The 72,089-nt window shown below is 38.6% G+C and overlaps 2 protein-coding genes and 1 non-coding gene across 3 annotated transcripts; 2 read left to right on the top strand and 1 right to left on the bottom strand.

Annotated features, from left to right (window-relative positions):
- Positions 1-21,457: 21,457 nt before the first annotated feature.
- LOC145165503 (conserved oligomeric Golgi complex subunit 4) lies at positions 21,458-23,955 on the top strand. The gene is made up of 2 exons (XM_079084240.1): positions 21,458-23,152; positions 23,263-23,955. The coding sequence occupies exons 1-2, from the start codon at positions 21,569-21,571 to the stop codon at positions 23,890-23,892; spliced, it is 2,214 nt and encodes a 737-aa protein (XP_078940366.1). The 5' UTR covers positions 21,458-21,568; the 3' UTR covers positions 23,893-23,955.
- Positions 23,956-25,819: 1,864 nt separating this feature from the next.
- LOC145165502 (4-hydroxy-tetrahydrodipicolinate reductase 2, chloroplastic-like) lies at positions 25,820-28,475 on the bottom strand. Its single transcript, XM_079084239.1, has 9 exons — positions 28,289-28,475; positions 27,515-27,766; positions 27,203-27,440; positions 26,972-27,105; positions 26,831-26,905; positions 26,581-26,682; positions 26,390-26,499; positions 26,205-26,292; positions 25,820-26,091 (listed from the first exon to the last, which is right to left on the bottom strand). Exons 2-9 carry the CDS (start codon positions 27,743-27,745, stop codon positions 26,023-26,025), a joined length of 1,047 nt encoding a protein of 348 aa, XP_078940365.1. The 5' UTR covers positions 27,746-27,766; positions 28,289-28,475; the 3' UTR covers positions 25,820-26,022.
- Positions 28,476-58,105: 29,630 nt separating this feature from the next.
- Positions 58,106-58,210, top strand: LOC145168176 (U6 spliceosomal RNA). The gene has a single exon (XR_013741747.1). It is a non-coding gene; the product is annotated as a U6 spliceosomal RNA (small nuclear RNA).
- The last annotated feature ends 13,879 nt before the right edge of the window (positions 58,211-72,089 follow it).

Below are 72,089 nucleotides of genomic sequence, written 5' to 3'. Positions count from 1 at the left end.
GGGTTAGCCATAGGCACAGTATGCTAGTATGACATTCGGGACTAAGGTCCAATGTTAGCGGGCGGGTGCCCAAGGAATGGTTTGTATGATAGTTATACTTGTTGTCTGTGTAATACATATATGTGCCTGGTAGGGAGGTGAGTGTGGGCGAGGTCCCATATCTCACCAATAGCAGAGTGTGGACGGTGTTCCATACCTCATTAGCAGCAGAGCAGGGGCGAGGCCCATGTTAGGAAAAGAGTGAGTGTGGGCTGGGCCCGTATCTCACTATCAGTAGGAGTGTGGACGGTGTTCCATACCTCATTAGCAGTAGAGCAGGGGCGAGGACCATGTTAGGAAAATAGTGAGTGTGGGTTGGGCCCATATCTGACTATCAGTAGGAGCGTGGACGGGGTTCCATGATTCGTCGGTAGCAGGACAGGGGCGAGGCCTTAGCACAGTAATCCAGTAGAGTACGTTAGTTATGTGTTGTGATATGATTGTATGCTAGTATATGTTAGCGGGCGGGGCCCGGAGACAGGCGGGGCCTAAGGAAAACAGATCTGTACGCCGAGCGGGGCTCGAAGCCAGGCGGGGCCTGGTGGCGGACGGGGTCCGATAGCGGGCGAGGCCCAATGCAGCGGGCGGGAGCCCAGTATGTGGTTATGTGTGTTGGATTAATGTCTAAGTCCATAACTATATTTGGTATGTACTTGACCCGACCCGGCATGGTCCATTTGGGTTGCACTTCACCGGCACAATTTATATGGATAATCTTTTGAGAATAGTATATTTATGATTTATATTAATATATTATAAGTTCTAATATATTAATATGGAATCATATTATTTAATTAGTATTGATCAAGAATTAATTTAGAATTAATTAAGTGATCAAAAAGAACTAATTAAATATGGACTCTTATATATATGGAATAGGCCAAGTTCATTTAGGTTGGGCTAAGCTTTCATGGATGGTCCATGGAGCTTTTAACCCATGGATCCTATGTAAATGAAAGTTCATGGGTATTAGGGTTTACATGGATGTAACCCTAATCCTCCATAATATATAAAGGGGTCCTTGGCTCACAAAATTGGCACAAGTGTGTGAAAATAAGAGTGGGCCGATTTTAGTGTGCATACATATTCTCTCAAGTTCTTCCAAGGTGTTTTGGTGATTTGTGATTCCATTTGAGGCTTCCACACTATTGGGGCTAAGCTCTTAAAGCTTGAAGACATCAAGCTACATCAAAAGGTATGTCATCTAACTAGAACTTTGTAGTATAGGTGCTTCATAATATGCTAGTTAGGATGAAACCTTGGAATAGTTAATATTTGCATGTATAATAGAGAAAACATAGATCCAAGGTTTATAGGGTTGCATGTACACCATAGGAGTGTTAGAATGCTCAAAACCCAACAGTGGTATCAGAGCCATGGGTTGTTTTCTATTATATTTGATGCAAATGTATTTTTTTTTCAAGTTGAAGGAAAAAAAAAACATGAAGTTTGTCAAATTTTATGATAATTACTTGATTTTATGAAAAAACTAGTTATTTATAAAATTTGAGTCACTTTACTACAAGAGTTGAATTAGGTCAATTTATTAAAAGATAGAATGATATGATTATTTTATTTGTTTTAAAAGTTTGATCTAAATGGTTTTAAGGAGTTACAAATTTTGTCATCAAATTTTGGAACTCAAAAGTTTTTTTTTCAAGTTATGATCTTAAGAGTTTTGAAACTTCCATAAGTTATGGATGTGAAATGTCTTATTTATTAACTCTTTAGGTTATGAATTCCAAGAGTCTTCAAAGGATAATTGTCAAAGTTTCAAGATTTGTATTAGTTTATATGATTATCTAATTTCTTGAAAATTGTTGATGTGAATTATCTTTACTTATGAGTTTAATCTAGATCATAGAAAAATTATTTGATTATTGTGTTAATTGGAATATTTGATCTTAATGGTTTTTATGAACTCCATAACTTGTCCTCAAGTTATGGAAAGTGAAGAGTTTTTCTTTTTAAAGTGTCATTAAGTCTCATAAGTTATGAAAAATCCAAGAGTTTTGAAAGGTTTCAAAACTTGTCCTCAAGTTTTGGAATTTGTAAAGTTACCCCCCATGTATACTTTAATTCCAAACTAGCCCTTAGAATTTTAAAAGTTAAAATTCAACCCTTATACTTTATAATATTATAAGTTAATAATATATATATGTATAAGAGCAAAGTCGTCTTACCATTAGTAGGCCACATTCACGAAGCCGGTCTATAAGGGGGGTATAAGGTTACTGCCTATAAAATGGCAGTTTAATGGGTGTCCACTCTCACTCACCGCTTCCTTGACCGGTGGAGGGTTGTTAGCCGAACGGGTAGGACAAGGACTATAATTCTCCCTTCATTAAAAGTATTAATGATAAATACTAAGTAACTAAACACTTATTAATTCCCAATCTTAGTTACTTAGGAAAATGTGAATAAGGTGCTAATCCAGGAAATTACACTTTGCACTTTGTTTAAGCCGTTAGTGGAGCGTGTGTGGCTAACCGGCACACTAACCTGGACTTAACAAGGTAGGCAAAGGGTAACTTAATGTTTATCATAGTATCGTTGGAGCGTGTGTGGTTAACTGGCACATCGATTGAGGGGTAAATATTAAGGGTACCAAGGATATTTGCATGGTTACTTCACACCTTGTTTTGTGATCCTCGGCATCCCAGTCACAAAACCTGAAGGGCACACTCGAGATTGAAACATGCCATTGAAAAGTTCAATGAATCTCAAAAGAATCTAGGAGTTTCAAGACCAATTAAAACCTAATAATACATTTCGTTTATCTTGGTGGAAATTGGTGAATCGTCATTCACCTACCTTCAAATATTTTATAGCTTGGATTACGGCATCCCTCTTCCAAGTTATAAAATAGTTTGTTGGGTCCTAGCCTTAATATATCATATTGGGTGTTATATTAAGGACTTAAATCAACTTTACGTGAATTTCTCCCATTGTTGATGTCTGGTTTAGACAACAATGATCTTCCCAAACCAAGCTTTCCTAATGAATATGACTTCCCGAGTTTGGCTCATGGAAGTCATACTTCTCTTCCTCCACCTCCTCCAATTATTCTCCCTAACCCACAAGTTCAAGGTCACTCAAGCCCTAATGGCAAGCAAAGTCTATGTGTGATCACATCTTAGAGATGAAGTCACATATTGACAAGCCGGGAGAGTTGGGTGTCAAAGTCTTGAGAAGGTTGGATGTTCAATCACTTTCTAAGTCACTTAGTGAGTTCCTTTGGGACTACTATGAAACAGACTATGACATGACCCTTAATGATCTTATCTATTTGCTTGGTCAGCAATGATTTGAGGACTAGTAAAGCAAATTGATTAGGAGATCAACTTCCCAATGGACATTGACAATGGTAACATTGGATATCTAGAAAAGCCTTCTCATCCCAAAGAAAGGGTTTGACCATAGTCAACTAGGTTGACCAAATGGTAAAGAGAAAGGCTAAGTCTGCGATAGTCCCATGTACCATTCCCAGTGAGTCCATATGTTTCTCTTGCCAAAGGAAGGGGCATTGATTGCGAAGCTGCCTATTTACCTGAAAGATCATAAGGTTGATCAAGTCAAGAAGTTTGACTCTGCTTCAGGTAAAGTTCACTATCTAACTCTGTTAAGTTTCTATTATGAGATTCTTATTACATGATGTGACATGGTCACATGTTGATGTTTTAAGAATCAAAGAAAAGTGAAGAAACTTAAAGGAAGTATATGCTGATTCTGATCGCGAAGATGGTTTTTGATCGCATGGTTCGGTGATCAGAATTTTGAGCTGTTGCTTAGGAGTTATGATATATTGCTTAGGAATAGATAACAAAAAGTTTTTCATATGCATTTGCATTGTAAGGATAAGTTTTTCCGGAAGTTTTAAAATAAAAAAAAACAGTTTTGATTTATTTATTTTACGTATCCTTACAATGGCATTTGTGAAAAATTGTTGTTTATATGTTTCCATTGATAGCAATATTGGAAAATGGATTTGATTCTTTCATTTGTGGTAGTGTCTAAATTTACCAAATAAGGAAAGTTTCTCATCACCCAAGTTTCAATTGGACCGAAACTTGGAATCATGCAAGTTGAATAGTATGATGAATGAGAACTTTCAAGCATTGGAAAATCAAGACTAATTACTTGTTCACATGGATGTGTGAGTCAAGTGAAGGACTAAAGGGATCGAGTACACATTCTTGTGCACTGGTCATGTCCACCACAAAGCTCGTTAAGACTATTTGATTTACTAAAGTTTAGTAAATATGGTTATACTTACAAGTTTAAGTATAATTCTGAAACATTGGAAAAGTCTCAATGTATGGCAGAACGAATGGGAAGAATTAAATTAGGCAGAAAGATAAAAGTTTCTCAAATCTGAAAAGATGGGAGAGTACTTTAGTATCATGTTTGTGATCATCTTAATGATTTAGAAATCATATCACAATTAGTCCTCTAAAGGTCATCTTAGTGCATTCTTATGACTAAGAAGAGGAGTCATGAATTGTTGAAATGGTTAGATCAGGAAGATGAGTCATACTTCGTTCCAAAACAATTCTTAGAGTCATACTCCAAGATTGTAACTTGAGTGACATATCTTAAAGAAAGGTTTAAAACACTTGTCAAATGTAAGAGTAAAAGTGTCCTACTCTTGTACATTTGAAATTGGTAAGTTGTGATGTTTTGGATAAAACAAAGACCAACTAAGGCCAATTGTGTGAAGTGTTTGTATTGATAAAGAATATGCACTATCTCTTGAATATTTGGCAAGATAGTCTTATATGTCAAGAGGATAGTGGGAGTCTTAAAGATCCTAAAAAGAATTTCAAGAACTAATCAAGAATAAAACCTGAGGTTCTTCACTAGCACATGACTTGAGGTTTATAACCTATCGTGTTGACATATTCTGTGCCCATTCCAGTTAAAGTTGGCTTTGCATAGGAGTTCTGAAAGTTCTCAATTGGTTACATAACAACTTGGAAGCAATGGCAGGCCCTGTACTGCCAGGTGGCAAGAAGTTAAGATTGCATAAGTTCAGTCCATATGAGTTTGGATTTGTCATTATCCTTGTCTTATGACTATGGTTTTGACGATTCACATGGATAAGAACACATACACCATAAAATCTAAGGGTCATAAGGTTTCTCTCCGATTCATGAAAATGATGGTGAGGAAACACTTCCACCAAGTAGATTTGAAGCAGATGGCAAAAGGTCTAAACAATTGAGACTATGATTACGACATCCCTTTTCATAGGACTGAAATTGTTTAGACACACATGCATGCTATCTAAGGAAAGGTGTATGATTTTGATAAAGTTTTATCAAAGCATCTCGTATCAGAAATCTGAACTTTGGTAAGAAAGTCAATAAAGTATTGATTTCTAGAAGTCCAGCTGATTTCTGAGTACATGTCAAAGCTAGTGGGAGCATAAGTGTTATGCTAATAATCATCATGTTAGTGGGAGCATGATAATTATTGTTAGTGTTGCAAGTTAGCAATGTTAATTATAGAAAACAAAAGTTTCAATTCGTGAGGCTGCAGGGATTGAAAAAGTTGTTTTGCTATAATTAAGGGAGAGGATATACTTCATTTCAGTTCTAAAGGCTTAGATTGAGACCTTAATCATCTTTAGTCAAGAATATATATATGAATTTCATGTTGGATTGGTTCAACTTAAGGAAATTCTATATATTGCGTTCTCAAAATTCGATTATGATTACGGCATCCCTCTTCATAGTCAAATTTTGAAAACATGGCAAATAAAAATATTGTAGCAAAAGACTGGTCTAGAATCATGTCTTTATGTGAGACATCATGAATCGTGTACCATTTGCTTTGGGTACAGGATCGATTGCATGTGCTATAATATTTGTCATTTCTAAATTTTTCCAAATGCCCAGAGGCATTAAGAAGGGAAAAGGTCTAAAATTGGATATGACTAAAATGATTAAGCAATTGTCGAGGACAATCTGAGGTTTACCAAAGATTGGTTGCTCAGTGACAGTTGGAAGTATAGTGCTAATTTTGGAAGGACCATATTGACATATTCTGAAAAGAGGCATCTCTTATTCAGAAGTGATAGTCAAAATGAGAATATGGAGTTGTCTCCATAGGTGGAAGTTATCTGTGTAAGATTAGAAAACTTAATGCAAGAAGCATGTCCAAAGCAATGTACTTTGAATATGAGACTTAGTTTCCATGGAATTGATCTCCATTGGAATACCTTATAATGACTGTTGACAAGTCTTTGTGACTTTGTACATATTCATTACAGGAGGGTCAGTGCATATAAGTTTAAAATCTAAACAGATTTCGATAAATGATAGGAATTTGAAATTCTCACATTTTTCGATAAGGATTTGGGAGTGTGAAATTAGAATCATTGAAATTATGTTCAATTGGTTTATTTCACAAAGTAAGGATCATAGACAAACATAGTATGCATACTTGGTGTATGGCAAAGCTATTGTTTAAGATAAACATAGTGTACATGCTTGGAGCATGGGACAACTAGTGTTTTTAATTCAAGTATAAAGTTGATAAAACCGAAACAATGAATAATGAGTAATCAGTATGGTGATAAATAAAAGTGTTTATTTATATTCATAGGGTTTGATACCATATTTGATTCATTTATTCTTGTGTTTCACTTTGCATGTTTTGACTTCCAGAATAACTAAGTCGCTCTTCTTGAATGATTAAGTTATTCAAACCATCCACAGTCGGTCATATGTTGGAAGTAGATATGAATCAAGACTGTCATGGGTTGGTTTGTAGAGGTCCAAGTTGGTGGACAAAGTGGTGCTACAACACTCATGAGTGCTCATAAGTTCTGAGTATTGGATTCAACCCGCGCTCATTTGAATCACTTCATGGATTTTATCACGAGTGATCATGAGACGATAATATCTTATATTCTTAAAACCTAGAGATATGAGTTGTTACTATGAGTTGGTTATACATTGATTGCACGAAAACACATTTGGTAACTCGATGTTATAAAACGTGCCTTTGTGTATGATTCAACAAGTACTAGAACAAGCCATATGAGTCGAAGTTTATCCATTCCTTTTACCTTCGGGATAAAAGCGATATATGTGGGCCCGTCGATGATTTAGCGATGACACATGTGAGTGCTTGGACAAGACAGGACTGATTTGATTTGTTCAATCAGTCAGTCATCATAAATCGAAAATCGGGAAACAACAAATGGACAGAGAGAATGATTATAATCCATGTCTCAGTCCATATGATATCTAGAATGGAGGAATATATGATCCCTTATCTAATGGACAAGTCATTGACAATGTCAGAGTTCGACAGCGGCTTTAAGAGCTACGATTGCCAGTTAGGTTTTGAAGTCATACTCAATAATAGTTTTAGACTTATCCAAGTGGGAGACTGTTGGATTAATGTCTAAGTCCATAACTATATTTGGTATGTACTTGACCCGACCCGGCATGGTCCATTTGAGTTGCACTTCACCGGCACAATTTATATGGATAGTCTTTTGAGAATAGTATATTTATGATTTATATTAATATATTATAAGTTCTAATATATTAATATGGAATCATATTATTTAATTAGTATTGATCAAGAATTAATTTAGAATTAATTAAGTGATCAAAAAGAACTAATTAAATATTGTCACACCCCCAAACCAAGGATGGCGGAAACGTCCGGGGGTGGAGGACTTCATGTATAGTATCATAACAACAATTGTAATAGTAATTCAAGCAAACACAACCAACATATATATAATTGAAAAAGTTACATCATTGTATGAATTACATGTTTACGAATCAATTACAATATGTTGACAAAATATGAAATAGTAGACGCCTTAGCGTCCCATCCTCAAAAGCACTTGGTTACCTGTTTAATGATTTCCTGAGAATACAAGTTGTTTGAAAAAGTGTCAACACAAAGGTTGGTGAGTTCATAAGCTTTTGTTTGGTATTATTAAAAGCCTTTCGTTTGTAAAAGTAGTATTTGTTTTAGAAAAATCCAATATTTTCCTTAAAATGTATATGTAGTCTTAAATCCAAAGACCGAAATGTATAAGTAACTTTTCTTACTTATAATAAATAATGTAAGTTTAAATCGACATAAACTCGTTTAATTTTAATGAAGTTCCCGTAAATTCCAATATTCATTAATACTTTATGTGAGTTTATTAAAGCCTTTTCTTGTAAAAGTAGTGTTCGTTCCAGAAAATCCAATAGTTTCCTTAATGTGTAAATGTAGTCTTAAAACCCAAAGATCGAAATGTACAAGTAGTGTTCGTTCCTTATAGTAAAACAATGCAAGTTTAAATCGACATAAACTCGTTTGATTTTAGTGAAATCCCCGTAAATTCTATGTTTGTTAATACCACATGTGAGTTATTATAAATTGAATCGAATGTCTCACAGAAGTCATTAACGAATTTACGTGTAGTGTAATGAAAACTTGGTACCGTATGGCTGTACCTTGCTTAATGAAAATATCCTTTGTATAAATGTATCCTTTTTTAAATGTATGTGTTATGTAATGTTTCATAAAGTCATTAACGGAATTTCGTGTTATGAAAACTTGGTACCGTATGGCCGTACCTTGCTTAATGAAAATATCCTTTGTATAAATGTACCCTTTTTAAATGTATGTATTATGTAATGTATCATAAACTATACCTATTATAGTTTATCAACCAAGGGTAGTACGTAGTAATGTATGCAAACTATATTCAAAATAGTTTATTAAATGTTTGAATGTATCAGTTGTACTTTGATTATAATCACTTGTTATTCTTTATATTTTATATGTCCAAATCCATTTGTAAACTGATGTGTGTCTAAATATTAAGATAAAATGTCATATATTGCAATAACATATAATCACATAAAGATATACACCTTGCTCAACATGTTAGAAGGTGAAATGAAATTGACAGCAACTTTTTGTTGTATACAGTTTCTGTTACTGTTCTTAGAAAATTTATAGAAAAATCATCAAAGCTCTAAATCCAAATCCGCAAATTCTGAGAGTTTGGAATATGAGTCTAGTTTGTTCGTAAATTTTATCATGATTTTTAGTGATCTCTAACAGAGGTGAAAATGTCCATAATCACAGACTGGTCCGGGTTTGCCTCTGAAATGATAGGCAGTTTTATAAAAATCATCATAAATTGTAGAAACATCATATGGAGATGTGCAAGTAGCCATTTTAAAGCTAAGAGTTTGAACTACTTGCACCTGGAACAGTTTTGAAAACTAAAATATTTAAGTTGACCAAAACAGTCCGTGATTAAAGTCCATCTTTTCTGATGTAATCTGTTAGAAAAAGTTTAATTGTGTTCTTGATGATTTTACTTGTATTCCCCCCTTAAAACTTAAGAAAACATGTAAATGTAGGGGTATGAACTCACCCTATGTGGTTTCAGTAGATGAAAGTAAGAGAGAGGAAGTGTTCAACCCAAGAACACTAAGAAGATGTCTTGATGATTCGAGAATCTAACACCGAATAAGATGGAATTTGTGTAAGATATCAACGATTTGAGTAGAATGGAGTGTAATAATTATATGAATGATGAAGATACTTACTAATTGAAGAAAGAAATCCCTGGAGAAAGCCTTGAAGTTCTTGAAGTTGAGAGAAAAGATGAGAGAATTTTGGAGAGTGTTCTTTGGTTGCTAAGTGTAGAATGAAAGAAGTTAATGAGAATGAGGAGAGATGACCAATTCTCCAGCTCTTAGAACGTGGGAAGAGCTGGAGATTGGGTGTAAAGGTCCACTAAGGTGACAAGGGGTAGTGGGAAAGAGTGGCTAATCATAGAGTGAGGTGGTGGTGGTTTGCTTTTGCCATAAATTAAGGAAAAGCAAATATTCGCTCAATAATTAGTTCAACCACTAATTCTTTTAATATATTTTTATAAAAACCCTGGAGATTTATATATTTTGGGGCCTTAGTTTATAAAATAAAGTTTTGGGTGAAAATCCCACGTTAAAATAATGAAAAACGGAGTTAAAACGAAGTCGTAGTCGAAAAACCGGTAAAAAGGGGCCGTCTGCGAGACCTCTCGCATGGGCTGTCTGAGAGGCTTCTCATGCGAGGCTTCTGTCCTGAGAGGCTTCTAATGAGAGGCTTCGGTCCTGAGAGGCTTCTCATGAGAGGCTTCGGTCCTGAGAGGCTTCTCATGAGAGGCTTCGGTCCTGAGAGGCTTCTTTACCCGTTTTTACCCCGTTTCAAGTGGTTTTTGACCCGGTTAAGGGTCGGGATGACCCGAATGATTCCAAAACGTTATGGGAACTTTTAAGAGAGATTTGGGAGAGATTTGGGAGAGATTTCAAATAGAAAGAGATAGAGTGAAAACGATTTAGAGAGGTTTCGTTTGTGATTAATTTGAGTGTCCGGCTTCATAACGCAAGGTTCGTAAACCCCGTTAAACCGTGTTTTAGTGTCGTACACACTCCCGATGAGTGTGCAATAATGTTTTATCGTTTTGGTTCGTTGTTTAGCACTGTTAAGGCTAAGGAAAATCAAACACATGAACTTTCCAAATGATGATTTCTCATTAAAATAGCGAATTGTATAGTGATTACATAACGTAAACCCTAACATACAAGGGTTATTGGAGTTGACCGGTTTGACTTGTTGACTTTGTTTGACTTTGACTTGACCGAAATTTGACGGTTGTCACAAATATGGACTCTTATATATATGGAATGGGCCAAGTTCATTTAGGTTGGGCTAAGCTTTCATGGATGGTCCATGGAGCTTTTAACCCATGGATCCTATGTAAATGAAAGATCATGGGTATTAGGGTTTACATGGATGTAACCCTAATCCTCCATAATATATAAAGGGATCCTTGGCTCACAAAATTGGCACAAGTGTGTGAAAATAAGAGTGGGCCGATTTTAGTGTGCATACATATTCTCTCAAGTTCTTCCAAGGTGTTTTGGTGATTTGTGATTCCATTTGAGGCTTCCACACTATTGGGGCTAAGCTCTTAAAGCTTGAAGACATCAAGCTACATCAAAAGGTATGTCATCTAACTAGAACTTTGTAGTATAGGTGCTTCATAATATGCTAGTTAGGATGAAACCTAGGAATAGTTAATATTTGCATGTATAATAGAGAAAACATAGATCTAAGGTTTATAGGGTTGCATGTACACCATAGGAGTGTTAGAATGCTCAAAACCCAACAATATGCTCAATATTATGTATGGAATGTATGGATCAGTAGATATGTATGGTATTCGGTAGGTTGGGGAACTCATTAAGCTTCATGCTTACGGTTTTCAGTTTTGGTTTCAGGTATTCAGTTTTCAGAAGAGGAGCTCGGGAGGATTGTAGTGCATACACCATGACGAGTTAGCCTGGGATGTGTACTCTGATAATTAAACAAGTGTTTTGGAAATGAAACTATGATTTGTCATATAAACCCTTTTAGTACGTTTGAATGACTTAACGCTATGAATTAGTAATGTTTTTAAAAGAAATTTTTGGACCCGATTTTTGGGATGTTACAAGTTGGTATCAGAGCCTTGGTTTGAGGGATTCGGGCACACTCTCGGGTGTGTCTGAACTCAAACTGAGGAAGTAGTATAAATTTTCAAAAGAAAAACCCTATTTATAAAAGGATTTTGAGGGAAGAAAAGGGTTTTAGAAAAAGAAAAAGGAACTTTAAAAAGAGAAAAGGGTGTGGTGCATGCAATCAGCCGAGCTCAAGTAAGTTCTCCCAAATTACCCATACAAGTTTATGATATGATATGATTATGTGATCAGCATGCTAGATTTAGGGCTAAGGATCTAGGAGGATGCCTTATGTGCCTGTTATATGCGCTCATTGAGCTATATGCTAGCATTGGTTAGACAGTGGTAGGATAGCCTGTTTAGGTTATGCCTGATTATGTGAGCTTATATTGCATGCTAGTACAGATTCTTGTATTTTGATAGAACTGCTTGAGTATGTTATGGTTAGAATTTCCTTTGTCTGAATGTTGTTTGCTCTGTGCTTTGTGGAATTCCGAGTGGTGGGAGTTAGCTGTTAGGTGAATACGTTAAGTCACATGTAATCAGGGTTGAATAATCTCAGAGTATTGGATTTGACCCTATTTGTAACGCCCCGTTTATTTAAATAAATTAATAAATGTAAGTCCCAGACTAATTGGTGAAGAATTTTGATAGTTGGGGGTTGTTAGTAAGTTACGGAGTTATTTTGGGAAGAATTTTAGAAGTAGGGGTATGTTGGTAATTATTGGGTTAAAATTGAGAAGATTTTATGGGCCGAGGGGCTAAAGTGTAAGTTTTGGACTTGATTTGAAAAGAATATCAGAGGGCAGGGTTAAAAAGGTAATTGTTGGGTTGCTTTGCAAATGATTCTCAAGTGGAGGGCTATATGGTAAGTTTTGGACCTAAAATGAAAGGAAATTATGGAGTTAGGGGCTAAAAGGTAAGATTTGGGTTTAAATTGAAAAGAAATATAGTGGGGAGGGACCGATATTGGTAAAATAGTCCAAAGTTTAATGAAAACACGGGTGAACCCGTCACCCTTATGTGCAGCCTCCATATTTAACCCATGACATGCGAAACCCTAACCCTAAGGATTCATTCAGCCGCCACCACCTTGTGACCCCCCTAGCCGCCACCTCCTTTCCACTCACGTCTCCGATGCGGACCAGGTCGCCATCTGCTGCCGGCGACACCGTGAGCGACAAGGACCAAGCGAGACCGGACTTGGAGCTGTATATGGCGAAGCGTGGGCTGCTAACGAACGGAATATCGCCAGAGAAACAAGCTGGGGAGGAGTCTTGAGCGTTGAAGAACGAAGCCACCGCGCTTCGCCATCTGTTAAGGCGTTAGTGCCACTCCGAGTCCGATAGCCGCCCTTTCTTCTTCTTCTTCTGTTCAGCCGCCACCTTAGAAGCCTTCATGTCGCGCCGCTACTGTTACATTGTTGCTGTCGTTGCCAGATGAGTAACAGAACTGTGAAGATGCCGCCGCCACCTCTGCCCTTTTCTCTCCGTGATGATGGCTGTTGATGTTGCCATTAACCAAGACCGAGCAGGGACCATCGTCGGTCGTTGTTGTTGCTGCAGTTCGCCAGCCGAGACCGCTAACCCTAGCCGCCACCCTCATTGACGGACTGTTGAAGAAGAGAGGTTGCTGCCGCCGTCAACTTTCCCATCAAGAACAATGATGGGCTGCCGGTGGGTGTCTATTTTCGTGTGTATGTGTTGTGTGTGCTTAATTGGTCGGAAAAAAGTCACCGCCGCCACGAGCCGCCGCCGGCCACCACTAGGGTGGCTGTGTGTGTGTGATTAGTTTAGTGTGTGTGTGGTTAATTGAGATTTAGCCTTGTAAAATGTAATTTGAATTTGGAATAATGAAAATGAACCAAACCACCACCGTGAGGTGGTGGCTTCCGCCTCCTGCCGCCACCGGCCGTCGTGTCGGGTGGCGGCGTGCCTTGATTGGATCGTGACTAGCTTGGGACGTTTGGGCAAGGGACTTGAAACCCTAATGGGCCTTGTAAGCCCTAATGGGCCCAATGAAGCTTCATAGACTTAAAAGCCCAAGGAAGCCCTAATGGGCTTAGTGAAACCCTAAGGGACCTAGTAAACCCTAATGGGCTTGGGTATTAGTAATTGGGCCAGTAATGGGCCATCCGAGAATGATTATGGACTAGAATATTTAGTTGGGCTTTAGAGTAAGGCCCATATGAAGGATTGGGCCCAATTTGGAAAATTGGGCCATAGATGGGCCATAGTTTGGGCCTGGATGGTTGTATGATATTGGGCCCATAGAATGAGACATGTTGGACTGGACCAAACAATTGGGCCTTCAGGGAAGTCCATGTAGAGGCTTGGGCCCAATTTGGAAAATTGGGCCATATGTTGGGCCTTGATTCCTAGTTGACTTTGGGCCTATGGATTGGGCCTTGGGCTTGGGTAAGCTAAGCTTGGGGTAATGTTGTAATTATCCAAAGTATGTATTTATAGTTATGTAGTGGAACCCAATTATTAATTGGGTGTTATTTTGGTGTTGACAGTTCGGGAATCTGTCATCCAGCAGCTGGGGTTGAGTCTGCGGGACTTCAGCAGTGTGGGATTGTGGTCTACGGGACTTCAACAGTGTGAGGTGAGTTTTCCTTCCAGTAGGAACGGGTCTACGGCCACAATGCCGACCCGTTTAGTTAGCAGTAGTTCCGGACTTCGGTCCGATGCAGTAGTTCAGTGTGCTTGATGTCTTTGTGATTCAAGCACGTCTTTGTGTTATGTGTTCCGGACTTCGGTCAGATGCAGTATGCAGTATATGTGTTTATGCTAGTAGTTATGATTATGCTATGCTATGTTTAGTCAGTTTCCGGACTTCGGTCCGATGCAGAGGGCAAGGCCCTGGTTAGTTCCGGACTTCGGTCTGATGCAGTTTCCGGACTTCGGCTCGATGCAGAGGGCAATGCCCTGGTTAGTTCCGAACTTCGGTCCGATGCAGTTTCCGGACTTTTGTCTGATGCAGAGGGCAAGGCCCTGGTTAGTTCTGGACTTCGGTCCGATGCAGTTTCCGGACCTCGGTCCGATGCAGTGGGCAAGGCCCAGTAGTTGCTTTATATGTTATTGTATGGTATGAGGTAGTTTGGGGGAGCTCACTAAGCTTCGTGCTTACGGTTTTCAGTTTTGGTTTCAGGTACTCAGTTTTCAAAAGAGGAGCTCGGGAAGATTGCAGTGCACACACCATGTGTTCAGCCTGGGATGTTTATACTCTGATATATTTGACAGTTGTTATGATATTTTGAGATACATTGTTTATGATTCGTATATGACGTTTGATGAATATGGTTTTATTACCAATTTAAAACAAAATTTTCAGACTGTATTTTTGGGATGTTACACTATTGCGTAGCTCTCGTTTGAGTCTTAACCGTTGTAGGGATGAGTCCCTTACTCGAAGGATTATCCGAGCCTCGTTACATGTGATGGTATTCAGGTGATGGCTAATTGGCATTACGAGGAGACTTTCAGCAGCTGAGGACTGGTTTTGGTTGAGTTGGAGGTTTCCCTAGGGTAGGCCTAGGATGAGTTAGTGCTGGGAGCAGCAATAGTAGTCGTGCAAGGGACTTGGTGGAGTCGAGGAAACTCTTGAGGAAAGTACGGATAGATGTGGAAGGTAGTATGGGCCCGTACTATTGAAAGCAGAGGATCCGTACTCGATTCAAGAAGGGCCGAGAGAAAACCAGGGAACTTGCGGTGCGTGTGAGGTCCCTCAGCTGTGATGTGTATTTTGATGATTGTTATGTCATGTTTTCAGTATGGCGACATCGCAAGATGGACCAGTGGATGGATCAGGTGTCAGAGAGGGGTCAGGCTCGGGTTCAAGGATCGAGCAGATCGAGGAGCGGATGAGAGAGTTTGTATCAGCTGAGATTACGCGTGGTATTCTTGATCAGACTCCTGTGATCTTTGGCACGGTCAAGGAGGGTTTGCTAGAGATTTTGGATGAGAGGCTTGGAGCCTTTCGCACAGAGATGATGGATATGTTGGGAGCGCGTACTTTGACATTCCGGGAGTTCAGGACTTGTGGAGCTCCAGATTATCATGGGGCTAGGGACCCCATTGCTAGTGGCAGATGGTTGGCTGATGTCGCCAACGCTTTTCGTTCTAGCCGGTGTCCCGAGGGGGACAAGGTTCGACTCGCCTCATGTCTTCTGAAAGACAGAGCACGGGATTGGTGGGAGGAGGTTGGTCATGCTATCGAGGATGATGCTTCATTGGACGCGATGACATGGAGTGATTTCTCGGCCAGGTTCAAGGCCGAGTTTGCACCGATTATTGAGGTGCAACAGTTAGCCCGGGAGTTCCAGGATCTACAGCAGACGACCGAGACGGTGGCGGAGATCACCGCCAAGTTCAGGGAGAGGGCTCTTCTTGTTCCGCAGTATGTCGCGGATGAGGAGATGAAGAAGGCCCGATATCACGATATGCTGAGAGACGACATCAGAGAGTTTGTGAGTCGGTCCAGCTGCAAGACGCTGGAGGATATGATAGCTCGGGCCAGGGAAAGGGAGATCGATCTGGAGCACCTCGGGAAGAGGAAGCCGGAGGAGGTTTAGGTATCTACGGGATCGGGCAAGAGGCCCAAGACCTCAGACTCTAGATCGAGAGGTCCTCAGGACCGGGGCCGCTGTGGCAAGTGCGGCAGGACGCACGAGGGTGCGTGTAGGAGTGGCAGCGGTGGTGATCCTGGTTGCTTCAAGTGCGGCCGGATTGGTCATTTCAGCAGAGATTGTACTGCTACCACCACCCAAGGATCAGACATGTTATGTTTCCATTGAAGTCAGAGGGGCCACAAGAAGGCCCAATGTCCGAGTTTACATTCAGCAGGACAGGTGATAGCACCTGCCCCTGCAACCATGAGGATCACCGACGGCCGTCAGGGCCGGGCAGAGACGCCTGCAGCGAGGAGCAGGGCGTATCAGTTGGTTTCAGATGAGGTGTGAGCAGCCTGATGTGTCAGGTACATATCTCCTTTCATTTCTCTATCAGCTTATGTTGTGGTCTTATTGTTATGGTTCTGCATCGGTATTGATAATGATATTTCGGAATTTTGCGGCCTGCTTGTGATTGATTTATATGCCATCTGCATACCTTGGAAGTTAGAATGATAGTTGGAGGTCGTCTCCTTTAGAGCGGGTTACCTAGGATGCATTATCTGTAGCATGCCTGGGAGGGGCTTGGTAGTGCCTCGCTAGTTCGGGAAGGTGTTGATTGGAAATGGATCGGTTAGATCCCCAATTGTGGTAAGTCGGGTTTTCAGCGGAGTGACCAGGGGATGGTAGGAAGAATTGGAAATTCTTTTGAGTTGTGAGATGTGAGGAGCTAGTCAAGTTGAAGTGGGGGAGAGCCATCTGTGTGGCCAAGGATAGAAGTAAGTACAAGACTGGGGTGGTTTCGCAGTCTTGGTAAGGAAGGAAGCAGCTCAAGTGGCTGTTTGGATTGAGGATCAGGTTAGTTGGGAGTTGGAGAAACTTTCCAACCTTGAGTTTGTGTATTCATGTTTAGCTGATGACTGGTTCGGGGAAACCAGGTCGCAGAGCCTTTGCCAGGTGCGAGTTTAGGCGGGATATAAGACTGTGGGGTAGCCGCAGCATTCCCCAGCAGCGAATCGTGAGGAAAGTGTCGTAAGACTGCGGGTAAGTCGTAACGTTCATTAGCAGCTGAGTTAGCGGAGTGCGGGCAGGGGCCCGTATATCCGAGTTAGTATGATAAGAGTCAGGAAAGTTTAGCAAGATGAGACTAGAGGAGGAGTGAGCCTGCATAGCCCTGGATAGGTGAGACCTTGGGGAGAGGCCACTCCGAAGTCTAGTTGGGTGAGACCCGTGGGCGAGGCCCGTGTTTTTATAGCAGCAGGTGGAACCTGGTAGAGACCTTAGGGTAAGGTAGGGGATCGAGGATCCCAGATCTTCTAGAGCCAGAGTGGATAGGTTGGTAGAGCAGTTCAGGTTGTTGCGGTATCTTCTTAAGTCGCTGAGAGCGGCTGTGGGCATGTTCTTGCGTTCGGTAACCGGTGGGGAACCGATATTTTATTTTCGGTAATGGCAGATCAGTTGGGACCAGAATGGTCTCGGTTCATCCGGTAGGCGGATGGAAGTCAGGAGGACTTCAGTCAGGAATGATGTTAAGGGACTTAGGGCGGAGAGCAGTGAGTTGATCGGGTAATGCTAAGTTGCTCACGGGGAGATCAGGTGATCTCAGAGCAATTGTATGGACTCTGTGGTATAGTTCCTGGTTGAGTCTTATCGGTAGCAGAGAGGGATCTGCTACTCGAAGGAAGTAAGCCGTGAGTGTTGGTGTGGTGGCAACCACTGGGAGTGGTCGGGATTGCGGTTTCAGCATAAGGTTTTTCATTGATCGAGATCGAAAAGGTTGTTTGCTTGTGGGAAGTGCCTTGGAAAGGCCAGTGTTAGTGCGGAAAAGGAGGGGTGAACCCCTTGTGTATCAGTGCAAGTGTACTGGGAGTGCCGGTAGGGTTACCGGTTGGGTGAAAGTGTTATACTCGGAGGTAGTGGTAGTGGTATGCGGTTTGTAAGGAAGTTAACCGTGGTGGACTTCGAGGACGAAGTCTAGTTTAAGTGGGGGAGAGTTGTAACACCGAGAATCAGAAAGGCCAAGAAAGGAAAGGAAAACCCTAAGTCAAAGGGGTCAACTCGTCGAGTCCAAGGAAGAACTCGACGAGTCGAAGCGGGATCCGGGTGGAAGAGTAAGTGGCCGACTCGACGAGTCGGCGAGTGGACTCGGCGAGTCAGGTCTGGGTTGGGAAACCCTAATTTCTGGACTTGGTACCCTATTTAAACATCTCATTCTCCTTCTATCAGCCTCATTTGTAGCCCCCATTGTCCAGAAGCTATCCCACGAAACCCTAGTGCTCTCTTTGAGTGTGTGAGCCATTATTGAAGGATTTTGAGTGTTCTTGGAGTCTAGAAGAAGAAGAAGGAGTTGAGGGTTCAAGAGGAAGGTTGTGGATCCAGAAGATTCCTCTCATTTGCTGCTCATTTTGGTAATCAAGTTCCTTCCTTGCCTTGTTAATTGTCAGATCTCTTCATGACCCTCTTTATGAAATATTGGACCAAGATTGATGCTTTGTGGGATTTGGACATCCCCAAGCTGGATCCCTTCAGATCTAGAGGTGTTTAGAGAAGGGAAAGCATAAAGGTGGGAGCTTTATGCCCCTAGGACTCCCCATGCAAGGTTTAAGGGGTTGTTTTGGCCTTTTGAGCAAAAAGGGCCATGCATGGGTGCAAAGGTGGTGACTTTGTGTGATATCCTGACCCCTAGAGGCTAGATCTGGATCTTGGATGCATTGAGCTTGTCTGTAATCGTCTGAATAGGGTTGGACATAGAGGGACTCGGCGAGTCCGTTCTGGGACTCGGCGAGTCAGACCAGTTTCTTGCCCCGAAACCCTTCTGCTAAGGGTGTGAGTTGAGTTGGTTAAGGACTCAGCCAACCTGAGTCCATAATGGTCTGGATGATCATCGTACTCAACGAGTTCAAGGATGAACTCAGCGATTCCGGGGCAATCTCCTTAGTTATGAAGGCGGACTCGACGAGTTGTTCATACAACTCGGCGAGTCATGGTCTGGACATTCATGGGATGATGATGAACTCGACGAGTTCAAGGATGAACTCGGCGAGTCGGTTGAAGTTAGTCCCGAGTGTATGGTTGAAGGAGGACTTGTTGAGTTATTGCTAGACTCGACGTGTAGAGTCGGGGTTGTTTTGGAATTGGAGGACTAAGGACTCGACGACTTGGTAGAACAACTCGGCGAGTCGAGTCAACTGGAAATTGACTTTGACCGTTGACTTTGACCAAGTTTGACCAGGGTTGACTTTTGGACTATTGTGGTCTGAATGTTGTTTTGGGTATTGATAGTTCGGGAAGCCGAGGGATCAGCGGTTCAGAAGTGCCGGTCAGCAGCCAGAGGGTTATCAGCAGCTTCAACAGTTTGAGGTGAGTTTCCCTTTGTGTGAATGGGTCTACGGACACAATGCCGGCCCATGTAGTTATGAGTAGGAAGACCCGGGGGTTAGCCCTAGGCACAGTATACTAGTATGACATTCGGGACTAAGGTCCAATGTTAGCGGGCGGGTGCCCAAGGAATGGTTTGTATGATAGTTATACTTGTTGTCTGTGTGATACATGTATGTGCCTGGTAGGGAGGTGAGTGTGGGCGAGGTCCCATATCTCACCAATAGCAGAGTGTGGACGGTGTTCCATACCTCATTAGCAGCAGAGCAGGGGCGAGGCCCATGTTAGGAAAAGAGTGAGTGTGGGCTGGGCCCGTATCTCACTATCAGTAGGAGCGTGGACGGTGTCCATGATTCGTCGGTAGCAGGACAGGGGCGATGCCCAAGATAGGCGAGGCCTTAGCACAGTAATCCAGTAGAGTATGTTAGTTATGTGTTGTGATATGATTGTATGCTAGTATATGTTAGCAGGCGGGGCCCGGAGACAGGCGGGGCCTAAGGAAAATAGATATGTACGCCGAGCGGGGCTCGAAGCCAGGCGGGGCCTGGTGGCGGACGGGGTCCGATAGCGGGCGAGGCCCAATGCAGCGGGCGGGAGCCCAATATGTGGTTATGTGCTCAGTATTATGTATGGCATGTATGGATCAGTAGATATGTATGGTATGCGGTAGGTTGGGGAACTCACTAAGCTTCGTGCTTACGGTTTTCAGTTTTGGTATCAGGTATTCAGTTTTCAGAAGAGGAGCTCGGGAGGATTGCAGTGCACACACCATGACGAGTTAGCCTGGGATGTTTACTCTGATAATTAAACAAGTGTTTTGGAAATGAAACTATGATTTGTCATATAAACCCTTTTAGTACGTTTGAAAGACTTAACGCTATGAATTAGTAATGTTTTTAAAAGAAATTTTTGGACCCGATTTTTGGGATGTTACAAGTTGTGTTTGGAAAGAAGAAACATAGAAGGTTTATTTTCACTTTTTTTTTAATATATATATAAAATGGTCCCTAAAACTCAAAGAAATTCAAAATATCATAAGGGACAAATACATGGGTATTTTTGTCATTTTATAGGCGTTTAACGATAGAGTGCTAACTGTAACCGATTAAGAGCATCTCCAACCCACTCCCATTCTCCATTTTTTCCTCCATTTCTTCTCACATTCCTCTCCAACCCTACTCCATTTATTCCCCAATTTTTGGGGAAATGAATATTATAACACCATATTTGGTGTTATACTATTAGTTTCCCCCAAAATGGGGATGAACTTTGAGTTGTCAGTTTTAGTCTCTCTTTTTATATATTTATACATTATTAGTTTATTTTATATACTAATTATAATTTAAATGTATTATTTAATACTTATAATATTGTATTATATATTAAATTATATTAGTTAATTATAAATATAAAGTTTATTTTTTGTTTATCAAATTCATATGAAATTTAAATACATATTGAAACTTTAAAATACGATAACATATTTTACAAAAGCTTATAATTAGGTGTTATAAATATAATTTTATTTATTTAATAGTATTGTAATGAAAAAAAATATAGATTATATATTTGTTAAAATCAAATTAGTAGAAGGGATATGCTTGACAATCTATATAAGTTGGAAAAATAGAATAAACTAGGAATATATTTTTTGGGGGTAAAAATAAGGTAAAAAATGGAATAGGGTTGGAGATTAAACACTATTTATCTCATTTTTTACTCTATTTTTGGGGAAAAAATGGGAGTGAGTTGGACATGGTCTAAGGGACCAACATTGTAATGTTTTGAAACCATACATGAGGCATGTCAAACAATCAAAAATTGAACTAAAAGTGAAGATTGGTAAAAACCACAAGTACCAAAACTGTAATTTAATCTAATGAAAATTATTTAGTTTGGTGAGGTCTTGGGGGTGTCTTCCACGGCGTCTGGCTTTGCGATATCTGGAACATTTTAGGGATTTCAAATCCGATCTGCATATTTCCGGTGTAGGAATAATTCGTATCCGCGGTTCACTATGGCGTCATCTCCGTCGTTGACGGAGGAGGAAGAAACCTTCAACTCTTCTTCTGCAGTTAAATTTGGTACCTCTGAGGCCCTTGAACACGTCCAGCAGCTCACTGACGTTGGGGCGATGACTCGCCTTCTCCATGAGTGCATTGCTTACCAGCGTGGCCTTGATCTCCAACTCGAGAATATCCTCTCCCTCCGACCTGATCTTGACAAGCATCTTTCTTTCCTCCAGAAATCCGCCGACGTGCTAGACATTGTCAAATCTGAATCAGATCACATGCTGTCGAACGTCGATTCCACTTGTATTCTCGCCGATCAGGTCTCCGGCAAGGTCCGCGAACTCGACCTTGCTCAATCTCGCGTCAATGAAACCCTCCTCCGCATCGACGCCATTGTAGAGAGGTCCAATTGCATTGACGGCGTTCAGAAGGCGCTGGAGAACGAAGACTTCGAGTCCGCCGCTAATTACGTCCAAACATTTCTTCAAATCGACGCAAAATACAAGGATTCCGGTTCAGATCAGAGGGAGCAGCTCTTTGCTTCCAAGAAACAACTCGAATCCATTGTCAGGCGAAGACTATCAGCGGCCGTCGACCAGAGAGACCACCAAACCGTCCTTCGTTTCATCAGACTTTATTCCCCTCTCTCTCTAGAGGAAGAAGGATTGCAGGTGTACGTCGGTTACTTAAAGAAGGTGATATCCTTGAGATCTAAACTTGAATTTGAGCAGTTAGTGGAACTCATGGAGCAGAATCAGAGCCAGGTAAATTTCGTTGCCTGTTTAACCAATTTATTTAAAGACATCGTGCTAGCAATCGAAGAGAATGAAGAGATATTGAGAAGTCTCTGCGGAGAAGATGGCATTGTCTATGCAATCTGCGAGCTCCAAGAAGAGTGTGATTCCAGGGGTTCTCTGATCTTAAAAAAGTACATGGAGTTTCGCAAGCTGTCTAAACTGACATCCGAAATCAATTCTTACAAGAACGAATTGCTATCTGCCGGAGAAGAAGGGCCAGACCCCAGGGAAATTGAGTTGTATCTGGAAGAAATATTGTCACTCACACAACTAGGTGAGGACTACACCGAGTACATGGTTTCAAAGATAAAGGGCCTAAGTCAAGTCGATCCAGAATTAACACCAAGAGCCACCAAAGCTTTCAGGAGTGGGAATTTTAGCAAAGTTATTCAAGACATAACCAGTTATTACGTGATCTTGGAAGGATTCTTCATGGTTGAAAATGTCAGGAAAGCTATTAAGATCGATGAGCATGTAATGGACAGCCTCACAACTTCCATGGTTGATGACGTGTTCTATGTTCTTCAGAGTTGCTGTCGCAGATCCATATCCACATCCAATATCAATTCTGTCATTGCAGCTTTGAGCAGTGCTGTAAGTTTGCTTGGTGGTGAGTATAACGACGCTTTGCAGCAGAAAATGAGGGAGCCTAACCTTGGAGGAAAGCTGTTTTTGGGTGGTGTTGGAGTGCAAAAGACAGGTATTGATATTTCTACTGCCTTAAATAACATGGACGTGAGCAGTGAGTATGCCCTGAAACTAAGACACGAGATCGAAGAACAATGTGCTGAGGTAACTAACTAGTAAACAACTCATCATCCAAATGTATATGAATATTCATTCGCCTTTATGTATTTACTTTATCAAAACAGGTTATACATTTATTGTTATATGATTGACAGGTATTCCCTGGAGCGAGTGAGAGAGAAAGAATAAAGTCATGTCTATCAGAATTAGGAGAAATGAGCAACGGATTCAAAAAAACCCTAATTTCGGGTCTAGAACATCTGGTAGGAACCGTGACCCACCGCATCCGCCCGGTTTTAGACACTGTAGCAACCGTATCCTACGACCTCTCTGAAACAGAATACGCAGAAAACGAGGTAAACGACCCGTGGGTCCAACGGCTCCTACACGCGGTCGAATCCAACACATCCTGGTTCCAACCACTCATGACTGCCAACATCTATGACTCTTTTGTCCATTTAGTGATTGACTTTATTGTAAAAAGGCTCGAACTTATCATGATGCAAAAGAGATTCAGTCAACTTGGAGGTTTGCAACTTGACCGGGACGTGCGGGCCCTGGTGAGTCATTTCTCCGGGATGACTCAGAGGACTGTGAGGGATAAGTTTGCAAGGTTGACACAGATGGCGACCATTTTGAATTTGGAGAAAGTGTCGGAAATTTTGGAGTTTTGGGGGGAGAATTCGGGGCCTATGACTTGGAGGTTGACTCCTGCTGAGGTTAGGAGGGTTTTGGGGATGAGACTTGATTTTAAACCCGAGGCTATTGCTGCTTTAAAGTTGTAATATCTATCTATCTATCTTGTATTTTTTGAAAAGTAAAATTGGATCTCTTTCTATTGCTTCGTATCTTTATTTGTTCACACACTTACATTCTCATCTTTCACATACACGCTACGCTTTCTTTCTTTTTTGTTAGTGATTTCAGATACTAATACATTTATACAACGTGATTCATCTTTTTTGGTTAAAAAAACTCATTAATTATTTTTTACCTTTCAAATCCAACCAAACTGCAGGTTTAAAGAAAAGATGACCGACTAAATACCCGACATGGTTTACAAAGTTATTACTGCATCTATTTATTAAAGTAAGTTGTCATTTGTTAAAGTACTGTGGTATTTGTTGGGCAAAGTTAAAGTATGTTGATATTTGTTAAAGTACGTTGCTATTTGTTGAAAAAAATAAAATAGGTTGTTATTTATTGAAAGAAAAGATGACTTGTGAATTGTGATATAGTAAAAAGGATGTCCCACTGTTGGGTAAATTTAAAGTAGGTTGTTTTTCATACACGAATGGTCCCTATGGGTTGGGGTAATTTGCATGTTTGGTCTCTAACTTATTTTTTTAACTCAGAAGGTCCCTGTTGTTTGTTTTTGTTGCCTGTTTGGTCCCTGTCTTACCTAAAAAGACTATTTTGTCATTGATTTTTTAATTTATTTAAATAAGCACACCTCCAATCCCACTTCCACCTCGCCTTACCTTAGAGATGTTATTCGGGTTGGAACCGGACCGAACTGACCCAAACCCGAATAACCCGAAAACCGAATAAGGGTAATTGCATGAACTGAAAACCGAACTGATTAACCAATACGAGTTCAGTTCGGTTCAGGTATTAATCAATCGGTTTGGTTTGGTTATTACCCGAATAACATGTACAAGATGACCAAGGATCTAATATAACCGAAAAAAACCGAATAAACCGTATTAGGATTCTATAACCCGAATAATATAATAACAATGTATTTTTTATACATCAAAATAAAACATTCAAAGACTAATATAACACAATAACACATTGAAAGAATAATATTACATAGTAGATTAACATAATGAAAATTAAATTTTTACTTGAGTTTCTTGAGTTGGAGCCTAGTTTTCTATGACCAGACAAAGTAGGAATTCGTGAATCCTTACAGACAATAGGAAGGGTCGATTTTTGAAACTCTGAAACAAGAGGAAGGATCTACAGAAGTGATTTCGAGTTTGGAAATAGTTGAGAAGATTGGTCGATTTTGAAACGACGAGAACGAGCGTAGGGTTTTTTTTTGTTATGAACGACAATGACAGAAGTGTGAATCATGATTTTGATTTTTGTCGATAAGAAAAAGGGGACGAGGAATGCTTATTCGAGTCGGGTATTTAGAACCGAATAAGCTCTTCCCGAATAACCCGATAACCGAATAAGCATAATATAAATACCCGAAACCCCAATCGAATTGCTTATTCGGGCCTAATTCGGTTCGGGTTTCTGGGCCAAATTCTCATCCCTACCTTACCTTACCTTACCCCCATCTTATTTAAATAAATTAAAAGATCAATGGCAAAATAGTATTTTTAAGTAAGACAGGGACCAAACGCGCAACAAAAACAAACAATAAAGACCTTCCGAGTTAAAATAATAAGTTAGGGACCAAACATACAAATCATCTCAAACCATAGGGACTAGTCGTGTAATTTACTCAAAATTTAAAGCATGTAGATATTTGAATGAACTCTGACAATGTTTCTGAAAATAAATACAACTAGTAAAAAATTACATGTAGCTTTTGGGGGAATATAAAGGGGTAATACATAAAAGGCTAATAAACTATCCAAAAAGTTTTAAGAAAAACCACTGAACTAAATAAATGTGGTCGTAATATAACAATTGGGAGTAGTAGGTTTTTGTGATTACATTTTATAAAATTAAAAATAAAACAAAATAGAAGGCTTACATAAGTTCCAAAATTAATTAGCAGAATATCTTACATCAATCACATGCTCATTATTATGACTTACAAAAAACAACCTACGCATAGCCTTAAACTCTTAAAACAAAAACAAACAGGGTGATTGAACATTTGAACTCCACTTACAACATTATAACTAACTAAATCCTCATCTAATAAAAACTCATAATCTTATTATCATCTCTCAACGCATGCTGCCCTCACGCAACACATCAATCATGTCATATATCTTCTTATCTGCTTTTCCTTGTATCTGCATTTCAAAAATTACAAAACTTTTTGTTATTTTTTTTTCTTTTAGCAATTAACATTAGTTTAAAGGTATGAAGATAATTAAAAAAAAAAAACAAAAAACAAAAAAAGCACCTTCTTAGCAAGAAAAAGTGCAGCATCAATAGCACCCTCTGCGTAAATTGATCTCCCACAAACATTATGCTGAAACTCGAATGAAACTCTACAAATAATAAGTAATTATAAATTAAGATTTTTCATAGAGAAATATTCAAAATCAATTATTTGATTATAATATGAATCAAAAATAAAAAGCTTACGTTCCATCAGGAGATGTGAGATGATACATATGGAATGCATGTCCATTAAGATGCTCCTCTGGAACACCAACCAATTCAATCTGTTGTTTTGGATCTCGTATCAATTGAACCTGATTTCATGTTCAAAGATAATTCCAAATTAAAATAATAAATAATAATATGTGCAAAAGACGTAAATGCCCTCCTCCTACCTCATCCAAGTCAAAGGAAACTCCAAGTTTCTGGAAACATGAGATGACGGCTTTTGCTGTTCCAGATGTGTCCAACTTTGTCGATTGATGAGATTCCAACACCTGTTTGGTTTCAAAAACAAAAAATGATGTTTAAAAAATTATTCAAGAAATTAAAGGCACATTTAGGAAAAATAAAAGAGAACAAATTTGTACAAAGTTCGAACTTCTTAAATGGGAAAAGCCTCATTAAGTCAAAAAGAAACAGCACCTCTAGTGTATATCCAGAGAATGCTCCAGGAAATTGCTTAGACATTATGTCCATAGCTGCAAGAAATGCCACAACCTAAAAAAAATCAAATGAGATCAAACATCCATTTAAATAAATAAATAAATAAATAAAACTGTTCACCTGTTTTCCCATTTGAGGAGATATGACTGCATAAAGCTTTGCTTCCTCCACAGTTTTATACAAAAGATCCCTATCTCCACCAGTAGTTCCCATCACAAAAGGCACTCCAGTTTTGCAATACAACTCAGCATTATCTGCATAACATAACATAACATAACATGGTGGATGATTCAATAAAAACTAATATGATAATATGTATAGATGATTGATATCATAAAATTACATATTTACCATTTACAGCATTAGGTACAGTGAAGTCTACAATGATGAGATCAGGGTGTTGTTCAAGTAAAGATGCTAAAGTGGTTTCTCTTTCAGAAGGACCATGAACTTGAATATCTTTCCCTCCAACTTGAATTGTTTTTCCAGCATCTTGTTCAATTCCAAATGATGCTGGAACTATATGAAGCCCTGCAGATATTCCTGCTTCAATTACTGCTTGACCCATCTTCCCCATACAACTATTGACCTAAAATAAAAGGAATTATCTGAAAAAAAATTGTATTTGAATGGTGTGAAATTGGAATGGGAGTGAAGAGGTACCATAATTGGGAGAGCAAGAGGTTTTGATTGAGCTAAATGCTTGTCATCAAGGCTCTGGATTTGTGTGTTTAGTGTAGCTGATATTGAGAGTGAACACCTTTGTTTTCTGGTAAAATTAGGGAATTTTGATGGTGTTCTACACCTTGAGAATGATGTGAACTGTTGTTGTTGTTGTTGTTGTTGTTGTTGTCTACCAAGTAGATTCATGGGGAGTTCAAGAACGAAAGCCATTTTGTTTGTGTTTATGCGATTCTGTTTATGGGATATAGTATCTTAGCTCCATTAACAAATTAAATGAAATTTCAAGAGCTCTATAGCATGATGTAATGTTATAGAAACTATAATGTTGGAATAGTACAATTAAAAAACAATTACATTTAGAAACAACACCAATAAACTATCATCCAGCAAAAGCTTCTAAACACCTAGAATAACAACAGTTGCTTCATCAAGAGTTTCTAAAAACAAAGACTTATACACAAAGGTGATTGTCATATGTCTGCATAACATCCATAAGCACAAATGACATATGAATTCGCACAAGAGTATCAGACAGCAGACCACTACATTGACAATGCCAGACATTGATAAATAAATAAATAAAAAAATGAAATTTCGTGTACAGTAGAATGGTAAGAAGGTAAGGTCATCAAAGAAATCGACTAAAATCAGGTATTTATCATAAAACAAGGGTTTAAACTCAACTTAAAACAAACATTAAAATTTTCAGCAAGAAAAACAGAAAAAAAAAAAAAAATGAGAACTGAGGAGTACCGTCGGGGACGAGGGGAAGAATTCGGCGGAGACGCACTGCAGGTGTCGACGGCGCTGCTTGGTCGACGGAGGCCGGCGATGGTATGTCTGATGGGCGGCGAATGGTGGAGGAAGACGTTGTGGGGCGTGGATGTTGAAAGAGAAAGGTGGAGGCGTGTTTTAGGTTTCGGGCAAAATAGACCTCTTTCAGTCTTTTTGAAGTCTCCCGGCTCGGTAATTTTATCAGTACAATTTCATGTCAGTTTTGTAATTACCATCCAAATCAATATAATATCGTTTAAAGACAATTAACATATCAACAACTAATTTATAAATTTTAAAATATATCTAAAATTAATTATAATTAGAAGATATTTCCACGCTTTGCACGTGTTGGAAACATTTATGAATTCTTTTCTTTTGAAATAACATTATTAGCTATAAGATAAGATTTAACTCATTTGAAATTGAAAAGTGGTGGAGGCAAATGCCCATTCGACAACCTAGTGAAGCATTATCCAGCTAATGTTGTTGAGGTTTCCTTCGAAATCAAATCTAATTGTCACAAAACAAATGAATACATTGAAAATTTTAACCGATAACATGTAAATTTCTCATTTATCGATACATGTGGCAAGTAACATTACAGAAAAAAAAATCGCTTTTTATATTAAAAAACAAATATTGTTAATATGACAATCAGAATCTAAGTAGCATTTACAGTCATTTAGACATATATAACAAAAACAGTATATATTAACAAAAACATGTAAGAAACAAATATTTTTTAATATTAACAAAAAATTTAGGCAAGCAAAAAAAATGCTTACACATACATACAGAGAAAATGTAAATCACACATACAGAGAGTGTAAATCTATACATTAATATATCAAGGAATTGCATGGGTGTTTGAGGGCGTAAAGTGGACAGCTGCACAAGATCCAACATTTTGTTTTATATATATATATATATATATATATATATATATATATATAGGGTTTAGATAGGTTGATAACTCATATTTTCCCGAGAACACGAGAACTAAAAATGGAGCGTTGGATCAAAAGTAATTCATTAAGGACATGATCGTCATCTTACCAATCTCATTTAATGTTTAATTTTTTGTGTTATTTAATATATTAATATAAATGTCTAAAAATTTACATCATAAATCAAATTTTCAGATTTTTTTAAATATAATATTTTTCGTTTTTTTTTTAAAATGCAGATTTTTTAATTTTTTATAGAAAACATGAATTTGTAAAACAAATTGAAAAAAAAATATATTTTTTTAAAAACTGCAATTTTTTCAAAAAACTGCAATTTTTCTAATGAAAACTGCATTTTTTCAAAAAAAAAACTACAATTTTTTTTAAAAAACTGACTTTGTAAATAAAAAAAACTACACTTTTTTCAAAACAACTGCAAATTTTTTAAAGAAATTTATATTTTTTTAAAAAAAATGCATTTAAAAAATACTGCATATTTTTCAAAAAAAATGCATTTTTTAGAAAAAAATAAATAAATTTTCAGGTGCATATATGCATATTTTTTCAAATGCATATATGTATATTTCTTATACTATAATATTTGTAAGTAAATCACAAAAAAATCACATTTTTATTAATTAATCTATAAACATAATAGTACAAGTATTTTATTCGATACAAAATAAAATATAAAAAATAAAAAATGCTACAAATTTCAAAGCGTTTTCATGTCTTCGTGTCAATATTTACTTATTTTCTTCAATTTATCATTTTTCACCTCTTCAATATTCACCACAATTTCTTCCAAATCTACAAGAAAATTAAAAAAAAATGATTGATGCAAAAACACTAACAAAAATACATATGTGATTTTCATGTGATTAACATATGAATCACATGCAATTCACATATGAATCACATGCGATTCACATATGAATCACATGCGATTCACATATGAATCACATGTGATTTACACGTGAATCGCATGTGATTTACATGTGAATCAAATGTGATTTACGTGTGAATCACATGTGATTCATATGTGAATTACATGTGAATCACGTGTAAATGTGATTTACATGTAAATCATATGTGACCAACTTGTGATTAAATGTGAATTACAGGTTATCCATATGTGAATTACATGTAATTTACATGTGAATCATGTGTAATTGTGATTTACATGTGAATCACATGTGATTCATATGTGAATAATATGTAATTTATGGATCAAGACATCAAGTATCCAGGCAATTTTTGATTTAGAAAAAATAGACCAAACCGAAATACCTTGATTATAGCCATATATGGCTTCTTGTTTGGTCCTTTAGTATAAGGAACTAACAACATAAGATCCTCCTGCACATCCACAAAGACAGATGATACTTACATGAATAATTTATTCATGGTGCACATATTTAACATCAAAAATATCTATAAAATTACTATCGGACAGAATTGTTGAACATATAAAAAGATTATAGTGTGTAGATATCAAATGAATCTAGCAAAGACTCACTAAAGCAAATCAAAATCCTAGAAATCCCGCTTCATAAACTCGAAGAAAGAGGTTGTTAAAATTAAAACTCAGGTTGAATGATCTGGATCAATAAAATGTGTTTTGGGGACAAAGTTTTCTAACATTGGAACCTTGCCATGTCTGCAGATAGTAGACTGTAATGCTTTGCCATGTCTGCAGATAGTGGACTGTAATGTATTATGTGGCAATATGCAAACACAGGTAATTTTGAATCTTCAATCATGCATTAATCAAATTAATAAACCAACAATTAAAAAGTAATTAGATTTTTTTAGTTGGTTAGGTTAATAAAAACAAATAAGAATATCATACTATGAAATTTTAGATAACAAAAATGCAATAAAAATCATACTGTAACAAATTGAGAGTTATTCTTGGTTTTATTGTTTTTTAAAACATTAAAACGAAACCCTCAAAAGATTTTTTTGATCAATTTGAAAGTTAAAATTATTGTTTCACATGTTTACGTTGACAAAAAAAACTCAAAATAAAAACTCCATTACTAACATATTAGGATAACTTTGATTGAAGTAAATGGAAGAATATCTCACTATTTGGCCTCTGTACAACATATGAACAAAAATAGATATTTAAAATGAAGCAAATATAGATTGAACATTATCTATATACTATTTATCAATCATATGGATAAAGAACATAAGACGAATCATAAAATTAGTTGAGGAATGAAACAAATATGAATGTCTTGGGGAGAGATAGTTTGAGAGATATATAGAGGTGACATCTGAAACCCCATCCAACCTATTTAGTAAAGTTGTCAATTCATCGAACAGTTGGAGTGCACTAAGTATGCAACTTATCATAACAAATTACATTCAAATGAACTAGGGCAACGAAGTATATTAAAATCAAACTAAGCATTACAGGGGCTCAAATCAAATTAATTAAACATAATCTACTGTACTTTTAAGTTTCAGTAACATAAAATTCATTTGATTAACTGATGTAGAAGCAGGATATTAACAGAAGAGATCCTATAGATGAAGATGTTGTACCATGGTGAAAACGATGGTAAAATCAAGACAAAAGAAAAGGAAGATTAATTGAGATATGAATTTAGAAATACATACTATCATCGGACATGTATGTGAGATAGATCGTTGTTCTCTCCGGCTCCGTTTTGTATCAGGTCAATAGAAACAAATCATAGAACTTATGTTCTCGCATCTCTGCCATAGATAGTGATCTTTGGTGTGACGAACAAGATGATCGGCTTGGTTGGACTATAGCAACTACGACTATGATCGACAATGGAATGTCGTTTGGATATCTACCCGATGGAGTTCGATTCAGTTACAGGGATGGCTACTGGAGGGTGGAGGGAGGTAGACGAGCAATGATCGACTTTCTATGTGCGATTTCGATCCTCACTACTAGTTGTTGTTGATCATCGGAAGATCGGAAGACGTTGAGGTGGTGGATTGAAGGAGGAGAGAGGTGGTGGATTGAAGGAGGAGAGAGGCGGTAGATGAACTAGAAGGTATACAGTGAAGAACACGTATGGAAAATAGAAACATTAATTTAGGGATTTTCAATTAAGTAATTTAGTTTTGTTAGATTTTTTGGAATATATTGTTAATACCAGATTTACCCCTAAGGTCTAATGATAAAAACCTAAAATGCCATTAAGTTCATTTATAATTACAATTATGCCATCTTTGATCTCGACCATTAAAGTTTTCGATCTAGTGGTCCACCTTTAGTTCTCGGGTTCTCGGGAAACTATAGGTTCTCAAATGATCCTTCCTATCTCTCTCTCTCTCTCTCTCTCTCTCTATATATATATATATATATATATATATATATATATATATATATAAAATAGCGATAAGAACCATTTTTTCTGGTTCGTCCGGCGCATTTGAGGATATTTAAATCCTCAGGACCGGACCCTGAGGATTTGTTATAATTAAGAGCAGTTGATCATCATGATTTTACACGAATAATATCATAAAAACCAGCAGTAGCTATAAGGCATACAAATATGAAACATGTATATACAAGAACACGTTTAAAGTATAAAGCTGAAAAAGAACCTTAAACCACATCATATATATATATATATATATATATATATATATATATATATATATATTATCTTATAAAAGAAATCTAACTATTTTTAAAAATAGATTGAATATAATAATATTATTTTTTTAAAACGTCCAAACCATTAAACTGATAGTACAAGTAACCAACAATAAAATAATATTAAATTTAAAGTCTCCAAACATTTTAGCTGAAGATACAAACATCTAATGCTTAAAGCAAAAGCTTATACACTCTTTTCGATAAGAATACCTTTTCGGATAAGAATTCTCAAATCATAAAACCATTAATACCATAAAATCTGGGATTCAAAACTTTGAAATTTGAATTCACATCTCTTCCAAACTATATGATGACTCTACCATTCCCCTCACATCCACATTCTTTCTTATTTAAAAACTTGAAACCTAGAATATGCTACCCACCCCTCTCACAACGCCAACCACTCTCCATAACCAGTTTGAAGGTACAACATCCTCCCAAATACTTTCACATTCGTTAACCACTTTCAATCTCTTTGCTTAATCTCTTTCCTTTACAAATCGTAGCTGCACCATTGACCATTTCTCTCTTCCTCTTCCTCTTCCTCTTCCTCTTCCTCTCAGTCACTGTAACACTAGATGTTTTCGCCCCTTCTCCTTCCCACGATACAACCATGCCACCACTGTTATTCGTTTTTGACACCACCACCATCACTCTCCCCATTTACGACCACGACCATTGATCGCCACCAACGCCGCCGCATCTGCTTTCACTCACCATCAAAATGGTCCCTCGCCAAAGTCACATCCACATTCTTTCTTATTTAAAAACTTGAAACCTAGAATATGCTACCCACCCTCTCACAACGCCAACCACTCTCCATAACCAGTTTGAAGGTACAACATCCTCCCAAATACTTTCACATTCGTTAACCACTTTCAATCTCTTTGCTTAATCTCTTTCCTTTACAAATCGTAGTTGCACCATTGACCATTTCTCTCTTCCTCTTCCTCTTCCTCTTCCTCTCGGTCACTGTAACACTAGATGTTTTCGCCCTTTCTCCTTCCCACGATACAACCATGCCACCACTGTTATTCGTTTTTGACACCACCACCATCACTCTCCCCATTTACGACCACGACCATTGATCGCCACCAACGCCGCCGCATCTGCTTTCACTCACCATCAAAATGGTCCCTCGCCAAAGTCACCCTTTAACAGGTAAATTGTCTGAATTTTCCACCGTAGCTACACCACCACACCAACACCTACAACCATCGATGTCTTAAGGTTATTTTTATCCCTTTTGATTCCCATCTAGATTTCCCTTGCCCTCTCTCAAAGTTAATTCCCATCTTGATTTCCGTTTCTCTCTATTTCCCCTATCTTAAAAACCCTAATTTTTTCACCACAATCTGTAACATCCCCCTCTGGCACGTATCACAATATTGTCCGCTTTGGGCTCCCGGCATGAAAAATTCCCAGGGGGTCACCCATCCCTGGATTGCTCTCGCCCGAGCACGCTTAACTGCAGAGTTCTTATGAGATCTGTTGCCCTCACGGCTTTAAAACACGTTGTGACAATGAAGGTATCCACACCCCTTATAAGGAAATGTTTCGTTCTCCTTCCAAGCCGATGTGGGATCAGATGCAACCCACCTTCACCCCCCCCTATTATAGGGTTTGACGTCCCCGTCGAACACATCGACCCGTGCCCCAGCTCTGATACCATTAGAACCAATCCAAGACACAGTCACAAGAGCTGATCTACCATCCAAAACTGACTCCATTCATTCCCCTTGAACCCTTCGATCGATGCCCTCGGCATAAAGATACCCCAATCCTCAACCCACGGAAACGAAGATTCTGCACAAAACACTCGTGATACCCAACTCGAGGTCTTACCGATAAACCAACCTGATACTCAACTCGTGAACCGAGATCCACGTATCTGCACTTGCATTTCTCCCGACACTTTCTGATTCCCGACAACCCCTCACTAGACTGAGATATAACGGTTCCCAAACCAATGCTGAAACTACCAGTCTCGCACCTGATCCAACTACCCGGTTCCTAATAGTCCAGATAACAAGGTTACATAGCCTATGAACCTCTCTGCGTCACACATTGTCCAACCACTCGATCCAACGACTCAAGATCCAAATCCTTGACCCGACGGTCTCGACCAGGTCCCACCTGTATTGCTAAAATCACACGGGCCTCGCCCAAGGGTCCCATCCGCCTAGAGCTATGCAGGCCCGACTCTGCTACGGACACCAATATTCCACAACCCAAAACAGAGAAATACTCCTCGACAATCCTGGTCGGCGTGCCAAAGGCACAACTGATTCCCCCTTTACACTCATGACCATCGCCAACGATAGTCTACCTTGACTGGTGAATGCTTCGATCCCCTCGCAGTCTTACGACACTTCAAATCAACCATGGTTACCACCCATGGCCTTACCACACCTTAACCATCACAAATCTAGGCACCTGAGTCGAAACCCACATCCAACCAGGTGTTCGGGTCATACTTCGGATTCTGAAACCCTCAATAGACAAAAACAGGCAGAGAGGCTCTAACACATCCCTCGATCTGGATCCATCCACAAACCTGCGATGCATAAAAAAAGGATGCCGACCAGCTGCTGGAAGTTCCCTGAACTCCCACTTACACAACCTCAATCTAAACGACCACTTAGGTCGTCTCTCTTCCTAGTCAGGATGTGAAACTTGCGCTAGTTCCACACCCGATTCAACTCTGGAAATTCTGATCGATTCTCCCCCACTTGGATTCGACGAAGCTATTTCATCCTGTTGAATCATAAAAGTGACCCTCTTGAACTTCAGCTACCGCAACCATTTCTGCTACCGCAACGGTTCAGCACCCGCAGTCATCTTGTTCATCCGCAACTACAACCGGAGTCAATCTTCCGCAGTCAATTTAGCTAGATTACTTTACTTGTCTTTATTGTAATACACTCTATGGACCAGTATGCCTTGCTTGGCTACTCATAGAGATGTAATCTAGTGTTCTTCATGAGTCTCTATAAATAAGAGCTCATTCTCTTGTATTTGATACGGATAACTTATGCATTCTATCTGAATACACATTTCTGAATTTATCTTTTCTATCTCTCCATTACTCATCTCTTTCTACTTACCAGAATTCATCTGAATATAATCTCTCTTCGGAGCAAGTCTTCTGTGACTTAATCACTAAGTTTGATCTTCCTTATTAACTTGGTTTGAATGCATTCCTCGTTATGAATCAACTTAAGTGTATACTTGATATAACAATTGTTGTCATTTCTATTTCTTTACTTTTCCGCAACTAACTCTCTAACTATCTAACTATAACTTATTTATATTATTGTTGAGCTTTTAGATCCTTTGAGATTAACTATTCCGCAATCTACTTGTTCTAACATTTGTTCAAGTGTGTCTCTAAGTTTTTCTCTCAACAATTGGTATAAGAGCCATAGTGGTTGCTTTTTGAAAACGGAACTCTGATTTTCCAAAAGGCTTTCTATACCACTTAAGCTCATTTCTCAAAAAAAAAAAAAACAACTTCAAAATGGCACAATCGTTATCTCTGAATGTTTCCAACAGTGTTGGTGGTTCTAACCGAGCCCCAATACTGGTAGCAAATGAATATCATCACTGGTCACAAAGAATGGAAAGGTACTTGAGAAGACTTGGTAGAGATGTATGGCAATCCGTAGAAGAAGGACCACATGTCCCAGTCCTTACACCTGTTCAAACCGACGGCGCTACAACCAGATTAGGAGGAGGTCAACCAGTCATGAGCCGTCCCACCAAGGATGATCTCGATAAAATGGAAAATGATGCTGTTGCTTTTTATGAAATCTCCTGTGGAGTTGCTCCTGACAACTTCGATATTATCATAAATTGCAAATCAACAAAAGAGATATGGGAAGTTCTCAAGAATTTGTACGAAGGCTCAGAACAAGCATAAGACAAGAAGCTTACAACCGCACTCAATGAGTTCAACAACTTCAAAGCTCATACTGGCGAAAGTTTGGAAGACTCCTTCAAAAGGTTCAACGTGATAGTCACCAAGTTATCCAATGCGGGCACCATCCGCAGTAACCATGAAACCAATCTTCCGTTTCTTAATGGTTTGGGAAGACATTGGACTACGGCTAAGATGATAGTCCAAGGCGATAGAAAGATTCACTCTTTGTCACTCTACAAGCTCTATGGAGAGCTGCAAGCACAAGAATTCACCGTACTCAAAGACTGTGCTGATTTTGGAGGACCACTTGCTCTCATAGCACAAACTCCACCGCAGTCACCTTACTCTTCCACGTATGACACTCCACCGCAGTCATACGAAGCTGATTCAGAGTATGATGATGAAGAAGAATTTCAGAAGGCTATTGCTCTGGTTAGCCAACAGTTCAACCGTCTACCACCTCCTTCCTTCCGCAAGAATCAACAGTTCAACAAACCTCCATTCAACCGTAACTTCGGTTCCCAGAATAACCATTCTCGATATCCCAAAAGTTCTCATCCACCACCGCAATCTCAAAATAATCAACCAAAGGAGGTACCACAGTCTCCTCAAACCATTGACTCCGGTATTCCTTCAGAAGCCAAGACTGATGTTGTAATTTGTCACAAATGCAACAAAGAGAATCACTTTGCAAGAGATTGTAAGGCCAATGTAGTGAAAGACAGAGCATTCTACCTTAGAATGGCTCAAGAGTTGGAAGATAAAGAAAAAGCAAGGGCATACGTGGCCCATGTCAAAAGAGACCATCAAGTTTGGTCATCCGGAGACGAAGATGAAGCCATCAGCAATGTCAAAGGAAAAGGGAAAATTTGCATGCTGGCCACTGCGGATGATGATGGGTCTACAATGCTGAACAAGAACTACTGCTACATGGCAAAGGATGGAACTCTAAGCATCGTCGAACAGGTAAAACTCATGATCCAAACTCTAAATTATAGCATGCATGACTGTCAACCCTACATAGATGATCTTAATGACACGTGTGCTGCCGTCCTTACAGACTATAACAAAGCCTTAGATGAGAAGAACATTGCGTCCCAAAAGATGTTCCACGTAAGAGGACGACTGGATAACAAGAGACTTAAGATGGCTATGTTAGAGAAGGACCTAGAGTTAGAAAAAGATGCAAAAATGTTAAGTGAAACCCAATTAGAGATAGCTTTGAACCAGAGAGATTTAGCTCAGAGCGAAATTGTACGCTTAAATCTCTTAATTGAAAAATTGTTTAATGAAAGTGAAGCTATTGAAAATTTGGTGAACAATGGAACCGTGGACAATACATACAATTGGGGTTGGTCAAATGGATATCCTACCGCAATGGATTCCTCACCCCGGTTCAACAAAGACAGACTGTATGTCCCTCCTGACCGAGAATTTCATTTCCCAGTCAATGACAAGACCTTTCACGAAGATATCAAAACTCACTTCGGTAGACTGCATACTCTAAGCAATAATTGTGTCACTGAGGAAATTGTGCCTGAAGTTTCGGGTCACACATGTGATCTAATACCTATCTGTGGCACCATCTACCCAAATTCTCAAACATCATCCGTAGTTGATGAAGAAATTGTCATTGAAGGTCCCGAAGTCTCAAAAGACTTTCCACCGCTGTCCTCAGACCGCAGTGAATCACACTGTAGCCAAAAGTTCCACAAAAGTCCCACTGCAGTGTCAACTCAGACATACTCTGCAGTAGTTAAAACATCACTACCGCAGTCCTCAGCAAAAGGAACTGTGACTCTTCAGGCGATTCATCATGAATTACCTATAGAGAACTTTGAAGTGGGACAATGCTCTCAGATCCCAGAATCTTCAAGTTCAGATGACTCAAGCCCACGTTTTCACAATCATTCTAAGAATTCCAAGAAACCGCAGTTGAACAACAATGACTGCGGTTCACCAAAATCCTTGGCCAAAAAGACCTTCAAAGAGGAAATTAGATCTCGAGGCACAAACAGACAAATTTTTTCAAAAATTAAGAAGCATGTCAAAATTCCAAAGTCCAAGAGTCCAGAAAAATTTGTCTTCTCACACTACATGTCAAGAAACTCTCCTACCAAGAAAACAAACAATAAGGAATGTCAAGCTTAATCAGTCATTCCTAGTTCCTCTAACAAAAATCAAAAGAGTGTAAAGTCTTTTCAAAACAATGGCTTTCAAGTGTATTCCTTGGACGATCCAAAATGGAAGGGTATCTTACCCATTCCAACACTTTTAAAGTCACATCAGAATTTCAAAAGGTGGAAAGGCATTCTACCAACTTTACCAAAAAGAACTGAGAGATCTACACGTGCAAAATCTTTTCAAAAATGCACTTATTCAAAACCCAAGAACACTCATGTCAGGAATTACCCACCTTGGACCGGTAACAAGTCCAATTCATCCTTTAAACCGCTGACCAAACATAGTGTCAGATCAAAAAACAAAACCTCCTTTTGTAAATGTCAGTGTAGTTGTCAGAAGGATTTATCTTATGTCAAATCCAATCGGAGTCAGAAACCTCGTACTTTTTCAAAAACTCACAACACTCCAAATCTGCTCAAACACCCAGGACTAGGATCAAAAGTTGACAAGAGACCTGTCCCTGCAACCTTAGTCCATGCATCATTCAGAAACGCATCAGTAGTCCCAGGCTCCAAACTAGTTTGGATGCCTAAACTAACCATGTAATTCTCAGGCTTTGTGCAAGGAGGAACAAGAAGATGAGTGGTTAATTGACAGTGCCTGCTCCTTGCACATGACCGGAAGGTTAGAGTACCTTCGGGATTTCAGGCCAATATGCAATGGTGGAAATGTCACATTCGGCAACAATGCGAATGGTGTCATCCGCGGTTACGGTGTTCTCACTACGGGGAACTTTTCCATTCAGAAGGTTGCTTATGTAGAAAGCCTCAAACACAATCTCATCAGTGTTGGCCAACTATGTAAAGCAGGACATCGTGTTAAATTTGATGATCAATTTTGCTACGTAATGACAAGTGACAGGAACACATGCCTGATCAAATCCCGATCCGAAGGTACCATGTACCCTTTGGATGTCTCTCTGATCATTGGTAGACCGCAGTTGTGTTTCCTATCCAAAGCTATATCTGAAGTCAGCTGGCTATGGTACCGCAAGCTAGCTCATCTCAACTTCAGGTACATCAACAATCTAGTCACCGGAGAACTAGTCCGCAGTCTCCCTATTCTCAAATTCAGCAACGATACTCTCTGTCCGGCTTATGAATGTGGTAAACAATCCAAAGCAAGTCACCCTCTGATAATGGACTCTTCTATTTCTGAACCACTGGAGCTATTGCACATTGATCTCTGCGGTCCATCAACCGTAGCCAGTCTCCACCACAAGAAATACATACTGGTTATTGTTGATGACTTTACACGCTTCATATGGGTCTTCTTCCTCAGACTCAAATCAGAGACACCGCAGATTTTCATCAACTTCATCAAAGAAATCGAACTTCAGATCAAGCTTCCAGTTAGACGCATCCGCAGTGATAATGGCACTGAGTTCACTAATCATCTTCTCAACAGTTTCTTGGTGTCAAAGGGCATCACTCACAACTTCTCAGCCCCATATACACCGCAACAAAATGGAGTAGTTGAAAGAAGGAACCGCACACTAGTAGAAGCAGCCAGATCCATGCTTAACTTCGCCCATCTTCCTCTCTACTTCTGGGCTGAAGCTGTAGCAACCGCATGCTTTGTCCAAAACCGAAGCATTGTGTGCAAACGCCTCAATAAAACACCATATGAGGGCCTTAACAACCGCAAGCCAAATGTTCGCTTCTTTCATATTTTTGGGTGTAGATGTTTCGTGATCAACAACAGAGATCAGCTCAACAAGTTTGCACCGAAGTCTGATGAAGGCATATTCCTTGGTTATTCCACTAACAAGGTTGCTTATCGAGTGCTCATCAGGCGTACAAGGCTGATCATTGAAAGCTTCGATGTGAAATTTGATGATTCTCACATCCGCAACGCCCCTCCATCCACTGAAACCACTGAAATCATGGAAAGCAATATTCCTGCCTCTTCAGGTCCCTTAAATCTAGTTGAATTCAATTATGACGATCTTTTCGACCCTGTTGAAACGGCGAAACTATCCGAGGTTCTTGTGTCACCCGCAGCTCAACAACAATACGCTAATGTTTTTGGACCACCTCTATCTGAAGTAGCATCTCTCAATACTTTCACCTCTCCGATTGAGGGGGAAAGCTCTACTCCGGATCAAGCAACAACCGTCGAGGTTCCAGTACCTGATGCTGTTCAAAGTCCCACCCGCAGAGAAGCATTACCATCAAACGTATCTTCGGATTCGGATGATGAAATCATAGAAAACATTGACACTAGAACCGATCCAAGGATTATCACTCTCCCATCCACAGTCCAGGGGAACCTTCTTAGGTTCCAGAGGAACTCCCATCAGCAGTCCAGGGGGAACCTTCTCAGGTTCCAGAGGAACTCCCATCAGCAATCCAGGAGGAACCTCTCCCAACTGTTCAATAAAACTCCACTCTCGTTCCAACAAACCAAGATGACTCAGCAGGATGTTCTCAAATCCAGGGGGAACTGCCATCTCCAACCGCAGATTCTTCTGATAGTCAAGATATTCCCTCTACCGCAGCCGCTGATCATCTGCAGCCCCGTCTACATGTATGGACGAAGGACCACCCACCAGGTCAAATCATCGGCAACCCATCCGCAGGCATCCAAACTCGATCTTCCCAGGACCTATCTAACCACTGCCACTACGCAACATTCATGTCCTCGGTAGAGCCCAGAACGATCAAAGAAGCATTGCTTGAACCTGACTGGATAGCTGCAATGCAAGAAGAGCTAGAAGAATTTCAAAGAAACAAAGTTTGGCAGCTCGTTCCGAAGCCACGTGGTCACTCCATTGTTGGCACTAGATAGGTGTTCAAAAACAAGCTGGATGAATCTGGTGTGGTAGTCAGAAACAAGGCAAGGCTAGTTGCAAAGGGGTATAGTCAACTTGAAGGCATTGACTACGATGAAACGTATGCTCCGGTAGCACGCATGGAAGCTATCCGGATCTTCCTTGCATACGCAGCCCACAAGAACGTCAAGGTACACCAAATGGACGTTAAGAGTGCCTTTCTCAATGGGGAACTAAAAGAAGAGGTTTATCTTCAGCAACCTACAGGTTTTGAAAATGTTGAATTCCCAGACCACTGCTACAAGCTTGAAAAAGCAGTCTACGGTCTGAAGCAAGCCCCAAGAGCATGGTATGAGACTCTTTCTGAATTCCTCGTCTCATCCGGGTACAAGAGAGGAGTAATTGACCCCACGTTATTTAGAAAAGCAAATGATGACCACCTTATGCTTTTACAAATATATGTGGATGATATCATCTTCGGTTCGACTGATCAAGGCATGGTGGATGAATTTGCTAAGCTCATGACCAATAAGTTCAAAATGAGCATGAATAGAGAGATCAATTTCTTTCTAGGACTTCAAGTGAAACAAATTCCGCAAGGGATATTCATTCATCAAGAGAAATACACCACTGAACTTTTAAAAAAATATTCCATGGACAACTGTTCTTCTGCTAAGGTCCCCATGGCATTCGGTTATAAGATCTCTGCTGATCCCGCAGGCGAATCTGTGGATCACAAGACTTATCAAGGTATCATTGGTTCTTTGATGTACCTCACCGCAAGCAGGCCAGACATTGTCTTTGCAACTGGTGTATGTGCAAGATATCAGGCGGACCCAAAAGTGTCACATATGACTGCAGCCAAACAGATACTACGGTACCTGAAAGGAAGCAAATCTCTTGGTCTATGGTACCCCGCAGGCAATGACTTCAGCCTGCAAGCTTTCACAGATGCGGATCATGCCGGATGCAGATTAGACCGTAAAAGTACTTCAGGAGGATGTCAATTTTTGGGTGGAAGACTTGTCAGCTGGTCTTCAAGGAAACAAAGTTGTGTTTCTCTTTCTACTGCAGAAGCTGAGTATGTGGCCGCGGCCAGCTGTTGCTCTCAAGTCCTTTGGATGAAAACTCAACTAATGGACTACGGGTATAGAATGTTGCGGATACCGATCTATTGTGACTCTGAAAGTGCTATTGCTATTTCTCACAATCCAATTCAGCACTCCAAGACTAAGCATATTGAACTACGGTATCATTTCATCAAAGACCACATCTTGAAAGGTAACATTGAACTCATCTTTGTCCCTTCTCATGAAGAGATTGCTGATGTGTTCACAAAAGCGCTCGACTCCACAAAGCTTAACACCTTCCTGCAAATGTTAGGAATGATGAATCCAGACCCGCAATTCTTTTTGAGTTGTTAGCTACCGCAGACCATCCTTGGTCTCCGTTGCGGTTCTAACTGAGAGTTACTTATGATAGATGGTTTTGGTACCGCAGTCTAGGTACCGCAACCATATATCATACTTATCTCTCATGGGTCTTTATTGTCTGTTATTACTAATCTTTGTACAAGTGTTTCTTCTCAGTTCCTCACTGCAGTCTTTTCCTTGTCCATCCGCGATGACGTTCCCAACCGCAATGAAATTTCCATCTGCGATGACGTTCCCAACCGCAATGAAATTTTCATCCGCGATGACGTTCCCAACCGCAATAAAGTTTCCATCCGCGATCATTGTGATAATTTCTCAACTGTTTCATCAACGCTTGAACCTTTGTGTGCTATTTAATGATCCTTCATTAAATAAGAACATTAAATAAAAAAAAACATTCCCTTGCGAAACTGTCTCATTCTCTTTCTGAATAAACCTTGAGTCAGACCTATTTTAGGGATGATGACAAAAAGAACGTGTTTCAATAAACTCATCCTTAATCTGTCTTTTCCTCTCTCCAGCACGTCCCATCCGTTACAACTTCCTTTCCCCTCACCCCACGATTACCTGACACATTGATAGATGTCTGACTTTTCATTAAATGCAGCCCTCTTTTAGTAAATCTCCCAAATCTTTTTAAACCGTTTTAATTATTTGTGGCTGAGATTTAATCTCAAATTCAAAGATTCCCCCCAAATACCAAACGACGTTTTTACCTTATCTTTACCTTTTACCTAGGGTTAAAATCTTTCAACCCTTTATAAACCCATCTTCTTCCCCAAATTCACTTTACGCTTTCTGAACATCGATCATTCCCTCTCAAAAAACCTTCAAGAACTCTGTTTTCTGTTTTATCTCTCAAACTCCAACAATGGTGAAATCAGGTGCATCAAAGAAACAATCCAAAGCTTCAGGCTCGATGAATCCCACTGGTTCCGACTCTCCAACAATCGCGTCAGGCAATTTCCGAGCAGTGTTTGAAGATCATTCTTCATACAATGCTCCAACCAAGCTTATGATCAAATTTCTGAAGAACCATCCACTCTTTGGTCCCTTCGACGCATTTACAGATGTTGTTCCAGTTTCTACCCTCTTCAAATGTGCATTTTCTGCTTACCGCCCAATCGAAAACCCTCAAGAAGTTCACCTCAACCTCATTAACGATTCTTTGGTCATCCTGTCCAAAGAAAAGTTTCTCACTGCCATAAACCTTCTGGTTCATCCATCCATCAAGATCTTTTCTCCTTCCATGGCGGATGTTACCTCTGCCCTTTACCAAATGGGGTATCAAAAACCAATTCGAGGAATTGGTGAGTTCAAGAAAAACCAATTGCCTACGGTTTGGCAGTTTGTGTGCCATTTTGTCATCCGCTGTCTATCCGGCAGAACCGCAGGCATAGACAACATGGGACTCAAGCTATTGGAATTGGTGTGGAGCATATTCACCGGACACGACGTAAACTACGGGCAGATCCTATGGGACAATTTCCTTCAATACATTCCCAAAGAAAGCCCAAGGGAGAACCCAACCGAGCTCACATTTGCAAGGTTCTGGTCACTCTGCATCTCAGACCTTCATGCAGATGCTGGAATCGATATGGGTAGTGACATCAACTTCTTTTTCACTAAGGATCTCAAAAGGTACAATCCCTCTTCCAATCAAACTGTTTTTGGACCTATCCGCAGACTCCCTACCCACATTCTTACAACACTTGGTCTTGAGACTGCTGATATCTCAGACCACATTGAGGCTACGGAAGGTATTGCCCCATACCCTCCTACCCCGCCTCTTCCACAACTATCCGCAATTGTTAACCCTGAAGGTACCGCAGTCCCTTCTATCACCACACTCTCCAATCTTTCTTAAAAAAGAAAGCAATTGGCCACCAACAAGAAACAAAGAACACCTAAGAAGGATGCTTCTAAACGAACCGCACCCACCAAGAAACGTAAAATCACACCTCCCACAATCTCTTCTAGTAGTAATTCTGATGAGGATAGGCAACCAATTGCTATCATTAAGAAAAGAAAAACCGATTCCCCTGGCCAAATGCGTGACCGGACCTATACTGAAGCCTCTCAAAAGGCTCCAGTAGTCCTTGGGGTGGCCGCAGACCCATTCAACACCACAATCATTTTACAATCAGACTCAGAAAGTGAGTCTGATTCACAACATCGTGGAGACTCCCCCCAGTTCACTCCCAAGGGGATGATACTGGTGCACACCCTAAGGTCTCCAGGGCTTCCCGATTGCATTTCTTTTCACCCGAGGAGTTGCACTCCATCCTTTTGAACGTCACCCAAACACTGCAAACACCTTCCCAACCGCAGGGCACTTCTTCCGCCCATGCCAGAACTGAGCCGAGGCCACACTTGACCACGGGTCAAGGAGACCGAGGAAGCTCAGGAAATCCTACTCTGCTTACATCCGCAGCAGGTGGTTTAGGCACGGTGAGCACAAACGTGCAAGGATCCGTGGACCCGAAGGACACTTCGGTGGGTTTCCAAGGATTTGACGGAGAAGAATCTAATGACTCATGGTTACGGTACACACCTGTAACCGAGTCAGACAAAAAGAAATATGCTGCCTTCAGAAGGGCATTCCAAGCCCGCAAGGAACAACAGATCAAGCAGCAACAACAAAAGGAGCAGGAAATCCAGTCCGTGGCACGGTATTGGGCAAACGCAATCAATAATGCCAATACCGTAGCCACCATTCTCAAAGTTCAAGACTGGATGGACGAAATGGCTGAAATGATCAGTAAAGCTCAAGCAACAGGTGCAGCTGCAGGTACCTCCAGAGTAACTCCAACTCCCAATCTAATTCCCACTCCATCAGTCCATGGATCACAAGACGAAGGAACCGCAATCGAACTCAGTTCAGCTCCCACCTTCGGTCTTGATGATGAAGACATACAGGAAGTCAACAAGCCCAACCCTTCTGATGATGATCTCATGATGTTTGATGAGGAAGAGGAATCCAGCGGTTCTCAACATTCAACTTCCAAGCCAAAAGAAAAGAAGAAAAAGAAGAAGAATGTTGTCACCAGGAAGGAGTTCATGAGCTTACAAGCCAAAGTTGATCAGATCCTAGCTGCGGTCAAGCCAACACAACCGCAACAAGAAGACACCCCAGGACCACAGTCCCTGATCGAACGTATTGAACGTCTGGAAACAAGGGAACGCATGGCTGCAGAGAGAATTTCTCTCAAAGTGGAGATGAGGATCCGGTCCCTTGACAACAACCGCAAGGCCGACCACAAGGAATTTATGGCTGCAGCGGAACGCCTCATCACTGAGGTGACCGCAATCAAAACGGATCTCCAAGCGGCCATCGCGGATCAAGCCACTCATTCTAAGAAATTGATAGATGAGACTCATACTGCTTATGAGTTCACTATCTCTGTTCTTCAAGCCACAATTAACAGACTGCAGAAATCCCTGTCCTCCAACTTCCATGGTCCCGAGATCCTCCAGCTCACAAAAGAAATCCACAAGCTTCTCTTCAGCTCCTCCATTCCCAACAATCAACAATTGGCAGAAGCCCTCAAAGCTCAATTCCAAGAAGTCTATGCCAAGGTTGATGGACTTAAACAATGGCTTGAGGAAGCTACTCCGTTGCATCCCTCAAGAGGGGGAAGTGAAGAAGAAGAAGAAGAAGTCCATCACTCTGAGCAATCCATCTCTCAACATCAGAGCCCTCCCATCATCACAGAAAAAATTCCCACACCGCAGCCTTCACCGCAACCATCTCAACATACTCCACCTCCTCATACTTCACCTCAAAAGGAGTTCACTCCCAACAAGCCAGAGACTCCTCCTCACTTCAAAAACCTTGCGGAGAACATGTCATCTCCAAGCTCAACAGACTCCCCTGCCACCGCCCAAAGGAAACACGACTGGAAGGCAGCCAAACTTGCAGAGCTTATCTGGAGAGAATGCGGTTTTGATACCATGATGGATGAATCCTTGATAAATTCTTGGATCAATCCGCACCGCAGGCTGCTGGATGAAGACTACCGACCCTACCTTACCTACGCTGAACCCCCCTCGGACGGTTACTGGGATGTACCAATTTCACCAAATGCCAAATTCTTCACAGTATTTGAGCAATTCGACCGCAGCCTTCCTGATCACAAGAGACTGCCAATGGAGTTTGAGAGACTTAGTCTTTTTCACGCTAAACATGCCTCCTCCATTGAAAATATATGGTCTAACGATAGACCATCCACAGTCAAGAACTATAAAGTCCGGAAGTTCATGAAGGCTGACTACATCCAATACACCCTCACGAGAAGGGAGCATGACTACGTCCGCACCCAGGCAGACTTCCCTTGCATGAATCCGGAAGAAATCTTCATCATTGCCAAGGTGTTTCAAAACAAATCAGAAAAGCACCCCAAAATGAAGATTGCGCTTGAAAAGGCCAACACTTTTCTGAAGGAAACTGTCTGCGACTTTGCCAAGATAGATGCGGATATATACCCCACCATCTTCAAGAAGTTTGACCTCCCACCTCTTGAACCTGTTGGATTAATGTTTAAGTCCATAAATATAATTGGTAAGACTTGACCCGACCCGACATGGTCCATTTGGGTTGCATGGCATCATGCATTTGGATAGACTATAATGAGAGAAATAACACTTAAGGTTGGTTAATATATTATAAGTTCTAATATATTAATAAGGTTATTTAATTAGTATTGATCAAGAATTAATTTGGAATTAATTAAGTGATCAAAAGGAGACTAATTAAATATATGGGTTGATTGTGTAAATCATTCATTCTTATATATGTGGGCTTGTGATCCAAGATTCCTTATGTTGGACTAAGTCCATGGGCTGACCCATGGATACTCCATGGAGGTTAAAATCCATGGAGCATAAGGAATGGGTAAAGTTATGAGTTACATGGTGTAACCCTAACAGCCACCATATAAAAGAATCCCATGGCTCAAGAAATCGTGCACTAATGTGTGAGTGTGAGGGCTAGACGATTTCAAGGAGTGTTCAAGTTTCTCTCAAGTTATTCCAAGTGTATTTGGTGTTGTGTGAACCATTTGAGGTGTCACACTTGGGGCACTAGGCACTCAAGCTTCATGAAGACATTCTACATCAAAGAGGTATGTATTCTATCTTGTTATATTTATTATTTTGTATGCTAGATTAGGATAATACCTTGGATGTTCATAATTGTATGTATAATAGAGAAAACATAGATCCAAGGTATTTAGGGTTGCATGTACACTTAGGAGTGTTAGAATGCTCATAACCCAACAGTGGTATCAGAGCCAGGTTTGTTTTCTTGTTATACTTGCAAAAGTAGCTGAAAAATCGAGTTGGATGCATATATTCGATTGTTTTGGCTGGAATTGGACTAGGAACATTACCCTAAGATGTTTTTGGACTTGTTTTTGATGTGGTAATTTCATGCTAATCCAATTTCTAAGATAATTGTCATAATTTCAAGATTTGTATTAGTTTCTATGTTCATGCTAATTTCTTGAAGATTGATGATTTGAATTTTCTTGTTCTTATGCGGTTCTTAGATTAATAGAAAAGTTGTGTGAAATAGTTGTTTTCAATCCATTTTAATCTAAGAGTTGATTCCAAAGTGTGTTTTTGTAACTTGTCCTCAAGTTATATGAAAAGTCACATTTAAGAATCATAAAACTCATAAAAGTTGGCAAAGGTTACAAAATGAAGAGTCTAGTTCTAATTAAATGGTTTTATGACTCCATAACTTGTCCTCAAGTTATGGAGGTTCAAGAGTCTCTTCATTAAATTAAAAAAAAAGTGTAACCTTAATTAGTTCCATAAGTTACAATAAAAAAAAGTTATTTTTGTTTATTAATTAGTTTAAAGTCTTCCATAACTTGTCCTCAAGTTATGGAACTTGAAGAGTTTTTTTTTTTTTTTTTTTTTTTAATTAAAACTACTTTAAACTCATAAGTTATGGAATTAATTAGTTTTGAATAGTTTCAAAACTTGCCCTCAAGTTTTGGAATTTGAAAAGTTTTCACTTATGAATACTTTAATTCCAAGTTAGCCCTTAGAATTTTAAAAGTTAAAATTCAACCCTTATACTTTATAATATTATAAGTTAATAATATTTATATATATGTATAAGAGTAAAGTCAGTCTTACCGTTAGTAGGCCTCATTCACGAAGCCGGTCTATAAGGGGGGTATAAGGTTACTGCCTATAAAATGGCAGTTTAATGGGTGTCCACTCTCACCCACCGCTTCCTTGACTGGTGGAGGGTCGTTAGCCGAACGGGTAGGACAAGGACTATAATTCTCCTTTCATTAAAAGTATTAATGATAAATACTAAGTAACTAAACTCTTATTAATACCCAATCTTAGTTACTTAGGAAAATGTGAATTTGGTGCTAACCCATGAAATTACACTTTGCACTTTGCTTAAGTCGTTAGTGGAGCGTGTGTGGTTAACCGACACACTAACCTAGACTTAACAAGGTAGGCAAAGGGTAACTTAATATTTATCATAGTATCGGTGGAGCGTGTGTGGTTAACCGACACACTGATTAAGGGGTAAATATTAAGGGTACCAAGTATATTTGCATGGTTATTCACACCTTGTTTTGTGATCCTCGGCATCCCAGTCACAAAACCTGAAGGGCACACTCGAGATTGAAACATGCCTTTGAACAGTTCAATGAATCTTAAAGATCTAGGACTTTCAAATCCAATTAAAACCTAATAAATTATTTCATTTTTCATGGTGGAAATTGGTGAATCGTCATTCACCTACCTTCAAATATTTTATAGCTTGGATTACGGCATCCCTCTTTTAAGTTATAAAATAGTTTGTTGGGTCCTAGCCTTAATATTTCATATTGGGTGTCATATTAAGGACTTTAAATCAACTATCTTGAATATCTCCCAAAAAGATGTCTGGTCTAGACATTTATGATCTTCCCAAATCTCTTGAAACAAGCTTTCCTAAATGAAGATGATGTCCCATGGATATCATACTTCTTTCACCTCCTCCAATTATTCTCCCTAACCCACAAGTTCCTAAAAAGTTTAAGGTCACTCAAGCCCTATTGGCAAGGCAAGGTCTAGGTGTGATCACATCTTGGAGATGTAGTCACATATTGACAAGCCGGGAGAGTTGGGTGTCAAAGTCTTGAGAAAGTTGGTGGCTCAACTACTTTCTAAGACACATAGTGAGTACTTTTGGGAATCCTATGAAACAGACTAAGACAAGACCCTTAATGATCTTATCTATTTGCTAAGATCAACTTCCTAAAACGCTGTGGACATTGACAATGATGACATTGGATATCCAGTAAAGCTCTCTCTTCCCAATGGAAAGGGATCGGCCATAGTCAACTCGGTTGACCCAATGGTAAAGAGAGAGGCGAAGTCTGAGATAGTCACATTATCAAGGGTCCATAGGTAACTATTGCCAAAGGAAGGGGCATTGGTTACGAAGCTGCCAAATTTACCTAAGGATGTTAAAGTCAATAAGTTTGGCTCTACTTCAGGTAAAGTCCATTGTCTAACTCTATTAAGTACATGCTGATTCTGATCGCGAAGATGGATTTCAATCGCATGGTTCGGTGATCAGAATTTTGGGCTATTACTTAAGAGTTATGATATTTATATTGCTTAGGAATAGATAACAACAAGGTTTTCATATGGATTGTAAGGATAAGTTTTTCTGCAAAGTTTTAAAATAAAAGAAAAAGGTTTTGATTTTATTTATTTTAAGTATCCTTACAATGGCATTTGTGAAAAGTTGTTGCTTATAAGATTCCATTGATAGCAATATTGGAAAAATGGATTTGATTCTTTCGGTTGTGGTAGTGTCTAATATTACCAAATAAGGAAAGATTCTCATCACCCAAGGGTCAATTGGACCGAAACTTGAAATCATGCAAGTTGTATAGTATGATGAATGAGAACTTTCAGCTTGGAAAATTAAGACTAATTCCTTATGTGAATAAGGAAAGGACTAAGGGATCGAGTACACATTCTTGTGCACTGGTCAAGTCCACCACAAAAGATCAAGAAGACTATTCGTCATGATTTACTTAAGTTCAGTAAATATGGTTATACTTATAAGTTTAAGTATAAGTCTGTAGCATTGGAGAAGTTTCAATGTGAGACAGAACGAATAAGAAGAATCAAAGTATGGCAGAAAGATAAAAGTTTCTCAAATCTGAAAAGATGGGAGAGTACTTTAGTATCATGTTTATGATCATCTTAATGATTAAGATACCATATCACAATTGGTCCTCTAAAGTCATCTTAGTGCATTCTTATGACTAAGAAGAGGAGTCATGAATTGTTGAAATGGTTAAATCAAAAAGATGAGTCATACTTCGTTCCAAAACAATTCTTAGAGTCATACTCCAAGATTGTAACTTGAGTGACATATCTTAAAGTGAGTTTGTTAACACTAGTCAAATGTAAGAGTAAAAGGTTATCTACTCTTATACATTTGAAATTGGTAAGTTGTGATGTTTTGGATAAAACAGAGACCAACTTAGGCCAATTGTGTAAAGTGTTAGTCTTGATAAAGAATCTGCACTATCTCTTGAATATTTGACAAGGGAGTCTTATATGTCAAGAGGACAGTGGGAGTCTTAAAGCTCTTGAAAGTTTCAAGACTTAATCAAGAATAAAACCTAAAGTCCTTCACTAGCACACGACTTGAGGTTTATAACCTATCGTGTTGAAATTTTTGTGCCTATTCAAGTTGGCTTTGCATAGGAGTTCTGAGAGTTCTCAATTGGTTGCACAACTACTTGGAAGCAATGGCAGGCACCTGAGCTGCCAAATGACAAGAATTTAAGATTGCACAAGTTTAATCAATATGAGTTTGGATTTGTCACTAACCTTGTCTTGTGATTATGGTTTTGACAAAATCACATGGATAAGAACACATACACCATAAAATCTAAGGGTCATAAGGTTTCTCTCCGATTCATGAAAATGATGGTGAGGAAACACTTTCACTAAGTAGATTTTAGCTAGATAGCAATTGTGATATTTGCATTCTCAAAGTCGTTAGTGGAGCGTGTGTGGTTTACCGGCACACTAACATGGACTTGTGAGAAGTGGCAAAGGTCTAAACAATTGAGACTATGATTACGGCATCCCTTTTCATAGTTCTAAAATTGTTTAGACACACATGTGAGCTATCTAAGAGAGGTGTATGATTTTGATAAAGTTTTATCAAAACAATCTAGTATCAGAAATCTGAACTTTGGTAAGAAAGTCAGCTGATTTCTGAGTACATGTCAAAGCTAGTGGGAGCATAAGTGTTATGCTAATAATCATCATGTTAGTGGGAGCATGATAATTATGACAAAGGTTGCAAGTTAGCAATGTTAATTATAGAAAACAAAAGTTGCAATTCGTGAGGTTGCAGAGGTTGAAAAAGTTGTTTTGCTATAATTAAGGGAGAGGAAATTATACTTCATTTCAATTCTAAAAGCTTAGATTGAGATTTTAATCGTATTTAATCAAGGATATATATATATATATATATATATATATATATATATATATATATATATATATATATATATATATGAATTTCATGTTGGAATGGGCCAACATAAGGAAATTCTATATATGGGTCCATTATTTGCGTTCTAAAATTCGATTATGATTACGACATCCCTTTTCATAATCTGAATTTTGAGAACTTGGCAAATTGAAATGGAAATATTATAGCAAAAGACTGGTTTAGTCTTTATGTGAGACATCATGAATCGTGTCCCATATGCTTCGGATATAGGATCGATTACATGTGCTATATTCATCCTTTCTAAAATTTTCCAAATGCCTGGGGCATTATGAAGGGAAAAGGTCTAGAATTGGATATGACTAAAATGATTAAGCAATTGTCGAGGACAATCTAAGGTTTACCAAAGATTGGTTGCTCAAGGACAGTTGGAAGTATAATGTTAATTCTGGAAGGACCATATTGACATAATCTGTAAGGAGGCAACTCTTGTTCAGAAGTGATAGTCAAAATGGAATATGGAAATGTTTCAAAGTTAGAAATTATTCAATCTGTGTAAGATTAGGAAACTTAATGAAAGAAGGATGTTTCCAAGGAGCTGATCTCCTTTGGAATGCTCTGTAATGATTGTTGTCAAGTCTTTCTGACTTCGTGCATAATCATTAAGAGGATCAATGCATATAAGTTTAGAATCTAACAGATTTCAGTAAATGGCATTAATTTGGAATTCTTGCAGTTGCAGTAAGGATTTGGGACTGTGAAAAGAGGATCATTGGAGTGATGTTCAATTGATCTATTTTACAAAGTAAAGATCATAGACAAACATAGTATGCATACTTGGTGTATGGCATAACTAGTGTTTAGAAAACATAATGTACATGCTTGGAGCATGGGACAACTATTGTTTTAAATTCAAGTATAAAGTTGATAAAACCGAAACAATGAATAATGAGTAATCAGTATGGTGATAAATAAAAGTGTTTATTTATATTCATAGGGTTTGATACCATATTTGATTCATTTATTCTTGTGTTTCACTTTGCATGTTTTGACTTCCAGAATAACTAAGTCGCTCTTCCTGAATGATTAAGTTATTCAAACCATCCACAGTCGGTCATATGTTGGAAGTAGATATGAATCAAGACTGTCATGGGTTGGTTTGTAGAGGTCCAAGTTGGTGGACAAAGTGGTGCTACAACACTCATGAGTGCTCATAAGTTCTGAGTATTGGATTCAACCCGCGCTCATTTGAATCACTTCATGGATTTTATCACGAGTGATCATGAGACGATAATATCTTATATTCTTCAAACCTAGAGATATGAGTTGTTACTATGAGTTGGTTATACATTGATTGCACGAAAACGCATTGGTAACTCGATGTTATAAAACGTGCCTTTGTGTATGATTCAACAAGTAGTAGAACAAGCCATATGAGTCGAAGTTTATCCATTCCTTTTACCTTCGGGATAAAAGGGATATCTGGGGGCCCCTCGATGATTTAAAGATGATACATGTGAGTGCTTGGCCAAGCCAGGACTGATTTGATTTGTTCAATCAGTCAGTCATCATGAATCGGAAATCGGGAAACAACAAATGGACAGAGAGAATGATTGATAATCCATGTCTCAGTCCATATGATATATAGAATGGAGGAATATATGATCCCTTATCTAATGGACAAGTCATTGATAAAGGTCAGAGTTCATCGACAAGGTCAGAGTTCGACAGAAGCTTTTGAGAGCTACGATTGCTGATCGGTTCCTAAAGTCATACACAATAATAGTTTTAGACTTATCCAAGTGGGAGACTGTTGGATTAATGTTTAAGTCCATAACTATAATTGGTAAGACTTGACCCGACCCGGCATGGTCCATTTGGGTTGCATGACATCATGCATTTGGATAGACTATAATGAGAGAAATAACACTTAAGGTTGGTTAATATATTATAAGTTCTAATATATTAATAAGGTTATTTAATTAGTATTGATCAAGAATTAATTTGGAATTAATTAAGTGATCAAAAGGAGACTAATTAAATATATGGGTTGATTGTGTAAATCATTCATTCTTATATATGTGGGCTTGTGATCCAAGATTCCTTATGTTGGACTAAGTCCATGGGGTGACCCATGGATACTCCATGGAGGTTAAAATCCATGGAGCATAAGGAATGGGTAAAGTTATGAGTTACATGGTGTAACCCTAATAGCCACCATATAAAAGAATCCCATGGCTCAAGAAATCGTGCACTAATGTGTGAGTGTGAGGGATAGACGATTTCAAGGAGTGTTCAAGTTTCTCTCAAGTTATTCCAAGTGTATTTGGTGTTGTGTGAACCATTTGAGGTGTCACACTTGGGGCACTAGGCACTCAAGCTTCATGAAGACATTCTACATCAAAGAGGTATGTATTCTATCTTGTTATATTTATTATTTTGTATGCTAAATTAGGATAATACCTTGGATGTTCATAATTGTATGTATAATAGAGAAAACATAGATCCAAGGTATTTAGGGTTGCATGTATACTTAGGAGTGTTAGAATGCTCATAACCCAACAGAACCTGCGCCAATGACTACCGATGGCTTTCAAGAAAGATCCTTAGGCGTAACAAACTTTCCTGAACTTGGAGTCATATTCAAAAGGAAGACTGACAAAGTCAAATATTTCATTCCTATGACTGCCATGCATCGCCTCACAAGAAAGCAGCTTGACATCTGCAGAGTCGGAGTTGAAAGATCGAAGCATACTACCGCAAAAGTCAAATTCGAGATCTTAAGAAGGATCAATTGGCTGGAAAACATCAGGAAGTTTTGGTGGATCCTGATCAAGTTTCTCAAACTTGATAGCTGAACCGAAGTTAAAGAGGTCACTTAGGGGGAAATTGTTGAAGCATAAAAGTGACCCTCTTGAACTTCATCTACCGCAACCATTTCTGCTACCGCAACGGTTCAGCACCCGCAGTCATCTTGTTCATCCGCAACCGCAACTGGAGTCAATCTTCCACAGTCAATTTAGCTAGATTACTTTACTTGTCTTTATTGTAATACACTCTATGGACCAGTATGCCTTGCTTGGCTACTCATAGAGATGTAATCTAGTGTTCTTCATGAGTCTCTATAAATAAGAGCTCACTCTCTTGTATTTGATACGGATAACTTATGCATTCTATCTGAATACACATTTCTGAAGTTATCTTTTCTATCTCTCCATTACTTATCTCTTTCTACTTACCAGAATTCATCTGAATATAATCTCTCTTCGGAGCAAGTCTTCTGTGACTTAATCACTAAGTTTGATCTTCCTTATTAACTTGGTTTGAATGCATTCCTCGTTATGAATCAACTTAAGTGTATACTTGATATAACAATTGTTGTCATTTCTATTTCTTTACTTTTCCGCAACTAACACTCTAACTATCTAACTATAACTTATTTATATTATTGTTGAGCTTTTAGATCCTTTGAGATTAACTATTCCGCAATCTACTTGTTCTAACATTTGTTCAAGTGTGTCTCTAAGTTTTTCTCTCAACACATCCCATAAGTCGGATGGATTCCCAACCCCTCGAACCTCATATAGCATGAACCGCCTATGACATGCGCTTACCAAAACTAGCGTTCCATTACTAGCCAATCTCAACGATTGCCCAACTCCTAGAATCCGGAAGAATACTCTTGAGGCCTTAACCAGTTTGATGGTCCAAATCACCTCCCATGATACCATACCAATTCCTTGAGTTCTTTTGACGGCGACTAAGAACCATAACCCTTGTCGCGCACTGACGAACATTCACCCTAATTTCCATCCTCAAGGAATCAATGAACTCTAACCGACTTTAGTCCATTCGAAAATACAATTTCCTTGACACATTCAATGATTAAACAACTCATACAGTTGACACCATCATCTTCCTGCTACCGTTCCTTTCCTAGCAACGGTAGTGCCTTGAATTCCAAAGTTCTTCTATAAGAAACTGTCGATCATACCCGAACAAATGATAGAACCACTAAAACCTGACTTCACTTGAGAACTAACCCGCTAACCTTGACCAAAGATCCTCCAGGCAATACTCCTGAACTGATCCTGACAAGAACCCAGAACAACAAAAGAACACGTGGAATCCACTCCACAAGATACGTCCATCTGAAGATTCATAGAAGACTTCCGACATGCAGAATGGCTTATCATAATCCTTGACATTATAACCCAGAAACTGGGACAGAATCAACCCAAGATATAGCTTACGCAAACTCAAACAAAATTTCAACATAACACCAAATCCTGATATCAATGTGGGAGAAGCAGAAGATGAAATACCCACAAAAGCATTTGAAGAATTCCTGACTTCCTCATCCCAAATGACAGGAACTAACCATAAGATCCTCCAAGCCTTGGGCTCCCGATGAGCCCCCAACTGCCCTACCACAATCCCGGCCCGAAAGGCCTCGAGATGACCATCGAAGGACCCCAAATTCCCTCTCTTGGCTGAACCCAAGACAACTAAGGTCCAATCCGAAACACCGCGAGTAATATCTGATGAGATGAACTCCCACGATCGTGCATCGATCGGCTTAGTACCTGCTACTGACCCGAAACCATAATCTGAACCACATTCCTAAGTGCTCAATACCACACCGAAACAACATGCAAAAGATACAAACATACCCAATAATCCTCACCTCAAAAACTTCCTAGATTATCCAAGACTCTCCTTGATTCGAGTATGGATCATGTGCTTTCAGTAGTACGGGCCCAATACTACCTTCCACACCTACCCATACTTTCCTCAAGAATCCTCCTGAATCCTCCAAGTCACTTTCTCAATTCCATACTCAACCCACTCACGAAATGGCGCATCAAATCCCACTGAAGCAATCCCTAGGCTTTCCTATGTTCCAGACCTCACCCTGCCATCAGCTGTTGAAGAACTCCTCATAATGCCAATCACCTACCTCATGAACAAAATCACATGCAACCAAACTTAGCTAATCCTTCGAGTAATAGACTCATCCCTACAACGGTTGGAATCAGACAAGAGTTGTGCAATAACGTCAAATCCGTCACTCTGAGATTATATAACCTTTGTCACATGTGACTTGATATATTCACTTAGTAGCTGACTCCCATCACCTTGGAGTTCCACAAAGCACAAAGCAAGCAGCATTCATGCAGTATCACTCCAATCCAACCTACTACAACACATACTAGGAGTTCCCACTCCCTTTACTGATTGCCTTACACATCCGACTCAAACTCAATCCAGCATCCTATGCTTCCTAGACTACGAGGCATCACGTATCAGGCCAACCTATCACTGGCTAAACAGAACTAGCATGCAAGTCTACAAGCTCATACAATAGGCATACAAAGGCATCTCTCCTTGCATTCCAATTGTATCAGAATGATACAGAGAAGATTAGCATGACCCCTACGCAAGGATGACACGCACACTAATTGTTCCGCATTTGACTTGTTCTGGGATTTATAATCTGATTATAATGTACCTGTTTTATCTAAGCAATTTAATTGATGATCCTTTATTTATAAATTAAATGAAATTTTATGTCCGTATTTCTGGGTTGTTACACAATCGTTTCAGAGTAACCGCCTTTACCGACCTTTACCACTACAGTTCATCCTATCAGATTGTTTAGAGGAATACTAGTGTCACTAACCCTTCTTCAAATTCTTCAGTTCATAACATTAAAGGTACAATTCTACGTATAGACTTGTATTTCGAATTTTGCGTTGGGTTTTTATTAAAAAATCCGGTTTCACAACCGGTAAAAATGACAACCGAAGCTTTAAAATTGTTGAATAAAACTAAAACTATTTCACCCACCAAGGATCATTTTGCAAGAGTTAGAAAGATTAAAACAAACATAGAAGAAAAATCATAACAACCTTTGAAGACTTTGATCCTCATAGGAGGTTGTAAGTTGATGAAGTGTGGCATGAAACTCTAAGACAAGAGTTCTCTAGAAGTATCCACCAAGCAAGAGTAGAACCATCAAAGTATGCTAGTAAACACTTGTAATTAGTTGTTCATAAGCCTGAGAAATATATATACCAAATATATGTTCTAAGGTGAAACAACTAAGGGACTTTGTCTAGCATCAAAATGCAAGAGAATGGAGGAGACATGAAGGCTAAAACTTCCGAAAATGGCAGCCCTTGTCACAACTCCAAATTTTAGACCTAGCATGGTCTAAACCCTAACCAAGTACTAGTGTAACCCACATTGCAACCTTGATTGCATGGTGTCCTCTATAGCCTTAGGGCTTGTTTATAAAGCTAACAAAGAAGTATAGAAAGAAACCTAAACTAAAATAGAAGGTATAATCCAACACTTGGTAAAAGATCAAAGTTTAAAACATAAAATAACACACAATAAAAGTGTTCACGGCCCAAAAGTATCTAGAACTTGAGGTTCACAGCCAAGAATAATTCTTCAATGTAGTTCACGGTTTGGGAACTTATGTTCACGGTCCAAAATAGCTTCTAGAACAAAGGATTTACGACCTAGGTTAAATTACAAAGGTAGTTCACGCTCCAAGCTCAAAGCATTAAGGTTGTTCACGATTTAGGAATTGGAACCAAAGGGTGTTCACGGTTGCTTTACGACCGTGAACCCCTTTTATTGGACTGAAAACCCCAATTCAAGTCCATTTATGAAACGTAAACACTAAAGCCCAATACCATTTCAACCGTAAACACCCCTATATATATATATATATATATATACACACCCTGAATCAACTCATTTCCTCATTTCTCAACCGTGAACCACTTCCAAAATTCTCTCAATCTTCAACCGTGAACAGCTCCATTTCCTTTCAATCCTCAACAGATTACCCCTAGAATCTTCAAATCTTGAACCATTTCCCCAAGAACATTCATCATATCTTCAAATCTTCATAAGTTCACAAGATCCAACCGTGAACTCACTTACCTCCAACCGTAAACCCATTTTATTCAACCGTGAACCCTTTTGCAACATTCCAAATAATTCCTATTTAAATTGTAAGCATTCTTTACCTAATTAAATAATTATTTAACCCTTTTATTTAAATTAATATTATTATTAATTTAAATACGACGTCGAATATAATTATTTTAGGATAACGTTATTCGCACGTATGCTTACCCGAAGATCGTCTCTACAACTCGCTAATTCAAGTTAACGCACATTTGAGGTGAGTTCATACCCCTACGTTTTCACTATTTTTCCAATGTTTTAAGGGGGGAATACAAGTAAAACACAAAATAATTTTGGGTTGACTTTCAAAAGATTTCAAAGAGTTTTAAAGCATATCAAGTCGTTTCAACTGATTCAAACTATTTTAAATTGTACTTCAAACTACTGCAAATGTTTTATACTTTTATTTCCCAAAGTACATCTTCATATATATGCCTTCTACATATGTGCACATAATCTTATCTAAATAAAGTTTTAACCCTTTTGTAACATGTCGAGCAAAAGGGTACCTATCTCATCGTTTTATCGTGTTATTCAAACTGTTAAATTACTAAGACTTTCATTGCATACCGGACATACATTTAAGCTATAATAGGTATAGTTTGTGAACCAATACACTATTTTACTAAGTTCAAGAAACATACAATAACATACGTACAAACTACTAAAAGTATAGTTTGGGGAAAACGCAACATGATTTTACAAAGTTCAAGGACACTACACAGAAACAAGTATATAAACTATAATAGGTATAGTTTATGGAACACTACTCTATTTCACTACTACAAGGATACACTACTAAAATAATTATTTAAGTATAATTATTTTACACTACAAAGTAATACATGCAGTTTCAATTACAAGAGAACACTATAACACTACACGTAAACTAGTTAATACAGGGTTGTGAGGCACTACTTCGGGTACCCACCAGGGTACAGGTTCAAGTCCTATAAATTATAACCAGAGTCTCTCGGATGGAGAGCATGAAATTTGTGTATAGATCTATACGGGACTGACAATCCCACACCCAAACTCCTAGCTACAGTTAGGCAGGCATGCCTGGGGGTGACAAATGTCATAAAATACCGACGCCTGAAGAACGTCATAGAGGCCACTAGGTCATATTAGCATGGTTATATGAAACTCACAATAGTATAAACGAGGTTTACGGGATTAACACTACATCAAAGGTTTTATTTAAATATTAAATCTTTACTACGTTACTTTTCTAGTACAAAACACATACATTTTTGGAAAATCATTTATGCAAATTTTTGGATAACAAATCAAACTGCAGTACGCTATTTACACTACTTCTGGTGGATTCCAGACACTATTACACACACTACGGTCACTATAGACACTACGACACTATAAATACTACACTACGGTTCTAGTATCATGAACATACATGTAGAAGGGACCTATAATGCTGATTCTATGATCCCTTAGTCTATACATCAGGTGATATATATATATATATACATACATATATATATATATATATATATATATATATATATATATATATATATATATATAAGATCTGGTAGACAGTAGAATGGGTGATTTCCGTTTTATTTCCTATTCCTTGTTTGGTTGTGGGCTTAGAGCAGATTCACGCAGTCTACTATTTATTCGATCTTGGTTATATGTAACCTGTATACACTAAGTAATCCTAAGGGAAGCAGGTATGGTTCAGGTCACTAAATACAAGTACAACAAGAGTCATTAAATACAAGAATCAACATGCTATTTTCTAGTACAGAACATACTTTTCCGAAAGAACGTTTAACTAGGGGAATACATACAAACAGTGTTGTATACATAAACAAAAGTAATACATTACTTTTATAAGTACGAATCAACAGAACATTCATTTCAATACATCAGAAAATATAGGATTTTCTGGAAGAACAAACTGAGGTTTTCAAGGAACAAAGAACATACTTTCCAAATACAAATGCTTATGAACTCACCAACTTTAATGTTGACACTTTCAAAATCACTTATATTCTCAGGTCACTAGTAGACAGGTACACATACAAGGTTCCAGATGACAGAGCATAGTAGTTTCAAGTCTCGTGTTGCTATTTACTTTTGGAGTCAATCATATGTGATTCAAATACAATGTAAACACTATATTATCAATACAATGGTTGTTGTTAATTTGATTACTATGATTCAATTGTCGTGATACTATACATGATGTCCTCCGCCCCCGAACGTTTCCGTCGTTCCGGTTTGGGGGTGTGACAGATTGGTATCAGAGCATTGTTTATAGTGAACTCAGTATATCAACCCATAAAAGATATACAACTATAAATACAATGGGGGCCGAAGTGCTCTGAATAAAAGTATACTTTTAAAATATAAGTATTTTATGATAAGTATACGAACAAGCATACATACTAGAACAAGGATACAAGAAGAACAAAACAGAAGTATTTAGATGTTGGACACTACAGTTAAACCTAGGCAGTTATGTAATGATATCTGGGATAAATATAGCCTGATCAACTATATTTATTTGAGATACGACCAACATGTGTTTGGGAGTGATAGTGGTGTCGCAACGAGTCTAAAACTTACCAAACCTATATATACAAGGGATATCTAGAACAAAACATAAAGTTAAAATACTATAGGAGTATTTTATGGTACTATAAGATAACAACAAGTCTGAAAACTTACCAAGTCGATATACCAAGAAACCTTAGAATCAATCATACAATTAAAATACTATAGGAGTATTTTAGGCACTATAACTAACTTATGTGAAAACTAAAGGACCTTTACTGGCAGGTCTATAATTGCGAAGTGTATGCTTCCAGGGTTATATATAATTGAGATCTTATAGACTTAGAATTTGTGATCTTCGCTCTAATACATGTTCCTTGTTTGGTTGTGGTCTTAGAGTAGGATCACTTATTCGAAGGTCTATTTGATCTTGGTTATATATAACTTGCATACACTGCGTGATTATAGGAGGACCCGGTAAGGATCACCATAAAAATTCTCTTTAGAAATGATTTTTACTTGATCTCATAGATCCTTTAGACATTCCAATTCTCACACAAACAACATAGGTAGATATAGCCACTCCACCACAACAGCCAACAAAGCAGACAAGGAAGAACATGAAGGGATTCATGGGGTGGATTCCAAGAAGGAATCATATGAGGAGTCAAACTTTCCATCATGAAGTGATGGAGATCAGTGATAAGACTCGAAGCATGACATAACAAGGATTCAACACACTCGTGGAGAACACGAACACCATAGGACTGCTCAGAGGCAACCAATCCCTACCAACCGAAACTAGGACAATCATAGTAAGGACATAGAACAAGGGAAACCACTCACGAGATACACGAAGGGACCAAGCACTATATACGTCACACTAACACTTAATAAACTAATATAACCTAGTGAGTTAGTGATTACACTTCTCACACTATGTGTTAGGTTTATCTTGTCTTTCGTAACAACTAGTAACAGTTATACAATCCACTGGAAATTCATTCGATGGTAGCCACTACTAATTCATAAGTCTATTCTGTTATGAATTGTTTTCAGAACACTATAAAAGTCGGAACATGATACACTCGGAACTAAGATAGCTTAGTTTCAAATAACACTCGACTAGTAGCCCCTACTAAAGACTTATTACCATTTCATCTTGTAAACTTTATGGTTGAAAGATGCCTCTTCATAGACCTATAGGGTGCGATCATACTAGCACTAATGCACCAGATCCCATCAGAACTCCGCAGATAAACATGCTTGGGCAAACTTAACACTCGTACAGAACCTACTTCTACCCACTACCATAACTCCATCTCAGGAATGTTTAGCAGAAACATTGAGAATAGTTCAGCAAAGCGCGAAATTTATATATGTGTATATAAATTGTAAGAATACAACTAGCAATGATCATCGCTACTCACGAGATCGTTTCTCGCCATGCAACAGAATCATGTCTTCACAAGGAGGAAATCAGCCAACCGGCGAGACACCAATTCTGCAGATAGACTCCGCTACTTTTCAAGTTGTGGTAGCAGCAGCCGTGACAGCCGTCATGGCACAACTCAACGCTAACAACACCAACGGTAGCAGAAGCGGTGCCGACAATACTAATCGTGGGTAACAATCAAGGGCACCAGCGAGTGTCTACTGACCAGGACACCTCAGACCGCAAACCTAAGAACAAGAAACGTAAATTCTGGAACAAGAAAGGGAAATACTCGACTCAAGGTCTTACCAAGAGACAACAGCACGTGGCTGTCCCTACAGTCACAACAGAAGTCACAACATCTGCCTCAACATCCGTCACTCCATCCCCTGTCACTCGATATGCTGAAACCCTCCCGAAATGTAATAAGTGCAACCTCCATCATACCGGAGTGTGCCGGAAGATGTATTGCAAGAATTGCCTCAGGAGGGGACACACTATCCGTTTCTACAGGGCACCGACGCGACCAATCTCCCAGATCCCATACGACGGAGTAAGCCAGGCATGTTACGAGTGTGGGGAAATGGGGCACTTCAAGAGGGACTGCCCAATCGAGAGGAATGACGGAGGGGCAGGAGGAGTTTGATAACCAAACCAGTAGAAGCAACGAGGAACCTTACTAGGACTTTTGGGAGTGTTTCTAAAATAAGAATATTTAAGTATCGTATGTTTGTATAGTACGTGGTATGTTTGCTAAAACTACTGTCATTTAAAAAGTAGTTAAAATACTTTCTCGTTCGATTAAATCACAACACTTATATATAAACTTAGGATCCTTGTAGGTGAGCTGTGATGACTTAGTGTATACATCAGGGTTACTTATAATTAAGATTTTATAGACTTAGAGTGAGTGATTCCGCCTTAATTCATGTTCATTGTCTGGTTGTGGATTTAGGGCAGAGTCACTCAGTTGACGGTTTTATCAATCTTAATTACACATGACTTGTATACACCAATAGATCATAGAGGGACCTGATAGGGATCATAATATGAAGTATCATCATTAGCTATCAGAACACTCTTACTGCTAGTACTCGCTTGCTGCGGTACGAATCGTTTGTTGTCGTAATAACAAGGATAAAATAGAATGCACTATCGAGTACATACAGAATACACTATCGCGTACACGCAAGACGCACTATCGCCCTAACAAACATCTCTCTCGAACCGGCTTAATACATATTTCACTAAGAAGATCCGATGTCGTCAACCGACATGGATTGGCTTGGTCCTCACCATACCACTCACGTGTTCTATCGAAACGACCCTTCGCTTTAACCGACTGATTAACAAAACTTACGTCACTCTTAACGACAAACCCGAAACCGACCTTCGGGTCATCTCTCGTTGCGAAACCCCGAAGTACTCACGAGAGGAGTATTATACCTACTGTAACCTTCCCGAAGTATCCCTAGCAGACCTTTTGAGAAAACCACATATGTAGCAAGTCAAGTTTAAGCACAGAGGCTAGGGACAAATACGGTTAACCTATCACTGTTAGGTGTATACGCGAGAGTGGTATATAATTAAGATGTTACGGACTTAGGATGTGTGTTTCCGCCCTATCTCCTGTTCCTTGTCTGGTTGTGGACTTGGGGCAGAGTCACCCATCTGACCGTCTTATAAATCTTAATTATATACAACTTGTATACACCAGGCGATGATGGATGGACCAAGTATGAGTTCTACCATAAACTGCAGGACTGGAGCTGCCTAGAACTACAAGTGGACATCCTACCAGTTGGATAAACATAGACAAATGAGTCAAACCCACACACTTCCTACCGATCAGAACAACATACCCAACGGTGAAGATCCGCTGGTACACCAAGCAAGGATCTGAATTCACTGAAGAGCGCAAGTATTAAATAGAACCGAGTACCCACATACTTTCCTAGTTCCGAGTAACCATTTAGGATTTGAATTTCGGGACGAAATTCCCTCTAACGGGGGGATGATGTCACAACTCCAAATTTTAGACCTAGCATGGTCTAAACCCTAACCAAGTATTAGTGTAACCCATATTGCAACCTTGATTTCATGGTGTCCTCTATAGCCTTAGCGCTTGTTTATAAAGCTAACAAAGAAGTATAGAAAGAAACCTAAACTAAAATAGAAGGTATAATCCAACATTTGGTAAAAGATCAAGGTTTAAAACATAAAATAACACACAATAGAAGTGTTCACGACCTAAAAGTATCTAGAACGTGAGGTTCACGGCAAAGAATAATTCTTGAATGTAGTTCACGGTCCAAAATAGCTTCTAGAACAAAGGGTTTACGACCTAGGTTAAATTACAAAGGTAGTTCACGGTCCAAGCTCAAAGCATTAAGGTTGTTCACGGTTTAGGAATTGGAACCAAAGGGTGTTCACAGTTGCTTTATGACCGTGAACCCCTCTTATTGGGCTGAAAACCCCAATTCAAGTCCATTTATGAAACGTAAACACTAAAGCCCAATACTATTTCAACCGTAAACACCCCATATATATATATATATATATATATATATATATATATATATATATATATATATATATATATATATATATATGTTTACACCCTAAATCAATTCATTTCCTCATTTCTCAACCGTGAACCACTTCCAAAATTCTCTCAATATTCAACCGTGAATAGCTCCATTTCCTTTCAGTCTTTAAAAGATTACGCCCATAATCTTCAAATCTTCAACCATTTCCCCAAGAACATTCATCATATATTCAAATCTTCATAAGTTCACAAGATCCAACCGTGAACTCACTTACCTCCAACCGTAAACCCATTTTATTCAACCGTGAACCCTTTGGCAACATTCCAAATAATTCCTATTTAATTTGTAAGCATTCTTTACCTAATTAAATAATTATTTAACCCTTTTATTTAAATTAATATTATTATTTATTTAAATACGACATCGAATATAATTATTTTAGGATAAAGTTATTCGCACGTATGCTTACCCGAAGATCGTCTCTACAACTCGCTAATTCAAGTTAACGCACATTTGAGGTGAGTTCATACCCCTACGTTTTCACTATTTTTCCAATGTTTTAAGGGGGGAATACAAGTAAAACACAAAATAATTTTGGGTTGACTTTCAAAAGATTTTAAACAGTTTTAAAGCATATCAAGTCGTTTCAACCGATTCAAACTATTTTAAATTGTACTTCAAACTACTGCAAATGTTTTATACTTTTATTTCCCAAAGTACATCTTTATATATATATATATATATATATATATATATATATATATATATATATATATGCCTTCTGCATATGTGCACACAATCTTATCTAAATAAAGTTTTAACCCTTTTGTAACATGTCGAGCAAAAGGGTACATATCTCATCGTTTTATCGTGTTATTCAAACTGTTAAATTACTAAGACTTTCATTGCATACCAGACATACATTTAAGTTATAATAGGTATAGTTTGTGAACCAATACAATATTTTACTAAGTTCAAGAAACATACAATAACATACGTACAAACTACTAAAAGTATAGTTTGGGGAAAACGCAACATGATTTTACAAAGTTCAAGGACACTACACAAAAACAAGTATATAAACTATACTAGGTATGGTTTATGAAACACTACTCTATTTCACTACTACAAGGACACACTACTAAAATAATTATTTAAGTATAATTATTTTACACAACAAAGTAATACATACAGTTTCAATTACAAGAGAACACTATAACACTACACATAAACTAGTTAATACAGGGTTGTGAGGCACTACTTCGCGTACCCACCAGGGTACAGGTTCAACTCCTATAAATTATAACCAGAGTCTCCCGGATAGAGAGCGTGAAATTTGTGTATAGATCTATATGGGACTGACAATCTCACACTCAAACTGCTAGCTATAGTTAGGCAGGCGTGCCTGGGGGTGACAAATGTCATAAAATACCGACGCCTGAAGAACGTCGTAGATGCCACTAGGTTATATTAGCATGGTTATATAAAACTCACAATAGTATAAAAAAGGTTTACGGGATTAACACTACATTAAAGGTTTTATTTAAATATTAAATCTTTATTACGTTACTTTTCTAGTACAAAACACATACATTTTTGGAAAATCATTTATGCAAATGTTTGGATAACAAATCAAACTGCAGTACGCTATTTACACTACTTCTGGTGGATTCCAGGCACTATTACAGACACTACAGTCATCATAGACACTACTACACTATAAATACTACACTACGGTTCTAGTATCATGAACATACATGTAGAAGGGACCTATAATGCTGATTTTATGATCCCTTAGTCTATACATCAGGTCATATATATATATATATATATATATATATATATATATATATATATATATATATATATATATAAGATCCGGTAGACAGTAGAATGGGTGATTTCCGTTTTATTTCCTGTTCCTTGTTTGGTTGTGGGCTTAGAGCAGATTCATACAGTCTACTATTTATTCGATCTTGGTTATATGTAACCTGTATACACTAAGTAATCCTAAGGGAAGCAGGTATGGGTCAGGTCACTAAATACAAGTACAACAAGGGTCACTAAATACAAGAATCAACATGCTATTTTCTAGTACAGAACATACTTTTCCAAAAAAACGTTTAGCTAGGGGCATACATACAAACAGAGTTGTATACATACACAACAGTAATACATTACTTTTATAAGTACGAATCAGCAGAACATTCATTTCAATACATCAGAAAATATAGGATTTTCTGGAAGAACAAACTAAGGTTTTCAAGGAACAAAGAACATACTTTCCAAATACAAATGATTATGAACTCACCAACTTTAATGTTGACACTTTCAAAATCACTTGTATTCTCAGGTCACTAGTAGCCAGGTACACGTACACGGTTCCAGATGACGGGGCATAGTAGTTTCAAGTCTCGTGTTGCTATTTACTTTTGGAGTCAATCATATGTGATTCAAATACAATGTAAACACTATATTATCAATACAATGGTTGTTGTTACTTTGATTACTATGATTCAATTGTCGTGATACTATAGATGATGTCCTTCGCCCCCGAATGTTTCCGCCGTTCTGGTTTGGGGGTGTGACAGCCCTCTTAGAGAGCATGTTGCTCTTGGTTTTGGCTCTCCCAAGACCACAAAAGATGGCTTGCAAGAACTAGTAACAAAACCCTTATCCTCCTCTCTTTTATACCTTAACCCATAAAGCCAGTAGGTGAAAGGAGACACAAAAGTAAAAGCATGGGACAACCCTCTTCCAAGCATGGCATGAACCATTAAACAATTCAAAAGAAGACCATGCTTGGTCTCCTCTCAATTTTCGAGAAAAGCAAGGCACAAAGAAGACAAAAGCTGTCTCATGGCTAGTTGATATATATTTATATATACATACATGTTATCTTTATAAAAATTCAATCTTATTTATAAAGAATTCCCAACATATATATATATATATATATATATATATATATATATATATATATATATATATAACTATTCATATATAAATATCTTATTTTATATAAAAACTACCTTTTATACAAATTGTAACTAGCTTATTAAGATATAAATATAACTTATAAAGAATCATACTTTATGATATATTTCATAAGTTGTTATTTCTCCAATAAATATTATTTCCACAAATAATAAATTCTCAATTAGTAAAATATTATTTCCATGAAATAATAATTTTCTACTTAAATACAAGTGTTGATATATTTATTAATAATCAAATTATACTAATAAATAATCAATTGATGGTAACTTGCTATAAGGTGTGACCCTATAGGAAAGAAACTCAAAACGGAGAATAGGATGCCTTAAAGGTAAATAAGAAAGATCATAAATAAAAAAGAAAGAAAATAGCTGCCTAGCCCGCGGGAAATAGAAGGTTAGGTTAGGAAGGGAGAAAGGATATTTACCAAGACTACTGAAATAGCACAGATTCGGCTTGGGAGTTCTCACTCGGGCTACTAATCTCCTATTCTCCTACTCATAAGAACCAAAACAGGCACTCGTAATCATCCCTAACCTTTGTCTCTAACCTATTCCTTTTCCTATGTCCTTTTACCCTTTGAACAGCAAGCCAGAACTGGAACCGTAGTACCGATAGAAGAGCAAGAGAGAAGAGCTATTCATGAATAGATGACCAAAAAGGCCTTGTCACGAGCTGGAGTCGAACCAGCACCTATGGGAAATGAAGACAATCCCAGCAAACTACCATTTCTTCTAATCGTGACTTTGTTCACCCGGTTCGTCATGCACAATCAAAGCAAAACTAAAATGACTACATTCGGTTGCGTTTCCGCTAAAACACTAGAATCCCAAAATGAGTTATTTAAAGATGTATGTGACATAGGCAGGGCCATCTTTTTTGAGCCTTTGTCTCAAGAGATCTAAAAACTTGATTTCTTCTTGGTCCCTTTCTCCCACGTCCACTTCCAATTCCCTCCGGTCCAGTCGGTCGCGATGTTGGCCCAATAAGTCGTTAAACGCTTCTTGGGGGTTGTAAGGGGCCTGGGCGGCCAAGGTAGGATTCCGGGTTAAGACTTTTTGAAAAAGTCGTAGACACTCATGTTTGAATTCTCGGATCTATAGATCCCTGTTCTCAAACTCGAGTAATCTTTGATACTCTTTCTGGGAGGGAGCTTGCCCCATCGCGAGTTTGATTTCGGACCAATATTCTCCCTTTTCCTTATCCAGCAGATAGGAGCTACCGTCCCCCTCGAGTCGTGCAATGCGATTTCGCATCGACGATTCCAAGCTACTTATTGAAGACAAAGAACCAAATGCATTTCGACCCCGTCGTAGTTCTCAATCCTTTCGTGGAACCGGGCGTGGTTGAACCATCTACCATGGGGGGAGCTAATGCACATGGAAGAAGCTTAGATAAGAGAATACGTTTCGCTTTTTTTGTTGAAAGCTCGACCAGCAAGAAAAAGTTTTTGGCCGAAGACAAAAAGTTGACCCACTTCATTCGCTGGTCGGATCATCCTCGCTTCGCGGGACATATATTATTAGCAATATCATTCTATAATGACTCTTGGGCATACTAGATCTTTCAATTTCCCACTTGCACAAGACTCATCATAGATTGGTATAGACAGTGGTGAACGTCTAGCAACATTTCACTGCCCCCAATATCATATGAAGAAGAATGCCATTCATCAACATCAAATTTCCAAAACCTCTAAGCTTCAATTGATGTATTAAGGTAAGTTTATCAATTATCCCTTTGTTACAGACATCCTGTTGAACATGAGCCTTGGATCGCAATCAATCTCATTTGAAATTCAACTTTGGGTAACGCGCGTTAGATGTCTAAATCTCAACACATAAGAGGAACAAATCCCATCTTGACTACATAAGCCTCTTGCATAGTTCATTCCATACCCGAAAATGACTTTTATAACTGCCCGGTTAAGGAACAACATTTGGTCATATCAAAGCACAACACTCCCTGTACTTAAGTCCCACTATGTGTCTCAGGTATTAAGGATACAAAAATAATACCTTTTAATCAAGTGTCACTCACAACTGCGATCTATGAGTTGATCTTGATGCAGGTCCGTTCAGTACTAGTTCTCTGACAAGTACCTATGAAACTTGGTTACAACTTCTTGCCTACTTTCATCTGGTGAGAGTCAACCAATCCATTTCATATTAGTCTTACTTCATAATTTCTCCCATAATTATGACCGACTATGAACCTTTAGAATAATAAGATTATTCATGGATTAAACATGTTAATATAGAACACACCAAGTATTAATGTAATGATCATATCCCAGTATATCAAAACATTATTTAATAGTTGTTGTTACAATGTTTCAATATCCAAATACTAAATTCAAATCAAAATCTCATTTCTAAAATAATGAAGTCCTATAGCCGAAGTATGACTAATCATGCTTAGCCCATATATGGACTTTATTAATGGGTCCGACTAATTTTAATTTGTATGAATTTTGCGAATACAATCATCTCCATATTTGACATTACTCTAAGTATAGTTAAATATTTTGGAGAATATAATTGGTGCTCTTATGTGACATAAAGTTTCTTAGCTTGATTAAGTACACTCTATTACTCACAAAAGATTTCTAGGTTATCCCTGAATGGAAGGCTTCAACCTAGTTTTTCAATGACCTAGTTCATCCAATTATATTTGATTTCAACTTTTGAAAACTAGTGTATTCTTATTTAGTATATTGTGCTATTTTGTTTTGCTTGGACCTCATTCCAACTAAACTTACTCTTCATTCCATAATGAAGTCATAATCCAATTATAATTCATAATTATCTATATTTATTTAGAAATCAAAATCATATGTAGCTCTTTACATTAGGATCTTGTTCTAAACT

Source organism: Lactuca virosa, chromosome 3 (assembly GCF_052849685.1).
Source record: "Lactuca virosa cultivar CGN04683 chromosome 3, Lactuca_virosa_CGN04683_v6, whole genome shotgun sequence".
Classification (NCBI taxonomy): Eukaryota; Viridiplantae; Streptophyta; class Magnoliopsida; order Asterales; family Asteraceae; genus Lactuca; species Lactuca virosa.
This window is presented reverse-complemented; position numbering and strand designations above follow the sequence as displayed.

What these genes read in the sequence shown, in the direction of transcription:
- LOC145165503 (XM_079084240.1), top strand. Translation starts at nt 21,569, where the DNA reads ATGGCGTCATCTCCGTCGTTGACGGAGGAGGAAGAAACCTTCAACTCT. An exon ending in TCGAAGAACAATGTGCTGAG is followed by an intron (nt 23,153 to 23,262) that starts GTAACTAACTAG and finishes TATGATTGACAG; the next exon opens with GTATTCCCTGGAGCGAGTGA.
- LOC145165502 (XM_079084239.1), bottom strand. Translation starts at nt 27,745, where the DNA reads ATGGCTTTCGTTCTTGAACTCCCCATGAATCTACTTGGTAGACAACAA. An exon ending in CTCTTGCTCTCCCAATTATG is followed by an intron (nt 27,441 to 27,514) that starts GTACCTCTTCAC and finishes CTTTTATTTTAG; the next exon opens with GTCAATAGTTGTATGGGGAA. An exon ending in TCTCTGGATATACACTAGAG is followed by an intron (nt 26,683 to 26,830) that starts GTGCTGTTTCTT and finishes GAAACCAAACAG; the next exon opens with GTGTTGGAATCTCATCAATC.